Consider the following 70,355-nt stretch of genomic DNA (forward strand, 5'->3'; position numbering starts at 1 on the left):
GGACTATCCAAGCCCAGGGTCCCACGGGTGAAGCAGCAGCAGCTCTTGCTGTTAATCCATTCTCGGACAGATCCATAAATCTTGCTGTGGGACTGGATTCCAGCTGCTCCTTTTTTTCACGTGTCTAATCCCTGGATAAGACCCAGAGCTCAAAAAGTCTCGGCAGCTCCTTAGGGAGCCCCACCTTTGGCCAACAAATGCAGAAAGGGGAGGAAAACCAGAAGCAGGGAGCTACTGGTTGGAGGGAAGGAGACCTGAGGGCTCCCAGAGAGAAAGGAGGGGGGAAAGAGAGGTCTGGGAAACTCCCTGTGTGCCTTCCCACATTCCTGTATAACCCAGAAGGATGGAGCTGTTTTCCAGCTAAACCCTGGCTCTTGGAGCAAAACGTGGCTTTAACCAAGAGGTTTCAACCAAGAGGTTTAAACCTCTTGGTTTAAACCACCACCCTTTTAAGAGCCAAAGCCAGTGGAGAGCCCGAAATGCCAGCAGGCCTGTCTGGCTGGTCTTGCCTGGGGCACAGACAGATTCCTGCCGGGATGGGCACAGCCAGAGCCGGGCGGAGCTGCCGGAGGGGCTGGGAGAGGCACAGCGGGGTCAGGGTGGCCCTGCAGCACAGCTGGGGGGGTTTGCTCTGCTGGGCTCCTCAGCTCAGCCCCACCATCATCCCAGAGCTGCTGGTGCCCAGTTTCAGAGCGGGGTCAGGGCCGGGTGAGTCTCAGCTGGTCCTTTTTGTCCCGGTCCTCACACCTTAACTGAGCGGGAGCTGGAGAGGGAAAACACACCGGGTTTCACCGAATCCCAGGATCAGCAAGGTTGGGAGAGACCTGCAGGTTCATCCACTCCCACCACCACCACAATCACCCCTAATCCATGTCCCCAAGGGCCACATCCAGACACCTCTGGAACACTCCCAGACACAGGGACTCCACCACCTCCCTGGGACACTTATTCCAAGGCCTGACCACTCCTGCAGGGAAAAATTATTTGTAATCCCTAATCTGAACCTGCCCTGGTGCAGTTTGAGGCCATTTCTTCTCCTCTCAACCCTCCTGTCAGGGAGTTGGGGAGAGCAATGAGGTCCCCCCTGAGCCTCCTCTTCTCCAGATAAACCCCCCCAGCTCCCTCAGCTGCTCCTCACAGGACATGTTCTCCAGACCCTTCCCCAGCTCCGCTCCCTTCTCTGGACACGCTCCATCCCCTCCATGTCCTTTCTGAAGTGAGAGTTTCATTCCTCTTCCCTAGATTTGCTGGTTCCTCTTTCTTGGAAACCAAAGGGAAATGCAGAAGCATCGCCACTGATAACAAACCCCTGGGGGGGATGGACCTGCACAGTGACACAGCCTCCAGCAAACACCAAATCCGTGGGATTTGTTCCGCTGCCAGGGACTCTGTGGGAGCTTCCATGATTTATTGTGGAGAGACACACGGCCCTGGATGGTGCTGAGTCCATCTCTCAGCACAACATGCCCTGGAGAGGAGCTTGATTGCTAATGACTGTGATTAGTGTCAGCCTCTAAGGACACCAGGAAAAGTGCCGTGGGATGGACTCCCCCTCAGTCATCCCTGGGAAAAAAAGGGGTAGGATTCCTCCTTGTCCCTACCAAGGCAGGATCCCACATCATCCAGAGGAAGCTTCCCAGCAATGAGAACGGAGGAGCTGGGGTGGTGTGAGACGTCCAGGTGGGTGGGAGGGAGGGAATTATGGGAGTGGGATCCTGTTGGAGCGTGGATGGAGCCAGAACCAAGGGACACCAGGAACTTCAGCACGTGCAGAACTGTGTCAACCTTCTTCCTCCACCCCCAGCCCTGGGAGCCTGTGCCAGGGCCAGGTGGCACTTGGCTTTCAAACGGGAATGAAGGATGAGGGAATGGGTTTGGAGCATGAACGTAACTCGGGGTCAGAAGAAATAAACCTGAGAGACTTTCAGTGAAGACCCCAGAATAAGCTGGGAAGTTTCCAGCAGCTTCCTGGGAGATAGGACAGGGCTCGTCAGCTGAGGGTCTGCTTCCCTTCTTACTGACATTTCATTTTTTAACAGAGATCACAGAAGGGAACAATCCACACTGCTCCTATTCCTGCACAAAAATGGGATCCTGGAGCGCTGCCAACTCCCCAGGGAGAACCAAAGCCCTGGGTGGAGTTTAGGAGCCAGTGGAAATTAATCTCTGTGCTTCCTCTCTTCCAGGACAACCTGGAAGCACGTGTGGGACATGACCAAGACAGCCAGACATGCCTTTGGAATCCCATGGGTTGGAAGGAGCCAGGATTCGCGGCCAGGACAGGCCCGGATGAGCTCCAGCCTGGAAGCATTTCCCAGGCACACTTTCCTCTGCGGTGGGAGGGCTTGTTTTCCACGCTCTCACCCCCGGGGAGGTACGAGGTGGCTCCTGGCTCCAAGTGATATTTCCTGTTGGGCGGGGATGGAGGAATGTCTGGATGCCGGAGCGGCCACGGCGCGTCCCCGCCGAGGGGACAGAGGGGACTGGGCACCTCAGCCTGCACCTTCACCCCGTGACCACCTCCAAAAACATCTGGGTCAGGCCCTGGCAGGAGGGGAAATAGGGAATCACTGAATCCCAGACTGGTTTGTGTTGGGAGAGACCTCAAAGCCCATCCAGTGCCACCCCCTGGCCATGGGCAGGGACACCTCCCACCAGCCCAGGCTGCTCCAACCTGGCCTTGGGCACTTGCAAGGGAATATGTTGAGGCTGCAGAGAATTCAAGAATTGCTGGGGAAGATTTGTCAGAGTACTGAGATGTTTTGTACAGAAAACCCGTTCCCAGGCCCCTGGTTGGGCAGGGGAGTCTTCTGAGGGTCCTTCTCCAAGGGTCAGTGGTGGCTCCGTCATCTTGGCTTGCCAGGAGAGGCTGAGGAGGGACACAGGCCCTGAAGGGAGCCTACAAAAAAGATGGAGAAGGACTATTTCCAAGGGATGGAGGGACAGGACAAGGGGGAATGGCTTCAGACTGACAGAGAGCAGAGTTAGATGGGATATTGGGAAGGAACTGTTGGCTGTGAGGGTGGGGAGGGGCTGGGATAGAATTCCCAGAGAAGCTGTGGCTGCCCCTGGAGCCCTGGAAGTGTCCAAGGCCAGCTTGGACAGGGCTTGGAGCAACCTGGGCTAGTGGAAGGTGTCCCTGCCCATGGCAGGGAGTGGCACTGGGTGGGTTTTAAGGTCCCTCCCAACCCAATCCATTGTGTGATTCCATGATTCCATGCCTGCTCCCAGTGCAGGTCAGCCCAAGTCCTGGATGGCATTGCCCAAGTTTCTGTGGCTGAGAATGAGCCAGAGCTTTCATTTTGCTGTTGCAACAACAGGCCTTGGGCTAATCCTGGTTGTGTGGTGACCTGTTTCTCCCCCTCCTGCTCGAGTGTAGGTGTGAGAAAAAGCTCCTCTGAATCCCTGAGTATTTCTGGGAAACGCTCTTCCAGCCCTGATGGTGCCCTGGGAGCAGCTTGGTGCTGGCACCTCTGCTCAGGGCTCTCTGCAGCCACATGGCTCACTCCTTCCTAACTGGATTTTCCTACAGGACTTTTAGGTATTCCCAATATTCCCCCTCAGCAATAAGGAAAAACTCTGAACAGCTCCTCGCACATCACACAGAAGAAAAGAGCTTTTTCCTTCTGGGATACGCAGAGTCAGGCGGCAAAAAATTGTATTATTGGATATTGTAGAACGAGTGATCCTGCTCATAAAAGCCCCAGGCAGTTCACTTTAGGCTCTTTGTTTCTTCCTTGCCTTTTTTCCTAGCTTTTCCAGCATTTCCCTGGAAATTTAACCGATCCTCCTCAGCGCCTTCAGCTTTCCCAATGCTCCAGTGTGGAACCTGCTGTGCCTCATCCTCCTCAGCCCTTGACTCATCCCACGTGCAGGCGAAGCTGCTTCGGGAGCTGCTTGGCCCAGAGCCACGTTTTGCCACTGGTGACTCACCCCCTGCCAGTAAAATTCTGGTTGTTGCCCTTTAATTGCACCCGGGGAGCGACCAAACAAAAATAAAACTCCGCGTTTCTGGTGGTTCCGCGTTCACGTTTCTGGCTCCCGCCCAGGCCCACGGGGACGCCACCCGAGCAGTGTCACCTCCAGGCCAGCCACAAAAGCTGCTGCCACTCCCATCCTGTGCTTCACATCCTGTTTCCACCACGGGCTACACACCGAGGAGACACAACATCACATTGAGGAGGAGACACAACATCACGTTGGGATGAGCCGAGCCTGCGGCGGGAGGAGGAAAACTGAGCCCTGGAGACTTGGGAGCGTCTGTGGGGACACATCATTCCAGGGGAACACGGCCATGGCCACCCTGGGACACGTTCAGGAGGGAAGAGGAAAGATGTCCAGAGTGCAGGGAGGAAGGAAGGAATCACAGAATCACAGAATTGTTTGGGTTGGGACATTAAAGATCATCCAGTTCCACCCCCTGCCATGGACAGGGACACTGTGGAAAACCCCCTGGATAGGCTTGGGCAGGAGCAGAGGTGGAAGGTGTCCACCTGGAACTTCACAAAGACTTTTTCCCTGCCGTGGTTCACGCCAGGCAGGAGCAGAGGAGGTGGAAAAGGAAGGCAGGGAGTTGTGGTTGCTGCACCATGAGCTCCTCAGACACCAACCCCGAGCTCATCAAATCATATTAAAATCCCACACCTGGGTTGGCAGGGACCTTAAAGCCCATCTCATTCCTAAATCTGTTGGCTGAACAGCTGGGAACACCCTCTGGGATCTGCCCAGGAAGTCCCAAAAATGGAAGAAGGAGGTGTGGCCAGAGCAGGAATATTTGGGCAGGACCACTGCAGGGAGGCATCTGGGGATGGGCACACAACTGACAGGTTGTCCTGTGTTGTCCCTGCCTCTGTGATTCCCTGTTTTCTCTTCCCCCTTCCCTGGAGATTTCCAGGTAAAATGAGTTATTCAGAGCCACCTGCACTGGGGTTTAACTGGTCACCAACTGGTGCAACTGGTCACCAACTGGGACACACGGGGCTGGTCCCTGCAGGAGGTGTGGCCTCCTCCTCCTTGAACTTTAATGGAATAAATCCCATTAAATTTGTGGGATAACCCCACAAATGCGTCTGATGACGTGGTGACAGCTCTTTTCTCCCTTTCCAAAATGTCACAGGTGACTTAATTCTCTGCAAAATTCCCCCAGAATTGCCTGTGGATAAATAAAGAGGAAGGACCTGGATGCAGGTGAGGCATTTCCTGGGATGGTTCCCACTCAGGGAAGTTCGGGAGGGAAGAGGAGAAGTGCCTGAAGGGAGGAAAGGAGGAGTCACAGAATCATGGAATGGTTTGGGTGGGAAGGGACCTTAAAGCCCATCCAGTGCCACCCCCTGCCACGGGCAGGGACACCTTCCACCTCTGCTCCTACCCAGGTGTATCCAGGGGGTTTTCCACAGTGTCCCTGTCCATGGCAGGGGGTGGAACTGGATGATCTTTAATGTCCCACCCCAAACCATTCTGTGATTCTGTGATTCCTTCCTTCCTCCCTGCACTCTGGACATCTTTCCTCTTCCCTCCTGAACGTGTCCCAGGGTTATGGACACGGTCGTGTTCCCCTGGAATGATGTGGGAAATGGGAGAAAAATAGGTCAGAAAGCTGAGCTGGGGTGTCCGCCCCGGTGATTTCTGCATTTCAGTGACTTCTGGGAGAAGAAATAAGGAGCAAATCCAGGAGAGAAATCCGGGAAGAGACCGTTCAGTGTGCACATGGGGGGTTAAATGATTTCTTGTAAAAAAAAAAGCCCCTGTTTCTATTGCCTTGTTCTGCAGGGGGTTATCCAGCACTGCTGGGAATTTGGATTGGCATCAAACCACAGAATATCCCGAGCTGGGAGGGACCCCCAAGGCTCATCCAGTCCAACTCCTGGCCCTGCCCAGGACACCCCAACAATCCCCCCCCGGCCCTGGAGCGTTGCCCAAATGCTGCTTGAACCAGAGTGTGCTTCCCATCTTCTTCCTTTTATTCAAATTGCATTTTATTCCATTACAATCCTTTTCTCAAGAGCGGGATTTGGATGGAAAGACTTGGATGGACAGAGATCTTTTGTTTGGTTTTTTTGTTTGTTTTTGTTTGTTTGTTTGTTTTCTTTTTTTTGGGTTTTGGTTTTTTTTTGGGGGGGGGTTGGTTTGGTTTTTTGGTTGGTTGGTTGGTTTTTGTTTGGGTTTTTTGGGGGGGTTTTTTGTCCTTTTTTTGTTTGTTTTGGGGTTTTTTTGTTTGTTTATTTGTTCGGTTTGGTTTTTTTGTTTGGTTGTTTTGTTTGGGGTTTTTTTGTCCTTTTTTGTTTTGTTTTGGGTTTTTTTGTTTGCTTTTTGTTTGTTTGTTTTCTTTTTTTAGTTTTTGGTTTTTTTGGGGGGTTGGTTTGGTTTTTTGTTTGTCTGTTTGTTTTTTGTTTGGTTTTTTTGGGGTTTTTTTGTCCTTTTTTGTTTTGTTTTGGGTTTTTTTTGTTCGTTTATTTGTTCGGTTTGGGTTTTTTGTTTGGTTGTTTTGTTTGGTTTTTTGTCCTTTTTTTGTTTTGTTTTGGGGTTTTTTTGTTTGTTTATTTGTTCGATTTGTTTTTTTTCTTTGGTTGTTTTGTTTGGGGTTTTTTGTCCTTTTCTGTTATATTTTTGGGGTTTTTGTTTGTTTGTTTGTTTTGTTTGGTTTGGGTTTTTGTTTGTTTTGGGGTTTTGTTTGGGGTTTTTTTTTGGTTTTTTTGGGGGGTTTTTTGGTTTTTCTTTCTGGTTTTTCTTTTTGGTTTTTTTTTGGGTTTTTGTTTGTTTGGTTGGTTGGTTTTGGTTTTGGTTTGTTTGTGGGGTTTTTTTGAGAGGAAGAAATAAATAGAAGCACAGCAGGGAGCTGATTTTAGGTGTCAACCCCAGAGGGTGCCAGGCTGGTGAAGGTGCTGCTTTGTCCATTCTTGCATCACAGCTCTTGCAAATCAAGGCGAAAAAAATCAGACTTTGGTGTTTAATCCCTCCAGCTCCGATCCAGCCCTGGGATCCTCAGATCCAGAGGCCCCTGTGGAGTGAGCTCTGGTTCCAGAGGCCCCTGTGGAGTGAGCTCTGGTTCCAGAGGCCCCTGTGGAGTGAGCTCTGCTGTGGAGTGAGCTCTGGTTCCAGAGGCCCCTGTGGAGTGAGCTCTGCTCCAGCAGCCCCGGGCAGGATCCTCCCTGCAGGGGCAGGGCTGGGGGGAGGTGGCTGTTTGCACTCTTGTCCCAGCTGTGTTTTGCTTTGGGAAGTGGGAAGCTGATGATAAATCCTTGAGGAATCGCCACCAGGACAAAAGTTCCCACGGGATTGGGGGTTCCTAAAGCTGCTGCTGCCTCGGGGTTGAGTAAAGAGCCCGAGTTTGAGGTTGGTGTGCAGGGAAATGAAGCAGAACAGCTGCTGGATCGAGGGATCCTCTGGCAGGTTGTGCTGCCACTCCGAGCTGGAGGCTGCAAGGAAAGAGGAAATGGGAGCTCAGGCTTTGGGAAGGAGGGGTGGGATCCAGGCTGATCTCACCTGGAGGGGGGACTGAGGGCCAGAGGGAGTGGTTTGGGGGGAAAAACTGGAGAAGGATGAGCACTGAAGTGAGGGAGGCAGTGCTGGTGGGGCTGGGCCAGCATTGCCTTCCACATCCCAGCTCTGGATCAATCCCTGGTCCTCAGGGTTAAATCATGGATTCATGGAACTGTTTGGGATGGGAGGGACCTTAAAGATCATCCCATTCCACCCCCTGCCATGGGCAGGGACACTTTCCCCTAGCCCAGGTTGCTCCAAGCCCCGTCCAACCTGGCCTTGGACACTTCAAATCAGGGTGGATGCTCAGAGCTGGGATAAGGAGCTTTTCTTGTGTGACAGTATAAAAAGTGCACCTGGAGACAAAATCAGGAGTGTCCCTTACTGAGAATCCATTTACTGGATGTCAGGAAAAGCTGGGAGAGCTGGGATTGTTCAGCCTGGAGAGGAGAAGCTTTGGGGTGACCTGATTGTGGCCTTGCAGGGCCTGAAGGAGCTCCAAGAAAGATGGAGAGAGACTATTTCCAAGGGCTGGAGGGACAGGACAAGGGGAATGGCTTCCCAGTGCCAGAGGGCAGGGTTAGATGGGATATTGGGAAGGAATTCTTGGCTGTGAGGGTGGCACCAGCACCCCCAAGTCCTTCTCCATCTCTTCATCCCCAGCCTGGATGGATCCCAGGGGCTGCCCCCACCCTGGTGCAGCACCAGCACTTGTTAAACCTCATGAGATTCCCACTGAGATTCCCTCTGGATGGCTCCCTCCCACATCCCCTGACCTCCCCCAGCCTCCTCTGCCCGGCCTGGAGCAGGTTCCTGGGAAAGGCTCCCTGGAGGTGGATTGGGAGATTAGGGAGGGAGTTTGGGCTGGTGATAACGACGTGTAAAAATGAAACAGGATGCCAGAGCAGTATTATGTGAGCTAACACCAGTTATCAGCTGTAAAAGAATGTTCTGCCTGCTCCTGATTGCCCCTATCTTCTATTTTTATCTGTTTCCTCCTGCTTGTCTCTGGCCATGTTTCCAGGTTTAGCAGGTCTGACCCAGCCAGCTGCAAATCAAGATAACGCTGATAATTATAAAGTGAGATGGGGGAACTCACTTTAAACTCACACACTCCAGCTGGGCTCTTGAATCCCAGGGGTTTGACCTCCTGTCCCTGCAGCTCTGAGGGGTTTTGGGGGGTACAATGAAGAGCCACGTGCTGCAGGTTCTCCATGAGATGGGAAATAAGAGCTTGGAGCTCTCCAGGGTGGTGAGAAGAGAGGGGAGGTTCTGCATTGAAGGCAAAGGATGAGCCCTCAATTTGGGCACATCCTGGTTTCTTGGGTATAAACCACTTGGAGTCACTGCTTGGGCATGTTGGTCTCCATTCCAGGACATGAAGGAGCTCCAAGAAGGATGGAGAGAGACTATTTCCAAGGGATGGAGGGGCAGGACAAGGGGGAATGGCTTCAAACTGCCAGAGGGCAGGGATAGATGGGATATTGGGAAGGAATTCCTGGCTGGGAGGATGGGGAGGCCCTGGCCCAGGTTGCCCAGAGAAGCTGTGGCTGCCCCTGGATCCCTGGAGCTTCTTTCCCCCAAGGCACGAGGACTAAATTTCCCCTCCAAGAAGTGCAGCACAGAACCTTTCTGTCCTCCTTTCTGCTGCTATTCATAAATGTTTTAGTGGTGGGGTTTTGTCCCACACAACTTCCAGGTTAATCTGCAGCTGGACAAAGCAGAACCTCTCAAACACCCCCAGGGGAGAAGCTGCTCCCCTGGGCTCTGGTTTTGCTCAAACTCTGGGTGTGTTCCCATCACGTCGCTGTAACAATGCAGGGTGTAAATTCAAAATGTTATTCCTGTGTAATCCCAGGATCCCAGAGGTTGGAAAAGCCCTCCCAGCCCATGGATCCCCCCTGTGCCCCATGCCCACCTTGTCCCCCAGCCCAGAGCACTGAGTGCCACGGCCAGGCCTTCCTGGGACACCTCCAGGGCTGGGCACTCCAAACCTCCCTGGGCAGCCCCTGCCAAGGCCTCACCACCCTTTCCAGCAGGAAATTCCTCCTCCTGTCCAACCTGAGCCTCCCCTGGCACAGCTGGAGGCCGTTCCCTCTCCTCCTGTCCCTTGTCACCTGGGAGAAGAGGCCAACTGGAGAAAAATAACCCTCTGAGTCTCCTTGGCTCTTTTATGTCTCCTGAGTAAAAGACTTTTAAAATTTGGGCCAAAGAAAATGCAAGACTTGCTTAAGGGGTTTAAAATTCTTCAACCTCCCCAACAAGCAGGAGATCAGGAAACATGAGCTCTGCTTGATGGACAGTTTGTTGGTGGCCTTTGGTCCATGGCAAAGATGAGGAGCAAGTGAATGAATCCCACATTTCTGGGCACTCCTTGGGCACTGGATTCTGTTTCTGACTTTACCTGAAGTCAAAGATGTCAGCCCAGTGTGGACACTTCCAGGGATCCAGGGGCAGCCACAGCTTCTCTGGGCAACCTGGGCCAGGGCCTCCCCACCCTCCCAGCCAGGAATTCCTTCCCAATATCCCATCTATCCCTGCCCTCTGGCAGTGGGAATCCACTCCCTGTGTCCTGTCCCTCCAGCCCTTGTCCCCAGTCCCTCTCCAGCTCTTCTGGAGCCCCTTTAGGCCCTGGAAGGGGCTCTGAGGTCTCCCTGGAGCTTCTCTTCTCCAGGTGAACCCCCCCAGCTCTCTCGTAGCAGAGCCCTGGGATCAACTCCGTGTCCTTCTCCAGACTCATTCCAGCAGTTCCTTGTCATTTTGGGGGGTCACAAAGCCAGGGGTCCCCTCAGGCAGGTGCTGCTGGGGCTGCAGGGGGGAAAACTGTGCAATTCCTACTCGATGGCTGCCCTGGGATCGGGATCGTTGCCCCGGGATCGGGATCGCTGCCCCGGGATCGGGATCACTGCCCTGGACATGGAGCCAAACTGACCCCAGGGGGGGTTGAAACCCTGGGAGTTCGTGGAGGTGAGGAATTTGTTCCTGATCTTCTGATATGTGCCCAGATCTGGGTGCCCTGGGAGATCTCCCAGCACCTGGCCCTGGTTAATAGGGTGTAGAGGGGACGGGTGAGTGGGTGCCCGTGGGTGGGAGCTGCACCTTCCCCCGAGCTCGTGGAGCAGGTTGGGAGGAAAAACCAGCAGCTGAGGCCACAAAGTGTGTTTGGAATTCGTATTTTATTGCTTTGTACAAGTGAAAAAAGCAGGGGGTGGAGAGAAGAACTACAAGGTAATGTGAAAACCCACGGTGGGAGTCCAGATCCGCCCCCGAAGGGTGACCCAGGAAAAGCCACGTGGAGTCCTGGTGGTTCCTCTCTCGTTTAAATAAATCAAAAGGCAGGGTTGGTAAAATAAAAATATGGGAATCAAGAAAGGCTGACATGATATTGTCACAAATAACCACCCTGGAGGTCCTGAAATCAAGTGAGAAGCCAGGGCTTAGACCCAAAACCCCTGAAAACACCCCGGGGTGGAGGGAGAGCTGCGGGAGGGAGCCCTCGGAGGAACTTCTTGTTCAAAGTGTTTGATGTAATTACAGGTTTTAATTAATGAAAAGCCACTTTTGAGGCGAGCTTAAACAAAGTTTTTGCAGGGAGAAACCCACCCAGGGGGGAGAGATGAGTGAGCCATGAACAGAGTGCACAGGGAGATCCCAAAAGAGCTGAGGAACCAACATTTCCCCAAAGCTGGGCTTGGCTTTACGTTCCTCCAGGGGGAAAAGTGCCCTGGGTAATGAAGCTGATGGAGATTTTCCAAGCTGAAAACATGGATCTTACCCTCAGCTTAATGGTAGGAGCTGGATAAATAGCTTTAAAAGAAACCAAGCCTGCATTCTGAAGGGTTTGAAGAGTTCTGGGAGGACAAACTGGGCTGGAATGTTTCTTAAATGGAAGTGCAGGGCTACAGAAGTGCCCGGAAAAGGGATGTGCTGGCACTGGCACTGCTGCCCATCCAAACTGCTGCCTTTGGAGCAGCTGATCTGCACAACAGTCAGGCCTTTCCCACTCCTCCTTCCTCTCCAGGAGCTCAAAATGGGATGTGTGTCTGCAGAGCAGGAATAATAAAAATTAATATTTTTAATAATTTTAAAATTATTAAATTTAAATGTAAAAATTAATTAAATAATTAATTTAAATTACAGGCTGTGGTTTCTTTCATCACAAACAAAAAAAACACAAACAAACAGGCTTCAAGCTGGTAAAGTTGTTATTCTGAGTATTGCAGTGTCCAGGGGGGATGTTCCTCCTGTTTATGGAGAGAGGTGGAAACTGAGTTTGGCTGCCTGTGCCCCCCTCAGCTCAGCAGACACAGCCCAGGAAGGAGGGAGAAGAAAGCCAAGGGCAGAAAAACCTTCCTGGCCTGGATTTTGGGTTGGATGCTGCCAGAGGTGACAGGGGGCTGCTCCTGGGAGCTCTGAGTGAAGCACAGACATCACTCATGTCACTGATTAAACCCCAGGAACTTGGTGGAATTGCTCTTCCCAGGGTGGAAGTTCCCTTCCCCCCCACGGTGCAATAATTAATTGGGATTGAAACCCTGGAAATGTCACACCCTTGGGCTGCTCAACCTCTGGGCATGGATATTGCCCCAGGATCAACTCTCATCCATGAGGAGAACCAAAAATAACCTGCAAGCCTAGGCTGGGGAACCTGCAGTGAATTAGGATCATTTAGGTTGGAAAAGCCCTCTAAGATCTCCAAGTCTAACCCTGAGCCCAGCAGTGCCAAGCCCATCCCTAACCCGTGTCCCCAGGGGCCACATCTACAACAGTTATTTTAAAATTCCCTCCATGGAAATAGTTGCCAGAAACAAAAAATGCATTTTTTTCCTGAAATTTTATCCCAGAGAAGTGGATGATTCCGAAAGAAAAAGGCAATCCACAGCATTGTGCAGGTCATGGAATTATTCTGCATAAAAAGTACAAATGGAATATTTCAGCTGCTTTTCCTTGGAAGAAATTGGTCTCACTTGGAAATGGTTGTCTAAGACATGCTTGGAAACTAAAAAAACCCCTAAACTACTTAAAACCCTAAGCCATGCTTGGGTCCAATTTGGTTCTAATTAAGTTCTAATTTCCCACTGGCAACACCAGCTTTTGCCTTTTTATGGAATCATAAAACCACGGAACGGGTTTGGGTTGGGAGGGATTTGAAGGATCATCTTCCACCCCCTGCCACGGGCAGGGACACCTTCCACTGTCCCAGGTGGCTCCAGCTCGGCCTTGGACGCTTCCAGGGATGGAATTTCTTCCTAATATCCCACCTAACCCTGCCCTCCTTCAGCTCAGGGCTGTTTTCCAGTAGGTGAAGCTGCTGAGTCTGTGATATCCCCTCCTTGACCTCACAGCGATTCCAAGGAGCTTCTGCCTCCCCAGGCACCACAGACCTATCAGCTTCACCAGCATTCCTGATTATTCACAGAATCCCAGAATCAGCTGGGTTGGAAGGGACCTCCGAGATCATCAAGTCCAACCCTTGATCCAACCCCGCCGTGGTTCCCAGCCCATGGCACTGATGCCACATCCAGTCTGTCCTTAAACACCTCCAGGGACGGAGAATCCACCCCCTCCCTGGGCAGCCCATTCCAATGGCTGAGCACCCTCTCTGCAAAGAAATTCTTCCTAATCTCCAACCTAACCCTCCCCTGGCACAGCTGCAGACCCAGCCCTCTTGTCCTGCTGATGGTTGCCTGGGAAAAGAGACCAACCCCCCCCTGGCTCCCCCCTCCTGGCAGGGAGTTGCAGAGAGTGAGGAGGTCTCCCCTGAGCCTCCTCTTCTCCAGGCTGAGCCCCCCCAGCTCCCTCAGCCTCTCCTCACAGCACTTGTGCTCCAGTCCCTTCCCCAGCCTTGTTGCTCTTCCCTGGCCCTGCTCCAGCCCCTCCATGTCCTTCCTGAGCTCAGGGCCCAGAACTGGACACAGCACTCCAGGGGTGGCCTCCCCAGCGCTGAGTCCAGGGGCAGAATCCCTTCCCTGGCCCTGTTGGCCACCCTGTTCCTGAGCCAGGCCAGGATCCATTGGCCCTCTTGTCCCCCTGGGCACACTCGGGCTCCTGTTCAGCTCCCTGGCCATCCCCACTCCCAGCTCCCTTCCTGCCTGGCTGCTCTCCAGCCCCTCTGGCCCAGCCTGGAGCTGCCGGGGGTTGTTGTGGCCAAAGGGCAGGACCCGGCCCTTGGCCTGCTTGAACCTCATCCCCTTGGAATCAGCCCCTGGATCCAACCTGCCCAGGTCCCTCTGCAGAGCCCTCCTGCCCTCCAGCTGATCCACACTCCCCCCCAGCTTGGTGTCATCTTGCCGACCTTCTGCTCAAGCTGTTCACCTAAAGCCAGTTGCTCAGGACCGTGTCTAGACAGCTTTTGTACATCTTTGTGGATAGAGATTCAACCTCTCTGTGGAACCTGTTCCAGTAAAAAAGTGTTTCCCTCCATTCACATTCCCTCAGAGGCTCCACTGAGAACACCAAAGCTTTAATCCAGCCTCTCATTTTTTAAGGAGACACCACCCCGAGTGCAGCCCCAGGCCCAGCTCTGCTAAAAGATAATCAAAGAGCAACAGGATCCCAGTGATGCCTTTGATCCAGGCCTTAATTCTGATCCACAGGCCTTAATTACCCACATGGTTGAGTAATCTCTGCCCACATAGGCCGAGCTCAATGTCGTGCTTACGCTGCACGTCCTAAACTCCTGCTGGGTTGGGCCTTGCTGAGCTTAAGCTGTTGGTGGAAAAAGGGCTGGACATGCCCCATCCATGTGCTCTGGCAGCCTGGAAAGCCAGTGGTGTCCTGGGATGACCCCACAGCTGGGGAGGGGGGAATTCAGGTGAGACCCTCCTTGCAGAGCTGCCTGAGAGAGTCCAGGGAGGCACCAGCATGATCCGAGGGCTGGAGCAGCTCTGCTGGGAGGAAAGGCTGGGAGAGCTGGGATTGTTCAGCCTGGAGAGGAGAAGCTTTGGGGGGAAATAACTGTGGCCTTCCAGGACCTGAAGGAGCCACAAGAAAGATGGAGAGAGACTGTTTACAAGGGATGGAGGGACAGGACACAGGGAGTGGCTTCAAACTGCCAGAGGGCAGAGATAGATGGGATATTGGGAAGGAATTCCTGGCTGGGAGGGTGGGGAGGCCCTGGCACAGGTTGTCCAGAGAAGCTGTGGCTGCCCCTGGATCCCTGGAAGTGTCCAAGGCCAGGTTAGAGCAACCTGGGCTAGTGGAAGGTGGCCCTGCCCATGGCAGGGGGTGGCACTGGATCCTCTTTAAGGTCCCTTCCAACCCAAACCATTCTGGGATTCTATTTCTCCTTCAAACACAGATATCACACCCCTGCTGTGTGCCCTGACACACTTTGCTGCCCTCAGTTCTTAGGGAGGTTTTTTTGCTTCCTATTTGTCTAAATGAAGTGTTATTATGGGCAGCAGCTCCTTGAGCTGCCACAGCTCAGTGAGATTCCCAATAAAGCCCCTGGGTCATATAATAACCACATAATAGCCATAATAAAGGTTTTCCAGGTCCACATGACCTCAGTTATTGCAAATAACTCTTAATTTAACACCATTCTGAAGCACCTCCCCCCAAAAAACACGTTGTGATTAAAGCACATCCCCTGTAAACACCATCCCAATGTTCTCCTCCCCATGGGAAGGACTCAACCCGCTCGACTCACCGGTAGAATTCCCAAATTTTCTTGGCGTAGTACTTGACCTCCTCCTGTGCCATGGTCAGCAGGTGCCTGTTGGCCCCGATCCCGGAATATGTTGCCTGGAAAGCGACTGTCAGGGCCTTCAGCAGCTTGCCCAGAGGGTGCAGGGAGGACTTCAACGCCTGCAGGAGGCGGGAAAATTCAATGCCACACGTCAGCGTTGCCATCAGTGGAGGAAAACACCCCAAAAGGCCCCCCAGCCTCCTCCTGGCAGCAAAGGAGGACAAGCCCAGAGGTGACATCATTTCCAGCAGCTGGAGAACCAAGAGGGAAGATTTCTCCACAGCTCTGCACAAAATGAGTGGCCAAAGAGCACGAGGGACAAGCCTGTTCTTGACATAATTTAGGGAAGTTCTTGAAGCCTCTGGCCATGTTTTATGTGCTGTCAAATTAACAGCAATTTGCCCGGCTCTGTGTCCATGTCTGGTGGCCAAACCTGGATTATTTTAAGCTTTTTACCTTCTCTAAATAACTCTGTATCGACTCCAGCTCCTGGTGCTGGACAAGCTCTTCAAGGATATCTTCAATTTTCCAGGATACGTCCTCAGTCCCCCTGAAAGGATGAGAAGTGAGGGAGGAAAAAAGAGGTGAGCTTCCCACAAGGAAGCTCTGGGATAAATCCAGGTGGGTATCACAGGTAGATTCCAAAGGGGCAATAAAAAAATTAGAAGGAATGAATTTTTCACTTGTAAGACTCAACCTCAACAGCAGAACTTTAAATTGAGGGGTAAAATCCCTCCTCCTGCTTCATGAGAAGGAACAACTGGAAAATGCTCAAGTTCATGACTTTAAAACATGATTTCAATCAGACCCTGATTTAAACGGATTCCTCTGTGGCAACGAGGCCCTGGAATATTCCTACCTTTGGCAGAAGAGATATTCCTGAGATTTCCTCAGCTCCTTGCTGGTTTGGATGTGGAACCCTGTGAAAGACTCTTCCATCTCTTCCTTGCAGCCAGACTGGAGGAATTCCAGGAACTGGTCATAGATTCCCTTCCACCTCTTCTCCACTGGGAACTCCCTGAGGCCCAGCTGACTGGAAAATGGAACGTGGCATTAGGATTTCCTGGATCCCCCTTTAATCACTTCAGACCTCACCTTCAAATAGGGGAGGTTCTCCAGGGTTGGGATTAACTCAGGGATGGAGCCAGGCTGGGAGAGCTGGGGGGGTTCCCCTGGAGAAGAGAAGGCTCCAGGGAGAGCTGAGAGCCCCTGGCAGGGCCTAAAGGGGCTCCAGGAGAGCTGGAGAGGGACTGGGGACAAGGGATGGAGGGACAGCACACAGGGAATGGCTTTAAGCTATAAAAGGATAAATTTAGGTGGGATATTGGGAAGGAATTCCTGGCTGTGAGGGTGGGGAGGAACTGGGATGGATTTCCCAGAGAAGCTGTGGCTGCCCCTGGATCCCTGGAAGTGTCCGAGGCCAGGCTGGAGCAACCTGGGCTAGTGGAAGGTGTCCCTGCCCATGGCAGGGGGTGGGACTGGGTGACCTTAATGTCCCTTCCCACCCAAACCATTCCATGCTGACTCCCTGATGTTCTGTAGGAGCAGAGGAACATGGAAGTGCCCAACTGGGAATTCAATAAAAGCAACTCAGGTCCCTTGTCCTGACAATGAGGTGCTTTGGGCGAAGAAAAATTCCTGGTGTGTGGAACATAAATAACCTCAACTTCTGCTGGTCACAGACTTCCTTGGCCCCTGGTGGATGTCCCTAAACCCAGACCATTTATCTCACCCCAAAGCCTTCAGAAGAGCAACCACCACCAGCAGCTATTTCTGCCTGGAAAGAACAGGAGCTGTTTCTGCAACAGGAATGACGGACTGGAAATGTTTTGCAGAGGAAAGAGGAGGAAACTGAACTGGGGTTTGTGAGAGGAAATGGAATTTGTGAGGACAGGCAGCTGGGTTTTTTTCCCCACTGGGACTCCCTCCTGTGAGTTAAACTGGCTGAATCCAGGTCCTCCAGCTTGGCATCCCTTGGCAGGGTTCAGCCCTGAAATGAGGGATGTGGTCTGATGGCTCCAGCTCAGCCATTCCTGCCTTGTATTCCCACCATTTCCTGCCAAAACAGGAGCAGCAGCTCTGATCTTCCACGTGGAGGGCAGTGGCAGGGTGGGAGGAGAACATCTCTTCTCCCCTTCCCACCTGGCATTAATTGAGGTCCTGGAGCAGGTCCAGGGAAGAGCAACGAGGCTGGGGAAGGGACTGGAGCACAAGTGCTGTGAGGAGAGGCTGAGGGAGCTGGGGGGGCTCAGCCTGGAGAAGAGGAGGCTCAGGGGAGACCTCCTCACTCTCTGCAACTCCCTGACAGGAGGGGGGAGCCAGGGGGGGGTTGGTCTCTTTTCCCAGGCAACCATCAGCAAGACAAGAGGGCTGGGTCTGCAGCTGTGCCAGGGGAGGGTTAGGTTGGACATTAGGAAGAATTTCTTTGCAGAGAGGGTGCTCAGCCATTGGAATGGGCTGCCCAGGGAAGGGGGGGATTCTCCATCCCTGGAGGTGTTTAAGCTGAGACTGGATGTGGCATCAGTGCCATGGGCTGGGAACCACGGCGGGGTTGGATCAAGGGTTGGACTGGATGATCTCGGAGGTCCCTTCCAACCCAGCTGATTCCATGATTCTATAATTCTGTGATTAACACCACGACAACCTCTGCTCTCCTTTCCTCCTTCTCCCCTAACCCAGTTTTCAGCTCCAATCTCTGCCAGGGCTGCTTTGATCCCCACAGGAATTATCCACGACCCCTCCCGGAGCCCAAATCCAAGCCCTGGCCGGGGAATCCGCCGGCTCTGCTCACGTTTTGGTGATCCTCTCATCCAGCTGCTCGCTGGAGGTGTTGAGGACGCCGTGGGTCTGGAGGCCTTGGCCCGACTTGTTGGTGAAGGTTCCCTCCAAAACGAAGCCGTTGGCGAAGGAGAGCTTTCCCTGCGGAGGAGGAATCCAGGGTTACTCTGCCAGGAGCTCGTTAGAGGCAGGAAACGAGCTGGACCAAGAGCTCAAAGTCTCTTTTCAGCAGCGCCAGCTCTTGAAAAGGTGGCTCAGGACAAACTTCCACCCCGGAGGTGGAGATTCCAGCAGCCAAAGCAATGATGTCAATAAAGTGGCAGCAACTGGAGCCAACACATCCCAAAAATCCCAGATTAAACCCTTTGCATTATTCCCTACAAAGCCTCAAAATCTCCTTTGAGTTATTAAATCTGCCCTAAATCTGACAATAGTTTAAACTAAACAGGAGTGAAGGGATGAAGCTTCGATTTCTCCCAGTTTTCCCTCAAACCACAGGGAATTTTGGCCTCCCAGGTGTGGGGGAATCACATGACCTTCACCATAAACACCTTCAAACTCATTGGAAAACTTGGGAGTTGGCTGCTCCCAAGGCAAACCTAAATTCTCTGAGGCAAACCCAGGACATGCAGCAGCTCGACTCAGACTTGGAGGATTTAATTAAAGCCAAAGCCAAACAATATCCTGGAATAGGAGCCTGAAATCCTCCTGGCTCGTGGCAGGAGGCCCATTCCAGCTCTGGATAAAGACCAGATTTCTCTGGACCAACCACTAAAATCAAGATGAATTTTGGAGGCTCTGAGCTAATTAATGTCAGACGAATTTTGGAGGCTCTGAGCTAATTAATGTCAGATGAATTTTGGAGGCTCTGAGCTAATTAATGTCAGATGAATTTTGGAGGCTCTGAGCACTGTAATCGATGTCTGTGAAGAAGATGATGACAAGCTCTTCCTCCCCTGAGAGTCATTAATGACAAGGCTCATTTGCACTCATTAGCAAGGCTCTGTTTTGACACCTCTCCGTGTGATCCAAGCCCACATTTCCTGCCAGGCTCATCCCATTGTTGAGGAAGGAGCTGGAGGAGGAGTTTTCCTTCCCCAGGGGATTTTCTCACCACTCTGAGCAGATATTTCTGCCCACATTGCAAAATTGGGCTGCCAAACCCCTCAGCTGTGGGGTAACACCTCGGGTTGGTTGCATTTCCTGTGTCCCCAAACCACTGCAAAAAGGCTGAAAATGTGAGTTTGAAGGAGATAAAAACATCCCAAGTGCAGCTGGGAAGAACAGGCAAAAATGTCCCACAAAAACAAGCGAAGAAAAGCAAAATCCAACAAAAAAAACCTCAACGGCAACAACGAAATAATAATAAAAAAAAACAAAGCAAAACGAAAAATAAACAAAGTCAAAAAAGCAAACTACAAAAATCTACATAAAAAATAAGCAAATAACAAATAAAAACAAAAGAAAACAGAAAAAAAACAAATAATCAAATAATCAGACAAAACAACAATCAAAAAATCAAAGTATAAAAAGCTACACAAAACCCAAGCAAATAACAAATAAAAGCAAAAAAAACCAAAAATCAGAAAAACCAAATAATCAAATAACCAGAAAAAACAATAATCAAAAAACAAAACTACCAAAAGCTACACAAAAACCAAGCAAATAACAAAAAAAACAAAAAAATCTCAATGATCAGAAAAACCAATTAATCAAATAATCAGAAAAAAGAACAATCAAAAAATCAAACTACGAAAAGCTACACAAAAAACAAGCAAATAACAAATAAAACCCAATAACCAGAAAAACCCCAAACAAACAAAAAAATAAGCAAAATAACAAATAAAAGAACCAAACAAAAAACTAAACAAAACCCAAAAAAACCCCCACAAACAAAAAACCCAAATGAAAAGCAAACCAAAAAAACCCAAAAAAACTAAACAAAAATCCCAAACATACAAAAAAACCCAAACAAAACCCCCAAACATACAAAAAAAACCCAAAGCAAAACAAAAATTAAACAAAACCCAAAAAACCAAACCACAAAAAACAAGCAAATCAACAAATAAAACCAAAAAAACCAACAACCAAAAAAACCCCAGCCAAATAACCAAGCAAAAAGCTAAATAAAAGAACCAAAAAAAAAACAAATTAAAAAAAAAAACAGAAAAACAAACAAAACAAAAAAAACCAACCCAAAAAAACCACAAACTAAAAACCCAAATGAAAAACAAACCAAAAAACCCAAACAAAAATCAAACCAAAAAAACCCAAACAAAAAAAAATCACAAAAAAACCAAACAAAAAATCAAACCAAAAGTACCCAAACAAAACCCCCAAACATACAAAAAACCCTCAAAGCAAAACAAAAATCGAACAAAACCAAAAAACCAAACCACAAAATCCCACACAAAAACCATGCAAAAAGAAGCAAATAACAAACAAAACAAAAAAAAAAACCAAAAAACTCAGAACCAAACAAAAAACCAAGCAAAAACCTAAATAAAAGAACCAAACAAAAAATAAACAAAAAAACAACAACCCAAAAAAAAAAAAAAAAAAACAAAACCACAAAAAACCAAAAACTCACAAAAAAGCCCAAATAAAAACAAACAAAAAAACACCAATAAAAAGCCCACAAAAAAAAAAGCCCAACATACAAAAAAAAAAAAAAAACAGAGCAAAAAAACCTCAAACCAAAAAAAAAATCAAACCAAAAAATCCCAACCAAAAAACCGAACCAGAAAACCCCAAACGAAAACCACCAACCAAAACCCACCCAAAAACCAACCCAAAAAGAACAACCAACCAACCAACCGCCCCCCAAAAAACCCCCGAAAACCTCAAGAGCCTGGAAGGAACTCAAACATTAAACCCCAAAACTCTTCCCAAAGCCCCCCCAGGGTCTCTCAGCTGAAGCTTTTCTTCCCCCACTGAGACTGATGAAGGACAAAAATAGTCCAAAAAGCAGGAAAATCGGATTTTCCGGGAGACTGGGGGAAGTGGGGCGGGAAGGGGCGAACTTTGGACACGAATCCATGTGGGAATTAAAGAAACTGTGGAAACCAAGGAAGTTCTCACCTTCCCAACAAAGGTCAGGTCCTCCGTGAAGTTCCCTTCGTAGACGGAGTCGTCTTCCAGGAGCAGGATCCCAGAACCCTGCAGGTGGAAGCAGAGGGAGTGAATCCATGCCATGAACTTCCCACCTGCTCAAGTTCATCCCAAAAAATCCACTGGCTTGGATTATTTGTGGGATGCAGATTCCCAGGATCTCCTTGGAAAGCCCAACCTCTCATTTCAGTGCTCGAGAGCAAGGAGAAGGCCTGGGGGTGGTCAGGGGGTTTGGAACAACTGTGGCATTAGTTTTCCCGGGAAAAGGAGCAAAAAGCAGGATCCTGGGCTAAGAATGGACACCAGGAATTGTCACAGGGGTCAAACTCGGGCTGCTCCCAATCCTGGGACTTTTCAGGGGATTGGAGCCAACTGTGTCACCCTTTGAAAAGTGATGAAGAGGAAACAGGATGGTGGAACATCCTGAGCTGGAAGGGACCCCCAGGGATCCCCCAGGACACCCCACCAATCCCACCATGTCCCTGAGAACGTTGTCCTGGAGCTCTGGCAGGATTTGTTCCATGCCCACTTCCCTGGGGACCCTGTTCAGTGTCCAACCACCCTCTGGGAGAAAAAAAACCCTCCTCATATCCAGCCTAAACTTGGGATTCACTTTATCCCTTGCTGTGCAGCCCACAGGGCTTTAATGAGCTGCTCCCAAACATTCCTTAAACAACTCATTCCACCGCCTCCCAAATCCCACCCTGCTTTCAGGAGCACAATTTTTAGGGAAGGAGCCCCAAGACGCAGAAAAGACACAGGATAATTTAGATTTCTCCTGGGTGGGTTTAGCCCCTGGTTTAGGCCCTGAGGTTTTACAAGAACCCAAACCAGCCAGAAAAACGTGGTCACTTCTAGAGCTGTAACACTTTTTTCCCACTGGAACGGTTTTCCTGGCTGGAAAAACGCCCTTTCTGGCAAAAAAAAAATAAAAAATAAAAGGTTTCCAAGGGCAGCTTCTCAGTCCCACCAATTTTCCACCAGGAAAGCTGAAGTGGCTGCTCCCCACCTGGAAGCCGTGGGAAGTTAAAGGAGCCTTTGGCAGCGTTTATTTTGGAGGTTTTCTGGGAAGTGCAAACATTTCACCCCGATTTGGTGAAGTGGGGCGGGGGTTGTTTGGTTTTTTTTCAGCACATGTTTTTCAGGAGAAGCAAAGCTTTGATTCCTGGGCCAGTTTGAGCAATGCCAATTCCTTCTGCTCTCCCCACCAACGGCTAAACTTTCAAAGACACCAAAACTCGGCACAGGGAAGAGGAAAGGGGAAGATTTCCTGATCTCCAAGAGAGGTGGAGTATCATGGAATTGCAGAATGGTTTGAGTTGGAAGGGACCTTAAGGAACATCCAGTGCCACCCCCTGCCACGGGCAGGGACACCTTCCACCAGCCCAGGTTGCTCCAACCTGGCCTTGGACACTTCCAGGGATGGGGAGTCCACAACCTCTCTGGGCAACCTGAGGGATACAAAACCATCCTGAGGGATATACAACCATTCTGAGGGATATCTAGGCATCCTGAGGGATGTATAACCATCCTGAGGGATATACAACCATCCTGAGGGATATACAACCATCCTGAGGGATATCTAGGCATCCTGAGGGATGTATAAACATCCTGAGGGACATATAACCTTCCTGTGGGATATCTAGCCATCCTGTGGGATATATAGCCATCCTGAGGGATGTATAACCTTCCTGAGGGATGTATAATCATCCTGTGGGATATAAAACCATTCTGAGGGACATATAACCATCCTGAGGGATACCTAGCCATCCTGTGGGATATACAAGCATCCTGAGGGAGATATAACCTTCCTGAGGGATGTATAGCCATCCTGTGGGATACATAGCCATCCTGAGGGATGTATAACCATCCCAAGGGAGATAGAACCATCCTGAGGTAGACAGAACCATCCTGAGGGAGACAGAACCATCCTGAGGGAGATATAACCTTCCTGAGGGATATCTAGCCATCCTGTGGGATATATAGCCATCCTGAGGGATGTATAATCATCCTGTGGGATATAAAACCATTCTGAGGGATATCTACCCATCCTGAGGGATATACAACTATCCTGAGGGATATTTAGCCATCCTGAGGGATACACAGACATCCTGAGGGATATATAACCTTCCTGAGGGATATATAACCATCCTGAGGGATGTATAACCTTCCTGAGGGATGTATAACCTTCCTGAGGGATGTATAACCATCCTGTGGGATATAAAACCATTCTGAGGGACATATAACCATCCTGAGGGATATCTAGCTATCCTGTGGGACATATAGCCATCCTGTGGGTTATACAGTCATCCTGAGAGATGGATAGGCATCCTAAGGGATATACAGCCATCCTGAGGGATATATAACCTTCCTGAGGGATATATAACCTTCCTGAGGGATGTATAACCTTCCTGAGGGATAGAAAACCATTCTGAGGGACGTATTACCATCCTGAGGGATATCTAGCCATCCTGTGGGACATATAGCCATCCTGAGGGATATACAGTCATCCTGAGAGATGGATAGGCACCCTGAGGGATATCCAGCCATCCTGAGGGATGTATAACCACCCTGAGGGAGTCCTAACCATGCAGCACTTCACATGTGACCCCCGGTCCGTAACTGGGGCTGGGTGATCAGCTGAACAGCCAGACCTACAAGGTGTCTTAGGAGGAGCAAGGAGAAGTGACAGCCTCAGGTCTTGTTCCTCCCCACACCTCAGGGGGGTGATAAGAATCTAAACATTAATCTGAACATTAATCTAAACTTAATCTAAATCCTGGTCTTCAAAAATATTGTTATGGTAAAATCACAGGAGAGAGATTTTCTCCAGGGAGCTGGAAGGGACCCCCAAGGATCATCCAGTCCCACCCCTGACCCTGCACAGACACCCCAACAACCCCACCCTGTCCCTCAGAGTGTTGTCCAAACCCTCCTGGAGCTCTGGCAGCCTTGGGGCTGTGCCCACTGCCCTGGGGAGCCTGGTCAGTGCCCACCACCCTCTGAGGGAAAAACCTTTCCCTGAGATGTCACCTTCTTGCTTTCCAATTGCCCTCCTGGATTAATTAAGGAGCGAAATATTGATCTCTCCCTTGCTGGCGAGTTCCACACCCCACTGCCTGGCAGGGCCCACTGACAGTGGGTACTCACCACCATTTTATCAGCGTGGAATGTCCTCTGGTAGCAGACCCCTGACTGGGTCACCACGATGCCCTGGCCATGCCTGTGATCATCCAGCCACGTCCCGATGTATCTCTCCCCTCTGGAATGCAACAGAAAACAAATTATGGGGTTTTTTCCCCTTTTTTCTTAGATCTTAATCCATCTGCTGTGTCACTTCCTGAGGGCAGTTCTACCTGTGCAGCACAACTTCCACATGTCCCACACAAACTCAGTCCATGCAAGGCTCTCCCAGGAGTTCAAGCCTTGCAGGAGAGGCTGAACCCATCCCACCTCCACCCCCAAAGCTCCCCAGCAAAACACGAGGCTTTATCCCACCGACAGCAGGCCGAAGGTGCCACACCCCTAAAGCCACCTCTGACCCACCCCCCCTCTACCTGTCCCTGTCTTCCCAGACTCCATATCCGTTCTTCTTGTCGTTTTCCCACTGGCCCGTGTATCTGAAGGGATGCTCAGCTGAGAAGTTCTCCAGGATCCCAAAGCCCTGCCGCACGTTGTCCTTGAAGTAACCTTTGTAGACCACGTCATTCCCATACCTGCAGGGACACGGGATTTAATTCCATGACTACCTGAGAGCTCCTCTTGGAACAGGAAGCCAGGAGAGTGAGCACATCAGGGTCACCTTCCTGCTGAATATTCCAGATTTTTGCTGAGAGTCATTTCCTCTGAGGAATGTTCATCACCCAACTAGTCACTCCACAGCTTCCAAGGACACAACACATTGGCTTGCAATTGTCCCTTGACCTCCCCCACAGTGACCACTGGTTGATCCAGAGGAGATCAGATCAACAGGAAGCCTCGTCTTCACCTTTCTGTGGTGGCCACCACCCCTCCTCCTGGGCTGGTCTCTCTCTCAGAAGGGCTCCTCTGAGCTGGAGTCATAAATAAGGAGCAGAACTTGCAGGTTGGAGGAAGGCAGGTCCTACAGGCCCATCCCAGCTGGAAAATTGGGCTCTGTGCTCTCCTGTCCCACTCGGTGCAGGGAAAGGAGTCAATGAGAGCATCAACCATGGACAGTCCAGGCTTCACGTGGCCCAACTCATCTGGGTACAAGCCACGTGTGACCTCAGCAAAGATGAGGATGGTGCTGGAGGAGAGAAGGCTCCAGGGAGACCTGAGAGCACCTTCAGTGCTTAAAGGAGCTCCAGGAGAGCTGGAGAGGGACTGGGGACAAGGGATGGAGGGACAGGACACAGGGAATGGCTTCCCACTGCCAGAGGGCAGGGATAGATGGGATACTGGGAAGGAATTCTTGGCTGGGATGGTGAGGAGGGACAGGCACAGGTTGTCCAGAGAAGCTGTGGCTGCCCCTGGATCCCTGGAAGTGTCCAAGGCCAGGGATAGTGGAAGATGTCCCTGCCCGTGGCCAGGCTGGAATGGGACGATCTTTCAGGTCCCTTCCAACCCAAACCATCCTGGAATTCTCTGTGCCCACAACCAGTGCTTTTCCAGACCAGGCTCCATCCAAATTCCCAGCAGATGGGATGAGATGGGAACATCCCACCCTCTGAACACCCCTTTTCCCCCCAGGATCCAGGTGGGGGTGTCACTTACTCACAGATTCCGTAGCCTCTCATCTTGCCCTCGTACCAGTGGCACTTGTAACAGTCATACCTGTCCTCAGCTTGGCGGGGGACGAGGCAGATCCCAAACCTGGAATGACACATGGAAGAGGTCAGCAGGGAAAAAGGCAGCTCAGCTGTACTGGGGGAAGTTTCAAAGTCGAGGAGCTCCAGATTTCCAATCTGATTTATGGGGTTGGGGGTCAACTCTCCCTCTGACACTATTTCCAGGTGTCACTAAATCCAAGTTCACTTGGATTTGGTCCAAGGAAAAGCTCCAGGACTGTTTTTTCCCCCTCTTTACCTTTCCCCAGTTTAGGAACTGAATTAAATGGGTTTTTATTCCTTATACAAAGTATCTGAGATTTTTTTTTCCCCCTTAAAAGCCTCACCTATTCTGTAATTCTTGTAAAAGTGAGGCATCTAAAAGCCTTACTTCCCAAAAAAAAAACTAAGTTAAATCTTTTGTCATTCCTTACACAAAGTACCTGAGATATTTTTTCCCCTTAAAAGTCTCATCTACTCTGGAATTCTTGTGAAAATGAGGAATGTAAAAGTCTTACTTTCAAAAAAAAAAACCACTTTTGTCATTCCTTACACAAAGTATCTGAGATTATTTTTTTTTCCCCTTAAAAGCCTCATCTGCTCTGGAATTCTCGCAAAAATGAGGAATGTAAAAGTCTCACCTTCAAAAAAAAAACCCCTAGATAAATAAGATTTGAATTTCACAGCCTGGTTTCTTACCCTTGAAAACTCGTCATTTAAGGGAAGTTTTTTAAAGATACCTAAAAATAACTTTTCGAGGCACTTCCTATGAATTAATTCACAGGGATTTAGACCCCAGGGATCAGGTTCATCCACGGGAATGTCCACATGGATGGAAATGCCTGCACTGAGCTGCTCATCTGCCCGTGGCTCTTTCCTTGTAGTCACCACCAACCCGCTCTCTCCAGGTTACAACACCCTCAGCTTAAGGCAGACATCCCTCTGGAAGGAAGGAATCATTCCTTAGCACAGTTTGAAACCAAGGAATGTCCTGTTTTCCAAGGCTTACCCGTGCTCCAAGCCCTCCTTGAAGTCCCCGACGTGGTTGCGTCCATCGCGCCACTTCAGCGTCCCCCTGGAATTCAGAGAATCGGCTCACCAGGGAGGGCACCCAACGCTCCCAGCTGCACCAGGAGGGAGCCAGGCCCAGCCCAAACGTGGCACAACCCCAAGGTTTGGACTGGGAGGGTGGGGAGGCCCTGGCAAAGGTTGCCCAGAGAAGCTGTGGCTGGATCCCTGGAAGTGTCCAAGGCCAGGTTGGAGCAAGCTGGGCTAGAGGAGGGTGTCCCTGGATGGGCTTTAAGGTCCCTTCCAACCCAACCCATTCCATGGCTCTGTGAATCTATGAACCATCCAAGTGCTGGGACAGCTGGGATTGTTCAGCCTGGAGAGGAGAAGCTTTGGGGGGAACTGATTGTGGCCTTCCAGGACCTGAAGGAGCCACAGGAAAGATGGAGAGAGACTGTTTACAGGGGCCTGGAGGGACAGGACACAGGGAATGGCTTCAAACTGCCAGAGAACAGGGTTAGATGGGATATTGGGAAGGAATTCCTGGCTGGGAGGGTGGGGAGGCCCTGGCACAGGTTGCTCAGAGAAGCTGTGGCTGCCCCTGGATCCCTGGAAGTGTCCAAGGCCAGGCTGGAGCAACCTGGGCTAGTGGAAGGTGTCCCTGCCCATGGCACGGGGTGGGATTGATGAGTTTTAAGGTCCCTTCCAACCCCAAACCAATCTGCAATTCTCTCATCTTCCATTCAGTGCCCACAGTTCAGCTGAGAAGTCTCCTCGGGGTCCCGCTGCTTCCTCAGACTTTAATTAATCTCCCACAGGATTCGAGAGCAGAAAACTTCCCCTCATTTTTCTTATTTCCCTCCTCCTTGAAGTGGCTCCATTTCCCCAAAGGGCTTCTCGAGTCAGAGATTGATGCTCTGAACTCTCATCTCAAGCAGCAACTTGGCACTTCAACACTGCTCCTGTTTCAGGGGTTTCTCCCAGAAAGTTTTCCCTTCACTCAGGACCAGCAGAGTGCAAAGTTTGGGAAAATCAAGGGAAAACGTGGTGTGACCTTTGAGGGAAAGGGACTTTGGACAAAGGAATGGAGGGACAGGACAAGGGGGAATGGTTTAGACTGAAATGGAGTAAGGTTAGATGGGATATAAGGAAGGAATTCCTGGCTGGGAGGGTGGGGACGCCCTGGCCCAGGTTGTCCAGACAAGCTGTGGCTGCCCCTGGATCTCTGGAAGTGTCCAAGGCCAGCTTGGAGCAACCTGGGCTAGTGGAAGGTGTCTCTGGGCTGGAACTGGATGATCCTTAATGTTCTTTCCAAACCACTCCGGGATTCCACAGCCAACATCAAATATTTCCTCCAAGGACAGAGACACTCAAGTTCTCCAGGAACCTCGGGGACTTTGCTTTGCACCGTGAGGATTTAATACCATGAGGATTTAATGCCATAATGTTTTCCTACTCTGGAACAAGTGGGAAGAATCCACTTCCAAGTTCCCTAATCTCAAAAGCATTTTCTAGAGGTGCTGGGTCATCCCTTCGGGACCTTGCACATGATCCTGTTTTAATTGCAGCATGTGATTAAATCACGGTGATTAAGCTGAAGTTCCAGCCTTGGCACATCCCCACAGACACCATAATGACACCACAGCCCCAGGAAAACAAAGGAGACAAGCACTGGCCTGAAGGGATCCTATCTCTCCATCTGGTTTTGTGGGGGGGTTGGAGAAGTGATCCCAGGAGGGAAGAATGTAAAGCCACACTGGAGGGGGTCAACGTGATGGGCAAGTTACTGCCAGGCCTGAATTCATGTCCCTCCCTCCTGGGCTCCCACTCCACCCCACCCACCCACCCTGTTCATTCTTGCATCACCCCAGACACAGCCAGATCCCTGCACATTCCCCAGCCAGAGATAACACAATTCCAGAGGGGTTTGGGTTGGAAGGGACCTTAAAGATCATCTCATTCCACCCCCGCCATGGGCAGGGACACCTTCCACTAGCCCAGCTTGCTCCAACCTGGCTTTGGACACTTTTAGGGATCCAGGAGCAGCCACAGCTTCTCTGGGAAATCCATTCCAGTCCCTCTCCACCCTCCCAGCCAAGAATTCCTTCCTAACATCCAATCTAAACCCACTCTCTCTCAGTTTAACCAAAGATGGTGCAACACCAAAACCACGACACGTCTGTTTGACTTTCACCGAGGCTGCTCTTGGAAACACCCACACGAGAGGGGCTTTTTTTGGGAGGTTTGCAGAGAACTGGTCAAGTTAAAATCAAGTGGATTTAAAATACAGCTCCTTTTGCTTTGCTGGTTTGAATGCCAGCAAAGGGGAGAAGCCAAAGAGGATGAGGGAACAGCTGGAGCTGTGCCAGGGCAGGGTCAGGTTGGATCTCAGGGAAAGGTTCTTCCCCCAGAGGGTGGTCGGGCACTGACCAGGCTCCCCAGGGCAGTGGGCACGGCCCCAAGGCTGCCAGAGCTCCAGGAGGGTTTGGACAATGCTCTGAGGGACAGGGGGGGATTGCTGAGGTGTCAGTGCAGGGCCAGGAGTTGGACTGGATGATCCTTGGGGGTCCCTTCCAGCTCAGGACATTCCATGGTTCCGTGTCTGCTCCAGCCACAGGGATGCTTTAAGCGACTTCTCAGTGGGAGAACCTCCTTCCCCCACACCAGGTCACCTGGAATACTGGCACAGAACAGTGGAGGAACCCAGATGGTTTTGCTGAAAGCCCTAATTCCCACTCCTCCAGCCCTGCTCACATGCTCTGCTGTGCCAGCCTCCCCCTCAGAGGTGGCCCTGCCATCCAGGCCAGGGCTCCTGCTCTGTAACCCTCCATTAGCAGCAGGTCACACAGCACCGAAATTCTAGGAGTGGGAAGTTCAGTCAGGGAATTAAGCAGCTCAAAGCCCAGGTTTTAAAACTTTGAAGTCACTTAATTCTGCCCCAAAGTCCCTGGGACGCCTCAGTCAGGTCACTTCACCTGAAGCAGCAGAGGAATTTACTGATCTATTGATGGACCTCCATTATCAAACCCGAAAGGAGAAGGGGACAAAGAGTTCTAGGGCACAGCACAGTCTCTTCCACAGAAAATTCAGGATTAAGCTTGTTGGAAATTGATGATCTTTAAGATCCCTTCCAGCCCAAATCATTTCTGATTCCGAATAATCTCAGTATTTTAAGGCTCTTTCAAACCAAGTCTCTAAAAAAACCACTAAGTTAAATCTTTTGTCATTCCTTACACAAAGTACCTGAGAGATTTTTTTCCCCTTAAAAGCCTCACCTACTCTGGAATTCTTGTGAAATCACATCTTTTTTTACTTCAATAGCAGCTGTGAACAGTATAAAACTCAGGGAGCACAAAACTTCCAAATCAGCCTGGTTTTGTGTCCAAAAAAACAGGGGCTGTGCTCTGTCCTACATCAAAGACATTTTGGTTGGGACCATTTGATTTCCAGACCATTCCCTTTTGTCCTGGCTGGCTTGAACTTGGATTTAATGAACAGTTCCTGTGTTCCCATTAAATGCATTTGAGCTCCTTTTGGATTTAATTGGTTTTTAATTCCTTTGATAAAAGTTCAGATGTTCAAACATGATTTTTGATAGCCCAGGATCAAACTTTTCTCTTATTGTGTTGTCACCATCCCTGGAAATGCTCCAAAAATGACTGGATGTGGTAATTCATGGTGTGGTTCAGTGGATATGGTGGGATCTGGGCAAAGATTGGGACTTGATGACCTTGGGAGTCTTTTCCAACATTAATGATTCTGTGATACAGGCATGAGAATTAACCCTCTGAGTCATCTTGCAAAGGGTTATTTCCACCCCAGCTGTCCAGTGGAAATCATGTGCCTTCCATCCTGCTTTGGATATTGGGAAGATTAACCCTCCAGCTCACTTTGCAGAGGGTTATCTCCACCCCAGCTGTCCAGTGGAAATCATGTGCCTTCCATCCTGCTTTGGATATTGGGGAGCCATTTTTTCCTGCCAGGGTGGGGAGGTTGCCCAGGGAGGTTGTGGATGCCCCAAGCCTGGCAGGGTTCAGGTTGGATAAGGCCTGGTTGAGCAACCTGGGCTAGTGGAAGGTGTCCCTGCCCATGGCACGGGGTGGGATTGATGAGTTTTAAGGTCCCTTCCAGCCCCAAACCAATCTGCAATTCTCTCATCTTCCATTCAGTGCCCACAGTTCAGCTGAGAAGTCTCCTCGGGGTCCCGCTGCTTCCTCAGACTTTAATTAATCTGCCACAGGATTCGAGAGCAGAAAACTTCCCCTCATTTTTCTTATTTCCCTCCTCCTTGAAGGGGCTCCATTTCCCCAAAGGGCTTCTCGAGTCAGAGGTTGATGCTCTGAACTCTCATCTCAAGTAGCAACTTGGCACTTCAACACTGCTCCTGTTTCAGGGGTTTCTCCCAGAAAGTTTTCCCTTCCCTCAGGACCAGCAGAGTGCAAAGTTTGGGAAAATCAAGGGAAAACGTGGTGTGACCTCCGAGGGAGAGGGACTTTGGATAAAGGAATGGAGGGACAGGACAAGGGGAATGGTTTAAACTGAGATGGAGTTGGGTTAGATGGGATATTGGGAAGGAATTCTTGGCTGGGAGGGTGAGGAGGGACGGGAATGATTTCCCAGAGAAGCTGTGGCTGCTCCACCCCTGGAAATATTCAAGGCCAGGTTGGAGCAACCTGGGCTAGTGGAAGGTGTCCCTGCCCATGGCAGGGGGTGGAACAAGACGGTCTTTAAGGTCCCTTCCAACCCAAACCATTCCATGATTCTACACCTCCTCCACTCACGCACCCACAGGGTCCAAGCAGAGCCCCCCAGAGCCAGCAGGGTTATCCCGCAGCGGTTTGGCTTAGGAAAAGGGGGTTAAAAAAAAGGTTCTAGGAAAAGGGGGTTGAAAAAAAGGTTTCCTTACTTGCCATGGGGCTTCCCCCAGCGCCACTCCCCCTCGTAGGCCGCGCTCCTGAACCTGCCCTCCAGCCTGAAGACGTAGGAGAAGAAGCGGCAGGGCGGGGGTTCGCTGCCCTCGCCCGTCCGGCCCCACAGCGGGAAATCCCGCTTCCCGTTGAGGGCCTGGCGCACGGCCTGGCTCAGCTTCCACTGCCACACGGCCTGTGGGCACAGGGACAGCAGGGGGGGTCACAAAGGGGGGCACACACATCCCAGCTTGGGCGAGTTTGGAGCCGGCTTCCCGCCAAGGCTCCGAAACTCGACAACGGAGCCTTGCTTCCCTCAAAGAGGGAAGGGAAAAAACAAACCAAACAGCCAAAGCTATAGCAAAAATACATATTTTACATATGAAACAGATATATACAGTGAGAATAGAATCAGAGAGTCAGAGAATCAGAGAATCAGCTGGGTTGGAAGGGACCTCCGAGATCATCCAGTCCAACCCTTGATCCAACCCCGCCGTGGTTCCCAGCCCATGGCACTGATGCCACATCCAGTCTGTCCTTAAACACCTCCAGGGATGGAGAATCCCCCCCTTCCCTGGGCAGCCCATTCCAATGGCTGAGCACCCTCTCTGCAAAGAAATTCTTCCTAATCTCCAACCTAACCCTCCCCTGGCCCAGCTGCAGACCCAGCCCTCTTGTCTTGCTGATGGTTGCCTGGGAAAAGAGACCACCCCCCCCTGGCTCCCCCCTCCTGTCAGGGAGTTGCAGAGAGTGAGGAGGTCTCCCCTGAGCCTCCTCTTCTCCAGGCTGAGCCCCCCCAGCTCCCTCAGCCTCTCCTCATGGGAATTGTGCTCCAGTCCCTTCCCCAGCCTTGTTGCTCTTCCCTGGACCTGCTCCAGCCCCTCCATGTCCTTCCTGAGCTGAGGGCCCAGAACTGGACACAGCACTCGAGGTATCTTATCCAGATAAGACTGGATGTGGCATCAGTGCCATGGGCTGGCAACTGCAGTGGTAGTGGATCAAGGGTTGGACCTGATGATCTCAGAGGTCCCCTCCAACCCAGCTGAGTCTCTGATTCTATGATTTTTCATCTCCCACCAACAGGGCAGTGGGCACAGCCCCAAGGCTGCCAGAGCTCCAGGAGGGTTTGGATGATCCTTTGGGGCACAGGGTGGGACTCCTGGGATGGGCCTGTGCAGGGGGCAGGAGTTGGGACTGGATCATCTTTGTGGGTCCCTTCCAACTTGGCACATTCTGGAATTCTGTGACCCATCTAAGCCACCTCTGGCCATCTAATACATGACTGGCTTGGCCAAGGGGCAAAAAAAAAAAACAACCAAATCAACCCCCACTGATTATTCTGCTTGAAATAATAAAGAGATGGCAAAAATCACAAAGACTGACCTTCATCTGCGGGTCTTTGGCAGAGAGGAGGAAGGTTTCTTCTGGGGTCGTGATGCGCAGGCCGTGCCTGGGAGGGAAAAGACATGACAGAGACTATGGAAACACATTTCTGAGTCCAACAGCAGCTCCTGCTCTTCTCTCTCCCCTTCAAAATGCTGCTTTTACAGCTGCTCTTTCCTTCTGAAGAGATGCTCAACTGGTCAACTTTGTTCTCTAGGTCTGGAGCCTAAATCATCCTATTATTAATGAGCATTAATTAGTAATGATGAGAAGGAATGGCCTCAAGCTGTGCCAGGGGAGGGTCAGCTTGGACATCAGGAGGAATTTCTTGCTGGAAAGGGTGGTCAGGCCTTGGCAGGGGCTGCCCATTGAGGTTTGGAGTTCCCAGCCCTGGAGGTGCCCAAGGAAGGCCTGGATGTGGCACTCAGAGCTCTGGGCTGGGGGACGAGGTGGGCATCGGGGACAAGGTGGGGATCAGTCATAGGGTGGACTCTGTGCCCTTGAAGGGCTTTTCCAACCTCAGTGATCCTGGGATTCCAGTCTGTCAGCCAAGGTGAGCAAAGCCCAAGCTGCTCTGAGCCCACCTGAAAGGTGCCTCAATGCCCCCCAGCCCAACCCCACCGGTTGGAAAGGACATGGCACAAAGTTTTGAGTCGTTTCCTCACAGTTTCACAATCAACTGGAACATTTCTTATAATTTTTCCTTAAGATCCAAGTGGGAATTCCTCACTTACAGCCCCGGAGCCGATTTCTCTCCGCAGTTTTCATCCACCCACACGAGCTTCAGGTCAAAACTCTGGAAGCTGTTTCCCTGGAACAGAAGGGAGGAGATGTTCCTGTTAGTGGTGTCAACATCCCACTTTGCCCTCGCTCTGAAAATCCATGGAATGGCAGAGCCAGACTGGCAGCACTGGGAATTCCCTCCTTTGTGGTCCACACAACTCTCCCACACCACGATAAAGACCTTGGAGGCTAAAAATGAAGGAAGGAGAAGGAAGGAAGTTCTTAGTTTAACACTTCTAAATGGTATCTCAAAAGGTCACAGCTACAACAGACCCTCTTAGATGACACTTCTCTCTACAGGAGTGTCTGTCCTATCACATGGCAACACTCCCAAATCATTCCAGAGCAGCTGTGGCTGCCCCAGCCCTGGAAGTGTCCAAGGCCAGGTTGGAGCAACCTGGGATAGTGGAAGGTGCCCTTGTCCATGGCAGGGGGTTGGAATGAGATGATCCTTAAAGTCTCTTCCAACCCAAACCATTCCATGATCTATCCATGATTTGGACTTCAATTGGCACAGCCAAAAATGGCCCACGAGTGCAATGTTTAAGTCATTATTATTTAGAGTCACTATTTTGACCAATAACACCCCAAACAGAAGACACTAAAATGGTTGAAACCCTGGGCAAAGACTATAGTTAATTTTACTATATTTAATTTTACCATATTTAATTTTACCATTTTTAATTTTACCATTTTTAATTTTACCATATTTATTTTTCCTCCATTTATTTTTCCTCCATTTATTTTTCCTCCATTTATTTTTCCTCCATTTATTTTTTCCTCCATTTATTTTTTCCTCCATTTATTTTTTCCTACATTTATTTTTCCCACATTTATTTTTCCCACATTTATTTTTCCCACATTTATTTTTCCTACACTTAATTTTAGACTACATTTAATTTTAAAATAAATAATTTCATTTTGCAGTATTTAATTTTAAATTTACAATCAGAGTCACGTGCGAGGATGGGGTTGGCCAAGCTCAGGTAGGAGGACTATGGAGTCCACCACGAATTAATCACTGACGTATCCAACAGATTTGGGAAGGGAGGAATGTTCAGATTCCCAGCCCTCATTTGCAGACCCCTCCCAGCCACCCAAGGCCACCAGTTCAATCCCAGCCCAGTTCCATCCCCAAGAGATGGGACACACTGGGTGGGACCTGGGGCTGAAGAGAGATGTTGGAAGGACTTGAGGAGCACAGTTGTCTCTCCCAAAGTGCCAAGGTCACAGAAGGGACTGGCCAAAAGATCACCCACCACAGGGGGAACCTGAGATAAGCACGGAAGGGAGGAATTTGGGACAGGAAGGTGCTGATCCCAAGGCCTGGTGGAGGTCAGATTCCCATTGTGGGAAAGGAAACAACTGCTCCCACACATCACTCCAGTTATGGGAACAACACCTGCAACCACCCCATGGAGACCCAAAACTTGGGCTGTACCAAGGTGGTACCTCCAGGACCACTCCAGGACCCCACCAAGAAGCCCAGGGTGAAGAAGGACCACCAGGACACCACTGGATCCACAGGTGGTGATGATCTTCTCTCTCCCCCTCCTCTCTTTTCTATTCTTTCTCTCTTTCTCCCTCATTTACTGTCAAATAAAATCCACATTATTGCCTTGGGCACACGGTCTCGTTTGCACCTTCATTTGGGCAGAGGCATCTCCCACCGTGGCACCACCAGAGATGTGGATCCCTCTTAGCAGTCACCCCATGCTCTCCTCTTAGTCAAAGGAGCTGAGGACGTGATTCAACTCAGCCTAATTTTAGCACCCAAAATAGGTCAGCTGAACCACACCCAGCACAGGTTTCTCTCCCTGGCTATAAAGGGAGCCCGGGGGCACCTGCTCCCAGCAGGATCAGAGCAGGGCTGAGGAATCCACTGTGGAAAGCTGGAAGAGACAATCACCACCCTGTTCCCTCAGGCCTAGACCCCGTGTTCTCACAAAGGCTCCAGTTTGGGAGGGTTTGGAAGGTGCAGCAGCTCCCAGGGCAGCATGTGTGGACACCTGAGGGGCTGGCACTTGACTAAAGAGAGGAGAACATGAAGAGAGCCCTGTCAGATCACAGAGCAAGCCAAGCTGGGCTTAACGTGCTACAGAACAGCTTTGAACGTGTCTTATTCATCCTGCTGGCCATGGCTGCACAGACACTCCCTGTCTGCCCCACACCCAGGCCCAAAAATATCCCAAAGAGCCCCAAAACCACCTGCAGCATCTGCTGTTGTGCCACCAATACAGTCAAGCATGGCGGGTCCTATTTAGTTCATACAGTGTTACATCCTTGAGCCACCAGGCCCTTTGGTCCTTTTTGGCCCACTTTGGTCCTTTAAATAAGTGAGGACCAAAATCAGCTGCAGGAATGGGCTTGGATCACTCCAAAGGTGCCTGTGGTGCACACTGACCGAGGGAAGTGCCGTGGATGTTCCTCTCTTCCTTCTCCTTTAGGTTTTCCTTTATTCTCCAGTGCAAACCACGGGTGGACGGACCTGAGACAAAGTTTCCCCGACAGCCAAGCTCTGCTGTGTCTTCAACGCCAGAGGAACCTGAATTCCTCTGTCCTTTCTCCATCCAGCCCCTCTGGGGGGGCTGCAAGACTCACCTGGATGAGCACGAGGACGTCGTCGAAGAGCAGGATCCGGTCGGAGCGGTTGGTGCTGGTGGAGATGGGAAGGTTCTTGCTGTCCTCCAGCAGCCTCCTCTCGGGAACACACAGCATGTCCTGCACACAGGGAAGCACAGGATGGAGCACCAAAACATCAGGAGCTGGGAGAGGACACCCAATCCAAGCCAAGAGCTCCTGCAAGGCCCAGCTGAGCCAGGGTGGAGGCTGCGACAGCAGAACTGGACTCAGAGCTTAACTTTAAACCACCCAGTGACCATCAGGTCTCTCCAACACTTTCACCCAGCCCTGCTCTGGTGACTTCAAGCCTCAAATTCTTGATCCATGTTCAGCTTCCTCCAGGGATACAGAGAAATGTAAGACCTTCAAATGAGGCTCCCCTTTCTCCAGCCAGGACTCACCGTGAACTTGCAGCCCAAGGATTTCCATAAGGCCTTGGTAAAACAGGCTTCATCCAGGACCTGGCTGATGAAAGATTCCAGCTTCACGTACTCCTGGATGACACTGGTGACCACGTCCTTCTCAGGGCCCTGGGAAAAGAAGGCAGGGCTTGAGCAACACCTTCAACCCCGGGCCGAGGGAATTTCAGGTTGGATATCAGGAATACCTCCTCACTGAAAGAGGGGTTAAACATCGGAACGGGGCTTCCCAGGGAAGTGGTGGAGTCACCAGCCCTGGAAGTGCTCAAAAAACAAGTGGATGTGGCACTTCATGATATGGTTTAGTGGCAATGGTGGTGTTTGGCCCAAGGTTGGACTTGATAATCTTGGAGGTCTTTTCCAACCTTAATGATTCCGTGATTCAGGCATGAGAACGAACCCTCCAACCCCCCTTTTCCAGGAAGGCCTCCCAAATCCAGCCACCAGCAGAAATGAGCAACCCCAGGCCAGTCATTCGACCTTCAGCAGCTCCTCCCCGTGATGAGAATTTGGATTCCCCGGCACATCCCCGGAGCCCCACGGCGTTAATGAGCCAGCCAACATCCCACCGAGTTTCCCACCTCTTTGAGGGCCTCCTTGAGCGTGGTGAGGAGCAGGAGGTACTGCTGGATGTGATCCCGGAGGGGTTTGTGCAGGACAGTGTACAGGGCCAGGGCCATGGAGCTCTCGGGCGTGAAGTCTGTCAGGAACTGCTTCAGCACCGTCTTGTGCAGCTTCCAGGCCTCGCTGCCAGGTGGGTAATTAAGGCAAAGGCTCATTAATTAGTTTTTCTGCAAACTGTCACTCCTCTGCCTCCCAAACTTCCCCGTGCTGCCTCTCCCTCAGAGAGGGTGACCACACGAAGGAGCAGGAGATGTTGAAGTGGTTGTGAATCTGCTCATACCCAGCGGTCGTCTTTTCATTTGCTGCTTCCACGAGACTCTGGGACAAGCAGTGGAGATTCCCTGCCAGATTCCCACAGCACCCTGGCCCACCTTTTACCTAAGCCCCCAAAATTCCCAATTTACAGGCTTTCACTCCTACAGAAGGAGTTTTGTGGGGATAGAAGGAGATGGAGAGAGTTCTGCAGAGGAGACCCATCATCCCGTGGCTGCCCCATCCCTGGAAGTGTCCAAGGCCAGGCTGGAGCAACCTGGGCTAGTGGAAGGTGTCCCTGCCCATGGCAGGGGGTGGCACTGGATGATCTTAAGGTCCCTCCCAACCCAAAACACTTGGGGATTCCATGGCCCACTGACCTTTTGCTCTTGGTGACGTGTTCGAAGCCTTGGACCACGACATAGTTTGCAAAGGTGACAAAATACCTGTTGGCAAGAAAAAAAACCAACCAGGACACACGGGCTGAGTCAGAGGTGGACACTGGGGAGGAGGTTTAACCAAAGGAAGCTGCTGGGAGGCTCCTCTACCCCCACAAAGAGGGAAGAGGACAAATTTAACAGCTCAGAGCGAGGCTGGTTTATGGTTTAGTTGATGTGGTGTTCAGTCAAAGGCTGGACTCGATCTTGGAGGTCTTTTCCAACCTCAAAGATTTCAGGATGAAGGGAAGAAGCTCATTTGAAAACGTCCTGTCACATCCACCTTTCCAAGGGAGGCCTGGAGAGGTGGAGCTACTGCACTTGTCCCCTTGGCCTCATTCCTTGTGCCCCCTTCCCCAGCTCCTTGGTTTGTTGCACTCGGAGCGTTACAGGGAGTTTAAATCATCCTGGCATTTGGCACCAGCAGAGGGAAACTTGTGCAACCGTCCTGGAAAGCAAATCTGCAAAGGCTGAGCTTAAAATAATGGCTTCAAACTGAAAGAGAGCAGAGTTAGGTGGGACATTGGGAAGGAATTCCTGGCTGGGAAGGTGTGGAGGCCCTGGCACAGGTTGCTCAGAGAAGATGAGGTTGCTCCTGGATCCCTGGAAGCGTCCAAGGCCAGGTTGGAGCAACCTGGGCTAATGGAATGTGTCTCTGCCCATGGCAGAGGGTGGCACTGGATGATCCTTAAGGTCCTTCCAACTCAACCTATTCCATGATTCCATGCAAGCATCAGGTCTCTCCTGCTGATGGTAAATCCCCACCAAGGTGTCCCTGGCCAATGCTTCCCGTCTCACACTAGAGGGAGTTCAAGCCATATTTTCCAAGCAAACACCACATTTTCTTCCCGTGGTGTTTTCAGTGAAGTCGTGTAGAATGTCCACACTAATTCTCATTTATCACCTTTGCCAGGGACACACATTTACTGCTGATTTTCAGGTCCCTTTCCCTCCTCCCCTCCCATTCCAAGGAGGATCAGGACTGCACAGGGTGAGTCAGCAGAGCTGGGGAGGAACCACCTCTTTTTTTTTTTCTTTTAACCTGACACCCAACAAAACCAGCTTTTTAATTTGAAAAGGAGGGGAAATAAGATCTTAAGATAAACTTCTCCTTTGTGTCACCCGAAACCTCAGCCTCAGTTTTCACCTGCCACGTGCCCGGGGCAAAAACCAGCTTTAATTCACCCAGCCAGCTCCCAAATGGAAGCACCCAGCTGCTCCAAACCCTGCTCCCACCAAGGCAAAGCTGGGGCAGCGCTTCCTAAAATTATTTCCAAGGGAAAATAACATTCCTCTCCTCAGCCCCCCTAGGGCTTTAAACTTGCTCGTGTCCCATGTCCCCTCTGCCAGCTCAGCCTCCGCCCTCCTAAATTTCTCTCTGACAAATCTAGTCCCTTATATCATTCCAGAACCCTTACTGGATGTAGATGCTGAGGAACAGGTCCCCTTTCCAGATGGTGTAAATGTCCTGGATGCAGGAGCGCTCGGAGTCGCCGCGTTTCTGTTTCAGTATCCGGTAGTTTTCCTCCGTGAGGTTCCAGAGGGCTTGGAATCGATCGTTGAGGAGCAGGAAGAGCTTGAAGTTCTCCTTCCCCTTCTGGTCATTTGGCTCTTGGAGGAAAAATGTGGAGGGGGGAAAAACACGGTGAGGAAGCCTTGACTTGTGGAATACTTTTCCTGTATCTAAAACTCAGTGTAAAGCACATTTATATAACGGGAGAGAGGCCACGGGATTGATCCTAATTATTATCCAAAGGATAAATGGAGTAATCCAGAGGTGATTAGAGGGCTGGAGCCCCTCTGCTCTGGAGCCAGGCTGGGAGAGCTGGGGGGGTTCACCTGGAGAAGAGAAGGCTCCAGGGAGAGCTGAGAGCCCCTGGCAGGGCCTGAAGGGGCTCCAGGAGAGCTGGAGAGGGACTGGGGACAAGGGATGGAGGGACAGGACACAGGGAACGGCTTTGAACTGAAAGAGGATGAATTTAGATGGTTTTTTGGGAAGGAATTCCTGGCTGGGAGGGTGGGGAGGCCCTGGCACAGATTTCCCAGAGAAGCTGTGGCTGCCGCTGGATCCCTGGAAGTGTCCAAGGCCAGGCTGGAGAAACCTGGGATAGAGGAAGGTGTCCCTGCCACTTTCCACGAGATGGTCTTTACTGTCCCTTCCCACCCAAACCATTCCATGAACTCTGTGCTGCTCAGCCACGAGCACCAGAGGGAAAATTTCTGCCCCTGGCCCAAAGAACCATTCCCAAAGAACCATTTCCAGTCTCCTTGGAGGCCAAAAAGGCAGTGACATGAGCGGGAACCACCCTCTGAGCCCAATCCAGTCCCACCGCTTTCAGCCAGACAGGCTCATGAATATTTATATGGATTTGTTGTGTCAGTGGAGCTGCTCTGAGGGCTGTTCCTGCCAGCTGGGAACCTGCACCCACGAGTTTTACCTCCAGAGATGGGCACAGCCACGGAACCAGAGCAGGGAGGGAGAATGGGAACAGTTTTGGGGTCACGCCTGCGCGAGATGCATTTGGGACTCATGGCCCACGCTGGAAACCAGCCCTGGAGTGGGTGTGCAGGTGATCCTGGTTAAAATGGGGAGTAACTTCTAAAAACCAGAGAACCACAGCCCTGGGCTTGACTGGCAGGCCATGCACATCCCTAAAAACCTCACTATCCTAAATCAAACATCTCCACAAACCGCTTACTCCGACAAAACACGGAGTTCCCACCGCGAATCCCTTCGGGGCTGTGCCGGTGACTCGAGGAACTTCAGTGACTCAAGGTGAGACCTTCAGACAGCCCCAAGCTCCTGTGACTTACCTGCCTGGAGCAGAGGCTTCAGGACCAGGGCATCGATCCGTGCCAGGCTTGCTGAGAAGGTCTCCTCCAGCTGGAGCAGAGAGGCCGCGGCTTCCTCCGCGCACATGTCCTGGACACGACACAGAGGGCACAAATCAACCCATCCATGGCACCTGCTGGTCCCTGAGGTCTTTCCCAACCTCAACAATCCCGTGGTTTTAGCTACTTTAAGGCTTCAGAGCTCCCGGCGAACAATCAGAAATCAAAAACCTCTCGTGCTCTTGACAGCGCACGCAGAAGTCGCGGCTGTCCCCAAAAACCTTGGAAGAGGAAGCAGAAACCCAACAGCTCGACACGAGCTGCTGCCACAGAACACGACCAACCACATCCCCAAACTGGAGATCTTCTCCAGAAGGGCCACAAACCCCCTTCCAAGCCCTAAATTCCTTGTGTCAATCCTGCCTGGTGCCAGCTCCGCTCTCCCAGCAGACCACCCCTGAAGGCCCAAGGCAGCAGAGGACGAAGCAGAGCATCTCTTCCCACCTCTCTCACCGCTTTCCTGCCCGGGTGCCTCAACCTGCACATTTTGGGCTGGCAGGGGGTTGTCCAGCGCTGCAGGGCCGTGCCAGCCATCCCAAACGTGCAGCTCTGGCAGAGGGGCAGAGCTCTGGAGCTGCTCCTTTCCCAGCAGGGCGCTGCCCTCCCCGCTGCTGTTGCTGCAGTGTCACGGCCGCCGCGTCACCCAGGAAAAGTTGCTCAAAGCGGGAAGTCGGCAGCAAACCCCACGTGAGCAAAGTGGGGCAGCTTCCCCCCCTTTCCCAGCCCCAGCTCCCAAAGGAAATGCATCAGAGGATGTGGGCACAGCCAGCTGAGAGTGTGTCAGCCCTGCTCTGGGAAAAGCTCAGCAGGTGAAGAAACCTCGGGCACAATCAGCCGATGTCACCAAAGGGGATAAAAACACAGAATTGCGAGAGTCTTGGAGCTTTGGGGAGCAAAACAGAGAATTCAAGGCACTGGATATTGAATCCCACGATGGTTTGGGTTGGAAGGGACCTTAAGGATCATACAATTCCACTCCCTGCCATGGGCAGGGGCACCTTCCACTAGCCCAGCTTGCTCCAACCTGGCCTTGGACACTTCCAGGGGTGGGGCAGCCACAGCTTCTCTGGGAAATCTGCTCTAGTACCTCCCCACCTTCACAGTAAAGAATTTTTTCCACATATCCAATCTCTTTGCACACTTATTCCAGCTCAGTCAGGTAAAGAAGGCTGGAATTCTGTCACCCGGTGAACAAAGACACCACTTCTCATCCAGAGGGCAAAGGAAACATCTGGGACCATCCAAGAGCCCCCAGAGGTCATGAGGGGTCCACGTATCGTGACAATGCCAAGGTTTATGTGGAAAATCAGCCTCTGAGGGTGGAAACTCCCACTGGAAAACAAAGTAGCCCCCTGCCTGCTCCAGGTTGCCCCGAGGAATGAGATCTCCCCAGAAGAATGTTCTCCAGAGCACGAGACATCTGTTTGTTCTGCTCAAATGAAGGTAAGAGAAAGCCACACAGTGATTAGAGAGGAGACACATCCCAATACTCCTGTAGGAACAGGAAAAAGACCCGGAGAAACCACTCCTGGAGGAGTCTTTGTGGCTCATCCCTCCCTGGTCCGTGCCCTGAGTGTGACAGTGAGGGCAGAGAAAAAGGGTGGGAAAACTAAGGCTAAAGGGTTGCTGGGCATCCAAGAGATGGGAGCAGCCTGGAGGAACATTCATCCTCGATGGGGTCTGTCCAAAGCTCCTAAATGAGCATTTCAGTAGGAAAACCCGGGAGCCACAGCAGGTGTTTACACCCAATCCCAGGAAATCGCCAGAAAGTTGGATGGAACAGATAGAAAACCAAGCCAGGAGATGTTCTGATGGAATGCTGAGCTTCGTTGTCAGCTCTCCACAGAACCCCTCTGGATTTTGTAGCTCTGAGGCAGCTGTTCCAGCAGGAAAAAAGTGTGGAAAGGCCCAGAGATTCCGTCTGTGACACAAAGTTTGTCATGGAACACACATCCAGTCGAACAACCTGCACGAGGAGGGAATTAAGGAACCAACTGGCCACGCACAGAAGGACTATCCATCTTCCATCTTCCTCCTGGGAATCCCCCTCTGTGCTGAAGTGGAGATTATCAGGCCACATTTAGATGGGAGAAGCCCAGCACAATGCCAGATTTCGGGAATGCTGAGGGCGTTTTCCCGCTGAACCAGGCGGGATGTCCACGCCACGACCACGTTTGCTGCAGCCCCTCCTCTCCTTGAGCTCTTCCCTTCCCCTGCACCAGCCATCCTGAAAAAACATGGTGCCTTTGCAGCCCTTCCAAGCTCATCCATCCTCGGAGTTCACGGTGTTCCTACTCCCGGATACCTCGGGAATGAGGCCAGGCCATCCCGTTGGCACACACAGGCCTCAAACGGGCCAAGTTTTCCCTTCCTTGCCCTTGGATGAGCATCCAAGTCACTGCTGCCTTGCAGCTGAAGAGGTTCCTTCCTCCTCCAGCCCGTACCTAGTGAGGAAATCATCCCCACAGAGGCAGGGACTGCAGAATTCCAGACTGGTTTGGGTTGGAAAGTGCCTAAAGATCATCTCATTCCATGGGCAGGGACACCTTCCACTAGGCCAGGTTGCTCCAACCCAGCCTGGGACACTTCCAAGGATGGGGCAGCCACAAGTTCTAGTTTTAAAATAAATAAAAGCATTTCAAACTGAGGCCAAGAGGCACTAAAACCACTTCTCTGCCAGGGCAATCCAACTCTTCCTCTCCTTTTGCTTTTCACTCTCTCAGTCACTGAACACAGACCTAATTATCCATTTCCTGCCCTTGGACAGCTCAACATCTGGATAATCAGGATTAATCTGATCCAAAACAGGGGTTTATTGCGAGGGAAACAGGGATTAGCACTCAGGGTTGGGTTTAGGGGTGTGAGGGGAGAGGAAAAAATTTGTTTGAGCTGCATCAAACCTTCTCATTTCCAGGTTATTTTTTCCCCTGGCTCTGTTCCCCAGCACAGTTTGATGCACCATCCCATAAACACGTCCAGGAGCAGGGTGTGATCTCCACACTTCATTAACAGCTCCATAAACCCAGGAGATCCTCAGGCCAACTCTGGTGGACAACACCAAGACGTTTTTCCCCCTTTCTGTCCCAAGTTTTGCTGCTTTTCCCCCCATTTCAAACATCCTCCTGCATCTTAATCGAGCTTCCAACCCTCATCCCCCCCCCTCACGTGTCACCCTCCAGCTGAGTCTGCATTCAGGCTGCCACAAAGGCTGTCCTGCCATGTGGAAAAACAATCCCACACTTTGTTTAACCACCGGAGCAAATTGTGGGAGCAAATTCTCCCGTTCAGATCCCGCTCCCTGTGGAGGCTCCGCCGCTCCTGGGGGGTGAACTGGAGCCGCCTCAGGAGCAGAAACACTCAAACCCCGGGTGAGTTAGGAGGTAATTGGGAATTAACAGGGCAGAAAGACAATCAAACCCTCATTCCCAACCTTTTATGCTCCCATTTAGCAGCATAAAAAGGGGGAGGGAGAGAAGAACTTGGACGGAGATTTTTACCATGAGTGACCGAAGCGGAAGAACCAGGCAGGGTCTGACTGAACGTTTCCTTTCCTGTGGGAAATTGCTGAGCAGGACAACAATGAAATTAGGTAGGAAAGGTTTAAAAACACAGCAAAATGGACAGATTTGAGCACAAGACCCTCAGCTTTTTGGTCATGAAGCCACACAACAAACATCTGCAGCACAGCAGCGTCCTCAAGCAACAGGGACAACCCGGGAGGGACAGCAGGACATCTGACCTCTAATTAAGCCACAGAACTCGCTGTTTTTCCCAAGAGAACACTCTACATCCATCAAAAACAGCTGGATGAGTCCTCAGAGGGAAGAAGGGGGGGAAATCAATTAAAAGGTAATAAAAACAAAGGGATCGACTCCAGCTCGGGAAGTCCCCGAGGAGGCAAAACCCACACACAGAGAGGAAATATTACCACAACAATTCCCAGTTTTTGTGGTGTTCTTCTCCAGGAATATCCTGCACTGTGAGGGGTGACACAGCCTGGCTGGATGCTGCTGATTTTTTAGCCATCACTCATAAAAACTGGTCACCAAGAAGACACAATGCGAGGTTTTCAAAGCATTGCCCGGGTTCAAATCCCAGCAAATTCCGGATAACTGCGTGGCCAGGAGCTGCCAAGGGGTCAAACAAGCATTCAGCACTCTCTTCAGGAAGAGCTGAAAATGCAGAATTGATTTTTTAGCCCCAGGAAAACATGTTTCCCCCCCCCCTCAAAAAAACTTTGGTCTTTTGTGTCTTTAAACAGAAAATCAGGAAAAACAGGAAGTTCTGTAGGAGGGAAGGAAGTGCTCTCTTTTTTTCTTTTTTTTTTTTTTGCAGGAATAGGGGAGGCAAAAGCTTTGCACAACCCCCATCTGACCCAGCTGCTTTTATTTCTTTCCCAAACCCCCACTGGAAGCACGTGTCCCCTTCCTGAGGAAGTTCACTCTTCACCTACTAAAAACAACCATCAACCTCTGGTCGGCTCCAAAAGGTCAAAATCCCTCTGAAGCCCTTTCTGAAGGCTGAATTCCCACCCCAGACACCCTTTGGAACAGAAAAGAGGCAGGTGAAAAGCTGGATTGAAGGCCAGTTTCAGCGAGATAAGTGGATTTTGGGGCATCCCAAATCTCTCCACTGCAGAATTAAAGAGCTCAAAGGACTTGTTGACAAGCCAAGCTGAGGAAGATCACTCTCACCATAATTAAGGATGTCATTAAGCCACAGCAAAGAGCCAGGCCTGATAAGGCCCACAGGCAAAATGATGTTTACTTAGTGGTTTAATCCCCCCTGGCCTTGTAGTTCCCATTATCCTTATCACTTACAAGGAGCTTATGTGTGTGTGGAAGTGGAATTGTTCTGACCCAGCACCATGGAATGGCTTGGGATTCCTGGATAAAACTCCAAACCACACCTGGAACAGCTCCAGGTGGTCTGGAGGCAGCAAAGGGAAGGAGAGGATGAGAAGAGAGGAGTGGAAATATGGGAAAGGCAGAAAAAAGAGCTTGAGACAACCTTTGTGGCACAGCTTTGCCAGAGCTCCTTTCCCTGGAAATCACACTCCCGAAAATATAGGATGGTTTGGGTTGGAAGGGACCTGAAAATCCATCCAGTTCCACCCCCTGGCACGGGCAGGGGCATCTTCCACCATCCCAAGCTGCTCCAAGCCCAATCCAACCGGCCTTGGGCACAACGTGCATCCTCTGCTCTCCCAAATAAATGGGATTTCAGCTCAAAAGGCAAGAACAAGGACAGAGCACTGCACAGTTGGGGTTTAGGAGGTGTCACCATCCCCATCAGAGCAGGTTGGAGTCAGACCTTGAGTGTCAGAGCCGGAATTACAGCCTGGAAACCACCCCAGAGGCACCAACACCCCCAGAGGGGTGTCCTTGGGGACAGTGGGAGAGGTGGCAGCAGAAGTGTGGCACGGAGGAGATGGAGCTCAGGGGCACCAACATCACCCCTGACCCTTCCTGGGCACTCAGCACCCCCAGAACTCCAGCAGGGCCAGAGAAAAAAACACCATAAAGCTGCAAACTGCCTGCACTAATTTAAAAAAAAACTGCACTAATTTAAAAAAAAACCTGCACTAATTTAAAAAAACCCTGCACTAATTTAAAAAAAACCTGCACTAATTTAAAAAAAAAACCTGCACTAATTTAAAAAAAAACCTGCACTAATTTAAAAAAAACTGCACTAATTTACCTGGTTTCTTAGGGAGAGAAGAGAGGAGATTTTTTTTTTTAAATTTTTATTTTTTATGGGTTTGTGTTCTTCTTGGTGATGTCTGTTTGTATTGAATAATTTGTTCCTTTTTTAAAATGTAAGAGGTATATATATGTATATTTCTAACGTTAAATAACTGATTTTTTTCAAGTTTTTTTCTTAAAAAGAGGAGAGAAAAAAATATTTTTTTTCAGGAAGAAAACTTTGGAGGTGTCTGGCTCCACCAAATCTTCCCAAGGGAGGCTCTGGATCCCTGCCCTGCCTGCTCTGCCTTTGGACACCTCCACTCTCCTCTCCTCCCACCCCACTGATGGTTGTTTATGCAAAACGTCCCTCACAAACAAACCCTCCCAGATCTGCCCTTCCAAGTGATCCATGCAAAGCCCAGGAATTCCAGAGCATCTCCAATCCCTGCCAGAACCAGGGCAGGGCTGGAATCTGTGCAAAGGAACTGGAATGAGGAGAAAAAAAAGCCTTGCTTGGATCTGTTTAATCCCTTGTTTAATCCCTTGTTTAATCCCTGCACCCAGCCCAGCCTTTCTCTGCTTCTGTTTGGGTTCCTTAAACTCACTCACAGGGTCATGTTTGGGTTGGAAAAGACCTTAAGGATCATCCCATTCCAACCTGGCCACGGGCAGGGACACCTTCCATTATCCCAGCTTGCTCCAACCTGGCCTTGGACACTTCCAGGGATCCAGGGGCAGCCACAGCTTCTCTGGGAAATCCAGTCCAGGGCCTCCCCACCCTCCCAGCCAGGAATTCCTTCCCAATATCCCATCTAATCCTTCCCAGAGGGAAGCCATTCCCCCTTGTCCTGTCCCTCCACCCCTCATCCAAAGTCCCCCTCCAGCTCTCCTGGAGCCCCTTCATGCACTGAAAGGCTGCAACCAGGTCTCCCTGGAGCTTCCTCTCCTTGAAAAACCCAGGACATTCCCAGGAATGGTGCCCAGCACCATTAAGAACGATCCCAAATGAAGAACTCCCTAATTTTTCCACCTCTCTTCAGCGCCCGGGGCCTTTTCCCAGGGCAGAGCAGTCGGAAGCTTCTGGTGCTGCATCAAACCCTCCAGGGGCTCTTCGAGGACAAATGAGAAGCTCCACAGAGTCTCTCCAGTGCTTCCCAACCTCTGATCATCATTCCAAGCCACCACAATCCAACCCCCCAGGTCCTCTGCTGACCTGCAGAGCCGGGCAGGAGCTCCCGACAAAAACTCTTTCACAAGAAAATTCCTGCTTGCTGAGCCCAAAGCACTTTGCATGAGCCCTCTCCAGTTCCACAGGAATGTAAACAATGCCCGAGCAGGTCAGGCCTGTGGGCCAGCTGGGCTGGCAGTAAAACCCAGAGCTCTTATTTAGCAAACAAACACGAGCTGGGTCACTCTCTGAGCTCCTTTCCCCGGGAATTCCCTCACCGACCAACTGCGGCGTTCGGGATCTCCAAAGCTCCAACCCTATTCCTTGTGTCTCCCTACGGGGGGGGGAATTTTTCCCTGGATTTCTCTCATCCCTCTCAAACTCGCTCCAAAATCCACTGCTGAGCCGAAGGCAGGGTTCTCTGAAGGACAATTCCTCCCGGTTTCCTCGGAGATCCTCCACAAATCCCATCTTGCAGCTCATTGGGAACTGAAGTCCTCACAAAAGGAATATCGAAATTCCCAAGCTCAGGGAGCAGCTGCAAGTTCTAGGAAGCTTCCAGGCATAGGAAGCTTCCACCAGGAGACAGAGCCTTTGGGTCAGGCCCAAATTAAACCAAGCTCAAGTTTAAAACCAGCCCCTCCCGTGACCTGCCGCTCCCCCTCTTTCGGCTCCAGACACGGCATCGTTTGTTATTTTTATAAAAGCCTTCAATTGGTTGCTTTTCCCCCCATAATTGACCCGGATTTTTCCCTGAGCACCTGGAATCTCCTGACCACCTGGAATCTCCTGACCACCTGGAATCTCCCGACCACCTCCCCGCCCCCGCAGAAACCCGGCGGAGCTAATCAGGAGCTAATCAGCCTCTCTCGCCCTAATTAGCGGGGGATCGATTTCTTTGTCGGGCGAGATGTGCAAGCCCAGCAGCGACACAAACACACACACACGCATTGCCGGCCTTACTTCATCAGCCCTGAGCTGCCAGGTGAGGCTGGAAAATCCCTCTGGAAGCAGGAGCGAGCCCCAACCCCCGGAGGATCGGGCGGGAGAGACGCGGGGCGTGCACAGAAAACACAGCCCGGGACAACTCGTGGGTCGCAGCTTTGTAGCAGCTCCTCTGCCCTGATCCCGCACCCCCAAAATCACACAGCTTTGGGATGGGGTGGGTGGGAAGGGACCTTCAAATCCACCCTGCATGGGCAGGGACACCTCCCGCCAGAGCAGGTGGTCTAAGTGAAAGCAAGGAGAGGGTTTAAGCAAGCCTAGACTAGGCTGGGGATTAAATACCTCAAAGACAACGTTTTAAAGCAAAGCCGGTGTGTTTTATGAAGCAGAAAGCGCGTGAAAATGCAGTTTACGCTCCGCACTTCTGGTCCCTCGCGGAGTTAAATTTCCACCCTCCAAAACTTTCCTCCGGGACTTGGAGCAAATTCCCTTCACCGGCCCCTTCCAAGGCTGATCCTAAACCCCTCCGAGAGCTAAGCCGAGCCTGAGGATCAACAGGACACCACCCCCCCAGCCCCCCGAGCGGCACTTGGAGGACGTACCGGGCACAAGGCGGGCGATGCTCCGGGAGCGGCTCCTCGGAGCTGCCCGAGCCCCGAATTCCCGGGACCTTCCCGAGCCCCCGAATTGCCGGGAGCTGCCCGAGCCCCCGAATTGCCGGGAGCTGCCCGAGCCCCCGAATTGCCGGGAGCTGCCCGAGCCCCCGAATTGCCGGGAGATTCCCGAGCCCCGAATTGCCGGGAGCTGCCCGAGCCCCGAATTGCCGGGAGCTGCCCGGGCCCCCGAATTCCCGGGAGCTGCCGGCGCTGCCTTCTCGTCCCTGTTCTCCTCCTCTCCTCTCCTGTCTCCTGTCCCCTCCCAGCCTGCCCTGCCCTCCCACAGCTCCGGGCCCGGCCCGGAGCTCAGACACCCCCAGAGCCCCCGCACGGTTACGAAACCCCGAGCGACGAGAGCTCCGAAGCTGCTCCTTGGCACTGGATTTTTATATATATATAAAATATATATATATAAAAAAATGTATATATAATATATAGATAAAAATATATATATATAATATATAGATAAAATATATAAAAATATATGTAAATTGTATAAATTATAAATATATATTAAATATATGTAAAAATAAATATAAAAATATATATTACATATACTATATATAAAATATATACATATATAATATTATAGATATATATAAATTATAAATATATATTAAAAATATAAAAATATATAAAATATATAAATATACAATATTATGAATATATATAAATGTATATTAAAAATATATAAAAATATATATAAAATATATAAATATATAATATTATAAATATATATGAATTATAAATGTATTTTAAAAATATGGGACGGGAACCGAGGGAAATGGGACGGGAACGGAGGGAAACGGGATGGGAACCGAGGGAAACGGGATGGGAACCGAGGGAAACGGGATGGGAACCGAGGGAAACGGGATGGGAACCGAGGGAAACGGGATGGGAACCGAGGGAAATGGGATGTTTCCTGCAATTCAGAGCTGGGACAGCCTGGCCGGGACCCGACATCCCCTCCTGCACCTCAGCCCTCGGGAACCATCTCCCCTCCTCCCAGAAAAACCCTAAATACGACCCCGAAACCCTAAAGTTGATTTTTCCAGGGAGACCCAAAGTCCTTCCCAGCCCCTCTCCTGCAGCTCCTAAAGAGTTTCTCCAGTTGATCCCAAATTACAGCAGAGTTTTCAGCCACCAGGAACCATTTCCCCTACTAAAAAAAACCCCAAAACTGGGGTTCATTTATCAGGAGGGCCCAGAGTTCATTTATCAGGAGGGTTCAGAGTCCTCCCCAGCCCCTCTCCTGCAGCTCCTAAAGAGTTTCTCCAGTTGACCCCAAATTACAGCAGAGTCTTCAGCCACCAGGAACCATTTCCCCTCCTAAAAAAACCCCAAAAACTAATCCCCAAACCCCCAAGTTCATTTATCAGGAGGGCTCAGAGTCCTCCCCAGCCCCTCTCCTGCAGCTCCTAAAGCATGACAGAGTTTCTCCAGTTGATCCCAAATTACAGCAGATCCTCTGCTCCCCTCAGCCACCAGGAATCACTTCCCTTCTTCCCAGAAAAATCCTAAACGTGACCCCAAAACCCCCAAGTCCATTTATCAGGAGGACCCAGAGTCCACCTCCTGCAGCTCCCAAAGCACAACAGCATTTTTCCAGCTGATCCCAAATTACAGCAGCTTCCTCAGCCACCAGGAACCACTTCCCCTCCTTCTAAAACCAACCCTAAAACCAATCCCAAAAACCCAAAATTCATTTTCCCAGGAGGACCCAGAGTCCATCTCCTGCAGCTCAGACACCTCCCAAAGCACGACAGCGTTTTTCCAGCTGATCCCAAATTACAGCAGAGTCCTCAGCCACCAGGAACCTTTTCCCCTCCTTCTAAAACCAACCCTAAAACCAATCCCAAAAACCCAAAATTCATTTTCCCAGGAGGACCCAGAGTCCATCTCCTGCAGCTCAGACACCTCCCAAAGCACGACAACGTTTCTCCAGTTGATCCCAAATTACAGCTTATCCTCTGCTCCACCTCAGGAGTCACTTCCCTTCTTCCCAGAAAAACCCTAAACATGACCCCAAAACCCCCAAGTCTATTTATCAGGAGGACCCAGAGTCCACCTCCTGCAGCTCCCAAAGCACAACAGCATTTTTCCAGCTGATCCCAAATTACAGCAGAGTCCTCAGCCACCAGGAACCTTTTCCCCTCCTTCTAAAAAAAACCCTAAAACCAACCCCAAAAGCCCGACATTCATTTTCCCAGGAGGACCCAGAGCCCATCTCCTGCATCCCAAAAAGGCTGCCCCAAAAAAACCCTCTCCTGCCTCAGCCCAAAGAGCCCAAACAAAGCCCCTTTCTCTCCCGGGCTCCGACGTGTCCCGACTCGGCATTTTGCCTGCTCTTCCCTGGCAATGGGATTCCCAACCCTTTCCCAAACTCCTGGAACTCGCTGAGGGATCAGGCCGGGTTGTTTTCCAGAGGAGGATGCTCAGGGTGGAGCAGGAGATGCCTCAATCCCCCTTTTGTTGCCAGAGGTTCTCCCATTGTGTTGATTTCCTTCCCGCTTTCCCGGCCTCCCGGGGTTTTTAAGGAGAGGGATGTGTCTCGAACTCCTGAGCAGGCAGAGCAGCAACCCTTGGATCCAGGGTTTAATTCCTGAGAATAATTAATCCAGGGAATAATTCCTGCCCAGGGAATGGGAAGGATGAACAATGAGCTCTGCATGCTGAGGAATCAGAGCCGGGGAGCAGGACTTGGACTTTTTGCTTCCAGGCCAAAATTTGGGATGAAATCAATTTTCCACATCTCACCCCCAAGGGATGGGATGGCAGAGAGGTGCCTCCAATCCTTTAAAAATCCTTGTGGAGGTGCTTCATCCCAGGAGGAATTCCCACCCTCCAGAGAGGAGGGAGGGCTTCAGAGATCCAGTTTCCCCGTGGAGCACGAACGTCTGGGAATCTCCAGCTCCCCCTTGGAATTGTGAAAGCCAAGGAATTCTGCTCTGGAGAGCCCTCCTGAAGGTCTTGTGCTTAAACCCACCTTTGGGTCTGGCCTTTGGGCTCAGCTTTGGGGGTTGTTTCTGCACAGCTTTGCTCGGGTGATGTGTTGTCCATCCTTTGGATTCCTGGTTTTTTCCCGGTTATATTTTAATCCCAGCCTGGTTGGAATTTAATTCCATGTTGAAACTGTGTTAAAAGCTGGGTTAAGAGTTTGGTTTGGGACAACTCTTTCACTTTTCCTTGTGCTTCCTCAGCCAAGTTGTGTTTCCAGTCACTCAGCTGGATTTCCTAAAACACTCGGAATTTGCACAAAAATCAGGATATTTCCCACCATCAGCTGGTTCCAACCCATGGCAGGGTGGTTGGAACTGGATGATTTTTAAGGTTCCTTCTCAACCCAAACCATTCCAGGATTTCTATGGCAAGTCCCAAACCATATTTTGCAAATATAGGTGAGTTTTGGTCCTGATCAACCCAGAGAAGAAAAGGCCCATTTCGATCTCGGGAACTTGTTGGGTTTAAATCTTGAATCAAAAAAAAACCCAAAAACCCCCCAAACCACCAAAAAAATAGACCTGAGAAACTTTCAATAAATAAATAAACACTTAAAAATTGTAATAAATAAACACTTAAAAAATAATCAGGCACATATTGACAGAGGCAGCTTTTCTTACATTAAAAAAAAGGAGTTTTTTCAGAGCTGAGCTGCTTCTGGTAACGGCTTTTATTTAATAAAGGCAGTGGTTTTCCATGGAATTCTTTGGAAACCCTCCCTATCAGCTCCACCATTATCTGACCAGATCTTTACTAATTAAATTACCTCTGGCTGAAGCCACAGAAGTGGAACACAGAGCACGTTGGGGGATCATTCCCAGCTGGGAGCTTTGGGAATGCTACAAGTGTCCATCACTCTCCAGACAGCAATTCCAGGGGCAGGGGGACAGTCAGGCTTTGTATTTTGCTCTCCTGCTTGCCCTCAGTTTTAAATCTTTATTTCCTCCCCGGAAATAAAAGTTCCCTGAGGGAATATGGGTTTAAAATCTGGTTTAAAACCGAGCTTAAGACCAGCACTAGGAAGGAGGGAGCGGGAGAGGCACCGACGACCACGTGGTCTCCAAGGGGTTGGTTTTAAAGGCACCCCAGCCCATCATTCTTTGACCACCTGTGCAAATTAAAGGCATTTTCCACCCTAGAAATCCCCAAATAGGTTTGGTGAAGGAAAGTCTCCAAGGAGGGGCTCCCCTGCTCAGGGTTTCTCACCCTGAGGCCAGAAGGACCCGCCCGAGTTCCCCCCAAATGTTTCCTTTCACAGGTTCATGGAGTGGGTTGGGTTGGAAGGGACCTTAAAAATCATCTCATTCCAACCCCCTGCCACGGGCAGGGACACCTTCCACCAGCCCAGATTGCTCCAACCTGGCCTTGGACACCTGCAGGGATGAGACATCCACAATTTCTCTTGGCAGCCTCCCTCAGTGTCTCAGAGTTCCCTCCAAATCCAGCTTCCCTGAAACTACTTTTTGGTTTATTTTGGGTCTTTTTTTTTTTTTAATCTCAAGTCTATTTATAGACTTGAGATTATTTTGACAGAGGAACATATCTCTATGTCTCTATATTCTATGTATATTTTATATATATACCTATATTCTATTTATATCCTGGAATCATAAAGGTTGGAAAAGAACTCAACAATTATCAAAATCAAAAATCTTCATCCTGATGTGCCCCTGGGATGTCCTGAGGGGTAAAGGAAGCTGCTGATTTTTTAAAAAAATCCTTTAAAATAAAAAAAAAAGATTCCTTTTTGGAATGAAAAGGGAGCTATATGATCCAGGGATTTATAGGGATATCTCTATATCTCTATATTCTAGGCTGTTTGAAGAGCTGGAAAAAAATATAGGGGAAAAAAAAAAAACCCTTTTTGTTCCTCCAACAAAAGATATGATTGTTGAGTTCTTTTCCAACCTTTATGATTCCAGGATATAAATAGAATATAGGTGTATATATATAGAATATAAATAGAATATAGAGATATGCCTATAAATCCCTGGATCATATAGCTCCCTTTTCATTCCAAAAAGGAATCTTTATCTTTTTTAAAGGATTTTTAAAAAAATCAGCAGCTTCCTTTACCTCTCAGGACATCCCAGGGGCACATCAGGATCAAGATTTTTGATCCTCCAGCAAAAGATATGGTTGGATTTGGTGATTGTTGAGTTCTTCTCCAACCTTTATAGTTCAAGGATATAAAGAGAATATAGGTATATATATATAGAATATAAATAGAATATAGAGATATGCCTATAAATCCCTGGATCATATAGCTCCCTTTTCATTCCAAAAAGGGACCTTTTTTTTTTTAAGGATTTTTAACAAAATCAGCAGCTTCCTTTACCCCTCAGGGCATCCCAGAGGCACATCAGGATCAAGAGTTTTGATCCTCCAGCAAAAGATATGGTTGGACTTCATGACTATTGAGTTCTTTTCCAACCTTTATGATTCCAGGATATAAATAGAATATAGGTATATATCTAGAATATAAATAGAATATAAATATAGAGAGATATCCCTATAAATCCCAGGATCATATAGCTCCCTTTTCATTCCAAAAAGGGACCTTTTTTTTTTTTTTAAAGGATTTTTTTTAAAAAATCAGCAGCTTCCTTTACCCCTCAGGGCATCCCAGAGGCACATCAGGATCAAGTGAGAGAGATGGAGAAGTGAATGCAAATCTCCCCATTCCAACCTGATATTTCTGCTCCAGGAATGCCACAGGGCCATCCAAGGACTTGGCAAAAGAACAGGGAAGTCCCAGCCCCTGGAATCTCCTTGGATCTGTCATCCTTTAAGGGTCTGACCACCCCAGCCAGGAGCAACGAGCTGAAACCCTCAGATTCCCTCAGCCAGGGGGTTCCCAGAGCCCAGGGAGATCCAATCCAAGCCTGGAATCACGTGCCTGGCAAGCCCAGGAGCCCGGGATTTGTCTGTGCCAAGTGTGCAATTATTCCCATCCCATGCAAAAAGGAGTTTCACAACCTCCTGGATAATCCAGCTCGGCCCTGTTCTCCTCACTGAGGCAACACAAGGCTTTTCCATGAAGGATGGGGGAGGTGGGATTGGAAAACAAGGCATGAGAAGTGGGATCAAGGGACGGGGACAGACGTGTTGGCAACAACTGAGCTACTGTTCGGCAGGAAATCAGTGTAAAAAATTCCATATTTAGGTCTAGAAGTCCTAGAAAAGTCGATTGGAGACGTTCCCCAGACCCACAGGAGGGTGCACAGAAGGATTCACTTCCAACAGGAGGAATACTCCTGTATTCCTATCCAGGAGAGGACAGTCAGACAAAACCAGCACCAGACTGGCCAAGAGCAGGACGAGCACAGAACAAGAGTAAGGAGAGAAAGTATGGAAAAAACACCCATTTGTGCTCCAAAGCTTTCCTTGCCAGGCTTGATTCCATACAGAGAATCCATAAAAAATGAAGGGATTGACTTCCCAGGAGCCTGTGTCAAACAATGGCACTGAAACTCCCGCGAGCCCAACAAAAGAACTGTTTCAAATTCACCACATTATCTCCATCATGGTCAGAATTGTTGGCAAAAATCCTGGATTTGCCACCCAGAAAGAAAGGCCTCTGCTCCTTGAGACAAGTGAAACAACAGAGACTATTACAAGGACTGTTAAAATAACATTTAAACTTTTTCTGTGTATTGTATAATAGCACCAGTAACTATGAATCGAGTTCAGAGCCTAAATTTACATTTGGATGAGGGGATCGAGGGCATCCTCAGTCACTTTGCAGAGGACACCGAGTTGGGTGGGATGGTAAAAACCATCTGGCTTCAACCCCCTGCCATGGGCAGGGACACCTTCCCCAAGACCTGGTTGCTGGTGGGTGGGATGTGGATCTGCTGGAGGGCAGGAAGGCTCCACAGAGGGATCTGGGCAGGCTGGATCCATGGGATCCATGGGCCAAAGCCAACAGAGTGAAGGTCCTGAGTCCTGCACTTGGGTGACAACAACCCCTTGGAATGCTCCAGGATAGGGCAGAGGGGCTGGAAAGCTGGGAAAGAACCTGGGGGTGCTGGTGACAGAGGCTGGACGTGAGCCCAGGTGGCCAAGAAGGCCAAAGGCAGCGGGCTTGGACCCCAAATAGTGTGGGATCTGGAGCAGGGCAGGGATTGTCCCCCTGTGCTGGCACTGCTGAGGCACCTCCAGCCCTGGGGGCAGTTCTGGGGTCTCCAATACAGGACATGGAGGGGCTGGAGCGTGTGCAGGGAAGGAAAGGGAGCTGGGAAGGGGCTGGAGCAGCAGGAACAGCTGAGGGAGCTGGGGGGGCTCAGCCTGGAGAAAAGGAGGCTCAGGGGGGACCTTCTGGCTCTGCAACCCCCTGACAGGAGGGGGGAGAAGGGTGGAATCAGTCTCTGCTCCCAAGGAACAAGGGACAGGAGGAGAGGGAACGGCCTCCAGCTGTGCCAGGGGAGGCTCAGGCTGGATATTGGGAAAATTCCTCCTGGGAAGGGCTGTCCAGCCCTGGCACAGCTGCCCAGGGCAGGGGTGGAGTCCCCATTCCTAAAAGGATTTCAAAGCCCTGTGGATGTGGCCCCTGGGGACATGGGGTGGTGCTGGGGAACAGTTTGACTGAATGACCTTACAGACCTTTTCCAACCTGCCCAACTCCATAATTCATGAAGGCTGCCCAGTGGGGACATTTCAGCCTCGGCTGAGCAGCCACATGACCTAAATTCCATTTCCCTGCTGTTCCCATGACCTTTGGAAGTTCCCCCCCACCCCAGCTCTCCTCTGTGGAGCAGGAGCTGCTCCTGGTGCTGTCCCTGGTCTGGGACAGACCCAGTCCTGAGCCCAGAGCTCCAGGTGTGTCCCCTCCCTGTGACCTGGGGCCGTTGTTTCCACCCTGAGGGCACAGGGGTGACATCAGGTGCTCGTCCATCTGGGTGTAGCTGCCATCCAGAGGTCAGGGATGGCATTGCTGGCAAAACTTTGGAAAGCCCACATGGTTTCCAGGCACTTTGGGAAGACACCAAGCCCCAAATCCCATCCAAAGGCAGGAGCTCCCTCGGGACACCAAACCACATGGAATGACATGCCCCAGGTGCTTTCTACTCACTAAAAAAACCCTTATTCTTACTCCACAGAGCAAAACAGATGGACATTCCACTCCTTGGAAAGCCCTTCCAAGGTGCTTTCTGCACCCTAAACCCTTATTCTTACTCCACGGAGCAAAACAGATGGACATTCCAGTCCCTGGAAAGCCCTTATGGCTTCCAGGCACTTTGGGAAGATGCCAGGCCCCACATCCCACCCAAAGCCAGGAGCTCCCTCAGGACACCAAACCTCGTGGAATTACCTGCCCAAAGTGCTTTCTGCTCACTAAAACAACCCTAATTCTTACTCTAGAGAGCAAAACAAATGGAAATTCCAGTCCTTGGGGCTGGACCTTCAACAGTGACCTCTGGCCAGCCCAAGAAATCCATCAGGACTCCAAGTGAGGATTAACTTCCCGCATCAGCAAACACGGAATCGAGGAACCCTTTTCCAAACGAGCCCCGCGGTGCCCACTTGGCTCCAAGAATGAAACGTGACTCATTCATCTAAACTATTTCTTGCTCTGTGGCAGCTTGTCTGATCTAAGGCCTTGCTCAAGAGGGCTGGCAGTCAGTCCTAACTCCGTAGGACGTGCAGGAAGCTGGAAAGCAGGAAAACAGACACGGAGAATCCCATTTTCCTCTGTCAGCAGCAAACCATCACCTGCCAGCTCAGAACAGCTGCTTCCTCTATGCAAAGTTCTCTGGAGCCATGGTATCCAGATTTCTGAGCCTTTTGGTGCTCAGTTGGGTAATTTTCTAGAAAACTACTTCATTTCCATGAGTTTTTTGGGCTTTGGGACAGCCCGGATGGGGCCGGCACCGAACCCGCAGGATTTGACTGCAGGAGGGGGGTGACTCTCCCCAGGGCTCTTTCAGCAGGGTGGAGATGAAATCCTGGGGCCTTCTTCCCACTCCTTGGAAGTGGGAAGCTGCTGGATGAGAGCAATCCCACAGCCAGAGGCATCTTGGAATGTGGAGGTGGGAAAGGGGGAGCGAAGGTGCTGAGCTACAGAGGAGAGAGACTCATGGAAAGGGGGATGGAGAGCAAAAATCAACTTACAAATCTGTCTTAATCCATGGGATATTTCTTGTGGGCAGGCCCAGCCCCACCCCACCACCCCCAGGGGTTTTATGGCACCTCCTAAAAAAAAAAAAAAAGCCTCCATTTGGTTTGGGAAGGCTGGGAAAAGCTTTTCTCAAACACCAGCAGGGTGGGAGAAGATGATGAGGACCGAGAAGATGACGAGGATTGAGAAGATGACAAGGACCAGGCGGTGCAGGAGCAACTCTGAGCTCAGAGAAAGCCTCAGCCCAGTCTTCCACCCATCCCTGCCCCTTCCCAGCTGCCAGATTTCCCTCTGGGACAGCAGGACAGAGCAGCCAGGCCGTCAGTGACTCACCCTGGTGAGACCACGACAAGGTCCCAGGAGATAAAGCAAACCAGGAGGAGACCTGGACCTGATGAAGTCAAAGATGGTCTGGAGGCCCCTTAAAACATCCCTTCCAAACCAAACCCTCCTGGCATTCCATGACCTTCCAACACTGGTGTCCTTCTCCTTGCCTCCAAGCGACCTTCCCGCGGCTCCAAAGGATCCACATCCAACCCCTCCCTTCAGCTGCTCCGTGGGGACATCCCGGCCCTGTCCCACTGGGCTGGGAGCCACCTGAAGCCTCAGGGCACGTTGGCTCCACCACAAATCCAACTGGAGCCATGGAGAGACAAAGGAACCTTGTCCCACAGCGCTGAATCATTCCATTATATCCCGCTCCCGCCAGCACCGGCAGGGATTTTGGGAGTAGGAAATGAGCCACATTCCTATTTTAGAGGCAGAACCTGCCTCAGCCAGGATTTTGCTGAATTCACAGCTTCCCAAACTATCTCGTGGCTGAAACGTGGACGGATCTTTTCCTAATCCAACAAAACACCAGAGCAACAAAATCTGGGGAGAGAAACGGCGGCACACGGAGCGTTATCCCAATCCAAAAGCTGTAACCCCCCGACCCAAATCTTTGGGAACAGCGCCACGAATCCCCCCCGGAACAGCATCTCCCGAGCAGCCAAAAAGTCACCTGAGCGACAAAATTCCCTCTTACCGCGGGATGAGCCGTCAGCCGGGACACGTATCCATGGGAATGGGGAGAGGAGCCGGTGGGAAGAGCCGCCTGCTCCAGCTCCTCGGCTGCTTTATTTACTCCCTCCTTGGAAGGGAGGGGAAAGAAAACTCGAGGAAGTGCCGTTCCTCTCCCAAGGTGCACCGCAGAACATTCCTGGTAGGCATGGAAACCCCTGGCAGGATGCCACGGCTTGGCCGCTCTCCAAATTTCGGGAAGCGACTCAACCCTCGAAAGGCTTTTTTAGAGGGATTTAAAGGGAAAGGGCGGCCGCGGGATGAGGCTGCTGCTCCCTGCCGGCAAAAATTAGGGATGCTCCCGAATTTGCCTTCGGCTCCGAGGGAAAGTTGTGATGGAAAACAAATTCAGCTTCCACGCTTCTTCCGAAGGAGAATTCCCAGCCACGGACCACGGGGACAAAGGGAAAGGTCCAAATGTCTAAAGGGAAGCAGCAAAAGATGAAGGGAAAAATATTTCACCGGGATTTAAACTGCAGCCAGAGGGATTTAAGAAGCTCCACTCTTCCTTTCCCTGGTTTTTCCCTTTCCTGGCTCCCAGTTTTCCCTCCCTGCCCTGGGGTTTCAAACTGCAGCCAAAGAGACTTAAGAAGCTCCACTCTTCCCTTCTCCTGGTTTTTCCCTTTTCTTGCCCTGGGGTTTCAAACTGCAGCCAGAGGGATTTAAGAAGGTTCACTCTTCCTTTCTCCTGGTTTTTCCCTTTCCTTGCCCTGGAGTTTCAAACTGCAGTCAAAGGGATTTAAGAAGCTCCACTCTTCCCTTTTCCTGGTTTTTCCTTTCTCCTGGCTCCCAGCTTTCCTTCTCTGCCCTTGGGTTTCAAACTGCAGCCAAAGAGATTTAAGAACCTCCAATCTTCCCTTCTCCTGGTTTTCCCCTTTTTCTAGCTCCCAGTTGTCCTTCCCTGCCCTGGGCTTCCAAACTGCAGCCAGAAGGATTTAAGAACCTCAATTCTTCCCTTCTCCTGGTTTTTCCCTTCTCCTGGCTCCCAGCTTTCCTTCTCTGCCCTGGGATTTCAAACTGCAGCCAAAGGGATTTAAGAAGCTCCATTCTTCCCTTCTCCTGTTTTTTTCCCTTTCCTTGCTCCCAGCTCTCCCTCCCTGCCCTGGAGTTCCCCCCTCTTTGCTCCTGGTTGGGCTGAAGAGCGATGGGGTCTCCCTGGAACTCTCCACACAACATCATCCCATTCCCAGTTTTTATTGCTGAGATGTTTTGTAGGGTTAGGAAAGGATGAATCCATGTTTTAAGACCCAGGATAGTTTGAGGAGCTGGGAATTCAGCAAAATCCCATCATCTCTGCCTCTGTAAAACGGGAATGGGGCTCCTTTCCTACTTGGGTGGAGACAAATATTCCCATGGGTTGGGACTTCACTGCTTTGGGGAAGAGTGAGGAGAGCAGGGAAAGCCTGGAAGGGGTTGTTGGAAGGCATTGGAGCTCTGGGAATGGGTGGGCAGGGATGATCCCACACTCAGCAGGAAAGGAGACCCTCTCCATCTTCCCTCAAATCCTTTATTCCCACTCAGGCAAAAGGTTCTTTCTCTCCATCCCCACGGCTCCAGGGGGGCTCCAAAGCCCATGGAGGGAGGGAAGCAGCAAATTCTCTTTCAGGGGCCTCCTCACCAAAGATATTTCCATTAAAAAACAGAAGTTTTGCAACACTTTTTGCTTCCCACCACGAAATATTCAGCCCCAGGTATTTGGGCCTCTAAATTAGAAGTAGGTGCATGGAAAGAGTGTATTTGTGGAACTGAAAGAAATTAAAGACATAAAATAAAGATCTGACAGGTCAAAGGAATAAAAGGCCAAAGTGAAAACTTATAATTTCAAATCCCAGCTGGAGGAGATTCTGCTCTGACCTGCTGAAGGAGAGAAGCTGAAATGAAGGTACAAAGTGCTGAAAGTCTGCAGATTTCCCCCAAAAAACTTCCACTGCAGTGACCAACGTGGAGAATAAGAAGTGTGGAGGAGGGAAATTAAAAAGGATCAGGTCAATTTGTGCTCTTTTCACTCAGCTCTTGGCCCCCAGTGTTTCCAGCAGGGGTTTGATGCCAAGGCAGGTCCAGCTCCTGGAGAGGAAGGAATTCCCCTGGAGCTGCAGGAAATCCCAGTGTGGTTTGTTCAGTGCTCTCAAAACTAAAATAAAACTCCAAAACCACCCTCAGAATAAAAGGATGGAAGAGTTTGGAACTCCCAGCCCGTGGGGAAAGCACTAATAATCCTGGAAACAGCATTCCAGAACTTTTCCTCTGCCTGAGGTGCATTCCCATAAAATCCCCCTCAAAACAAACTAGCACTGCTGTTTACACAATATTTCCCAAAAGGAAACGATCCCATAAGAAGAACTGGTGTGATTTTCCCTGGATTTGTGTCTGGGAAGATTCAGACACAAACAGAAGCTCCCCATTTTGGTCACAGCTTCCCTGGATTCTCTGCTCTCCAGCAGGAATTATCCACATATTCTCTCTTCCCTCCATGGGGGCTACAAATGGTTTAATTTTTAACCCAACACTCAGTTTTTCAACAATTAAATGCACAAAATTTCCTTCGTATCTCCCAGAGCTTTATCCCAATTGAGCTGGATTTAACTCAGCCAATTGCAGCTGAATTTAAACATCACATTTTAGAAGGCCAGGGGAGGGGAAAATAAGGTGGAGGGAGGAGGAGAAAGGCAAGAAAAGTGTATCCAAAAGCCTCATTTCCTTAAGGAATTAAGCTGCGAAGCATTAAAAGCAGCTGAGTGAACCCATCCTTGGGATCTTGGATTTTCATCGGGAAGGAAGGACCGAGCTGCAGATGTGGATTTAATTCCCTGTCTCGGTGCTGCCACCGTCTGTCGTTCTCTGACGAGGCCTCCCAGCCCATCCCGCCTTCCCTTTCCACCGCTCCCAATTCCTGTTCCTGTTTTCCGAGCGCATTCCCATCATCTCAGCTCTCAGCCCCCCCTCCAAAGCATCCCTGGCATCGTTCCGCCCTCCTCGGATCTTCCCAATCCCATCAGAAATGCAAAGCTCAAAGCCGGGCAGTGCATTTGAGCTTCTAAAATATTCATTTCCTGGGGAGCTTTTTTCTTTTTTTTTGCCTGGAATTGTGCTTAGTTCCCTAAAATTGCTGGAGCACAGCAGCAGAAGGGATTAGATCCTCCTGGATCTCTGGGCTTGTTTTTTTGCCTAAAATCCCAGGTTTTTCCCATTAAAGAATCCCACAATCCTCTTCCCAGTTACCTTCAGAGATCAGGTTAAAATTGAAGGAGAGTGGGATTAGGTGGGATATTGGGAAGGAATTCTTGGCTGTGAGGGTGGTGAAGGACTGGAATGGATTTCCCAGAGAAGCTGTGGCTGCCCCTGGATCCCTGGAAGCGTCCAAGGCCAGGTTGGACCAACCTGGGATAGGGGAAGGTGTCCCTGCCCATGGCAGGGGGTTGGAATGAGATGATCCTTAAGGTCCCTCCCATCCCAAACCATTCTGGGATTCTCAGCTCTGGTTTTCAGCTCTGGGATTTTCAGCCCTGCCCCAAAAGAGGGATGAAGACAAGGAGTGATGAGGGTTCTATTGACCTTTAGAAGGAGAGAATTCCATATTAGAAGTGCTGGAAATGTGGATTTTCCTCCCTCCCTCTTTCCAGGGATGTTTCCAGAGCGTCCCTTGGGCACGTTGGAGGTGAGCAGGGATGTTACAAACTGCTGCCTCCTCAGCCCTCCTGCCCTGGGGGAGCTCCCTGCTTCCTAAAAGGCATCAGTTATCCTGGCAGGAATGTGTGGGAAGGTGGAAAGCCACAGGAATCTCATGGAAGGGGGGGTATTTTCTGGGAGCTGGATGCAAAGTCTGAGCAGCCCCGGGAAAAGGGGGAGAAAAGGTAAAGTGTGTTCTCCTGTCTTCAGTTTTCTTGGGGTGACACTGGAAAAGGGCCTTTTCCCAACATTCCAGGGGGTTCTTTAGCAGCTGAAAATGTCTGAGTTTGAAAGGTCTGCATATGGGTAGGTTTGGGTGGGATATTGGGAAGGAATTCTTGGCTGGGGGGGACTGGAATGGATTTTTTCCCAGGTAAGCTCTGGTTGCTCCATCCCTGGAAGTGTCCAAGGCCAGGCTGGAGCAACCTGGGATAGTGGAAGGTGTCCCTGGGCTGGACCTGGGTCTTTAAGGTCCTTCCCAACCCAAACCATGCTGGGATTCCATGATTTTATTTCCAGATTCACCCAGTGCCAGGAGAACTCCCTAATCCTTGCCCAGCTAAACTTCCAACCCAGGGAACCAACAATTCTCCCAGGAGAGAAAAAAGCTTTTTGCCAATGCAACTAAATTCAATATTCAGAGGCTTTTCTTGCCTCTTCTCTCCCAGGTGGAAATGAATTTGCAAACACCTGAACACCATTAAAAAAAAGACAACAAACATCTTTCTTTACTTCTCCTTTTTGGGTTATTTTTGGTTTTTTTTCCTTAGCTGAGTGAAATGTTTTGATGTCCAGCCCCTTTGCTCTGGTGGACTGGCTCAGCATAAATTGAATTATTCAGGACAACCAAATTATCTCATTATTTATAGGATAAAGGGCCTTTTCCCAACATTCCAGGGGTTTCTTTAGCAGCTGAAAATGTCTGAGTTTGAAAGGTCTGCATATGGGTAGGTTCGGATGGGATATTGGGAAGAAATTCTTGGCTGGGAGGGTGGTGACGGACTGGAATGGATTTTTTCCCAGAGAAGCTGTGGCTTGCCCTGGAATCCTGGACGTTTCCAAGGCCAGGTTGGATCCAACTGGGACCGGGGAACGTGTCAGGGGGGTTGGAACTGAGTGATCTTTAAGGTCCCTTCCAACCCAACCCACTCTGGGACTTCTTGCATCCATAAAATCGGGTGACATTGTGGATCGTGGCAACAAATCCTTCAGCTTCCAAGAACCTGCATGGGCGAAAGATGCTTTTAACATCCCGAGATATCCAACCCTCATCTCCAGCCCCACTGGACTGGGGGCGCTCTGATGCTGCTGATGCATCAGCTTGGCTTTCATCCCTCTATTTTATTAAGGGAAGAGAATTCCCTCACCAAAGCAGGAGCAAAACAAGAGCACCAGAGCTGGAATCGCTCAGGCAGCTGTTAATATATATATATATACATAAAAGAGGAAAATCGAGGGTTTAATAAGTGAATTCCCCTCCTCTGGGCGGGCAGGGAGAGCTCCCAGTGCTCCTTTGCTCCTGCATCCCCCTCTCTCCAAGCCTGGCTCGAGGAGCAGCCCAGCTCTGTAAGTGACACCGGGCTAATTAATTAATTAATGACTCCCCGGCGTCGCCTCCGCGGCTGCTGGGATAGAGAGGGAGGCAGGAAAAAAAAGGGCTGGGACAGCCCGGAGCTGCTGCTGCTGCTGGGAAATGCTGAGCTGTGCTCCGAGCTGGCTGAGTCCTTCATAACCCTGCCCTGCCTCGGGCTCAGCCCTGGAAAAATCCCGGGAAGAGAAGATGGCGTGGGATCCAGGCTGGCAGCATCTTCCCTCCTGGGTGGGATCCTCCTGCCTCGTCCTGTCCTGCTCCCGAGCTGCCCTGGCACAGTTAATCGAGGTAAGGAGTGGCTTTTCCCGGGGCTTGGGATGTTCCAGGATTGTTGGGTTTTCTTTTCCCGGGGCTTGGGATGCTACAGGAATGTGGGGTTTTCTTTTCCCGGGGCTTGGGGTGCTCCAGGAATGTAGTTTTTTTTTTTTTCCCGGGGCTTGGGATGCTCCAGGAATGCGGGGGTTTTCTTTTCCCGGGGCTTGGGATGCTCCAGGATTGTAGGGGTTTTCTTTTCCCGGGGCTTGGGATGTTCCAGAAGTGTGGGGTTTTCTTTTCCCGGGCTCAGGATGCTCCAGGAATGTGGGGTTTTCTTTTCCCGGGGCTTGGACTGCTCCAGGAATGTGGGGGTTTTCTTTTCCTGGGGCTTGGGATGCTCCAGGAATGTGGGGTTTTTTCCAGGCAGGACGGGTAGGATGGATGGATGGATGGATGGATGGATGGACAGCAGGGGATTTAAGGTGGCTCTAAAGGGGTTGGAGGTTCTTTGGGAGGCTCAAAAAACTGGGAAGAAGGAGCTTTGGAAGGGGTTTTAGCCCGGTTCCAACAAGTGGCACATGTCAGGGATCAGGGGGAGCCGGGAAAGACCAGGAATGATCCTGGTCATAAAGACCAGGGATGATCCCAGTGATCCCACCCCTGGATGCACCTGCCCCAGGGAAATGTTTGGGGGCATTTTCCTCCTTCTTCCCTTCCCTCATTCCCTCTGGTTCTGCACAAACAGGAACTTTGGAGGTGAAATTCCTGCCCCAGCTCAGCTCCAGAGCTTTTCCCTGAGGATGACTGTGCACTCCCAGGGCCTCAGTTCCCTGGGGAAAGGCTGGGATGGAGGGAAAGGCTGGGATGGAGGGAAAGGCTGGGATGGAGGGAAAGGCTGGGATGGAGGGAAAGGCTGGGATGGAGGGAAAGGCTGGGATGGAGGGGAAAAGCAGCTTCACAGAAGGGAGAATCCTGCTTGGAAAAACAACCCTCCAGAATTCCAGCTGCCGACAGTTTTGCAACCCAACCCTCTGCTTGTGTCACTTTAAAGTGAACTAATTCCAGATTTTCCAACAAATTCCTGTTTAATTGGGCCATAAGATCCCCAGCAAGGCAGGCAGGGACCTCAAACTCCTTCCCAAACTGCTGGAAACGTTATTCCCAGTTTTTCCTGAGCTGTTCAACCTCTCTCAAGGTGACAAGTGAGGCAGAACTTTCTCTTACCGAGCACATTTCCCAAAATATGCTCCACTACCCCTGTGCAGGTGCAGCATCCACCCACCAGGATGTTCCCTTTCCTTGCATCCCAGACACATTTTGCAGGAATTGCCCTCGTGCCAAAGCCAAACAAAGAGAGGCCCCTAAACTGCCAGAATTGTTATAAACCAGGTGTCATTTTAGGGCCTGTTTTTTACTAAAACCAGCCTTTCTTGATCTGAGGCTCTGCAAGGGCTTTGTCCTATAAATAATGAGATAATTTGGTTGTCCTGAATAATTCAATTTATGCTGAGCCAGTCCACCAGAGCAAAGGGGCTGGACATCAAAACATTTCACTCAGCTAAGGAAAAAAAAAAAACAAAAATAACCCAAAAAGGAGAAGTAAAGAAAGATGTTTGTTGTTTTTTTTTAATGGTGTTCAGGTGTTTACAAATTCATTTCCACCTGGGAGAGAAGAGGCAAGAAAAGCCTCTGAATATTGAATTTAATTGCATTGGCAAAAAGCTTTTTTTCTCCTGGAAGAATTGTCGGTCCCCTGGGTTGGAAGTTTAGCTGGGCAAGGATTAGGGAGTTCTCCTGGCACTGGGTGAATTTGGAAATAAAATCATGGAATCCCAGCATGGTTTGGGTTGGGAAGGACCTTAAAGACCCAGGTCCAGCCCAGGGACACTTTCCACTATCCCAGGTTGCTCCAACCTGGCCTTGGACACTTCCAGGGATGGAGCAGCCACAGCTTACCTGGGAAAAAATCCATTCCAGTCCCCCCCAGCCAAGAATTCCTTCCCAATATCCCACCCAAACCTACCCATATGCAGACCTTTCAAACTCAGACATTTTCAGCTGCTAAAGAAACCCCTGGAATGTTGGGAAAAGGCCCTTTTCCAGTGTCACCCCAAGAAAACTGAAGACAGGAGAACACATTTTGCCTTTTTCTCCCCCTTTTCCCGGGGCTGCTCAGACCTTGCATCCAGCTCCCAGAAAATACCCCCCCTTCCATGAAATTCCTGTGGCTTTCCACCTTCCCACACATTCCTGCCAGGATAACTGATGCCTTTTAGGAAGCAGGGAGCTCCCCCAGGGCAGGAGGGCTGAGGAGGCAGCAGTTTGTAACATCCCTGCTCACCTCCAATGTGCCCAAGGGACGCTCTGGAAACATCCCTGGAAAGAGGGAGGGAGGAAAATCCACATTTCCAGCACTTCTAATATGGAATTCTCTCCTTCTAAAGGTCAATAGAACCCTCATCACTCCTTGTCTTCATCCCTCTTTTGGGGCAGGGCTGAAAATCCCAGAGCTGAAAACCAGAGCTGAGAAAATCCCAAGATTATTTGGGATGATCCTTCGGGTCCCTTCCAACCCCAACCATTCCATGGTTCCACTCCATAATTTATCCCACTTAAATTCACTCATTATGACCTTTTTTCCCCCCTATTTACTGACCTGGGAAGGAAACTCAGATCAATTCTTTATTAGAATTGCCCATTTGCACTCGGTGACCTCGGAGGACTTTCCAACCTCAGGGATTCTGGGATCATTCCTGTGTTTCCAGCGTTGCATTTGGACCCTGCCAGGGTTGGGATGCCCTCACCAGAGACATTTTTCCCTCCTGGATGGATGTCCCTTGCTGGATTCTCCATCTCCTGCTTAGAAGGAAAGGCAGGGAAAGAACATTTCTGTGCCTTTATTTAAATCTCCACCTTCCTGAGCCATCCGTGGCTTTTGGATGTGGAACCAAATCCAATTAAGGGATAAATATTGTTAATTGTTCAGGGAAACACCAACACCAATCAAGCCTAATTAGAAGGGACATTAAAAAAAAAAAAAAAGACCTCAAAAAGGGGTGCCTTTTACTCTTTTTCTTCTCTGCTGCTTAAATAAAACTCCTGCATCCAACAACTCCCTCCTTTTCCACTGGGAATGATCCCTCTGCTCCCCCCTCCCCAGCACTGACAGGTCCCACCTGCCTGAAGTGAATCAGAAGGGAGCAATAGTGATATTTTTAATTATTTGGGAGGTAGGAGAACCAATGTCAAACTGTTCTGACCTAAAAATGCCACTTGCCTGGGAAGGATTGAATGGTTTGGGATTTAGGAGATGTTTTGCAGCCCCGAGTTTCCAAGCTCAGGGCAGATCCAGCTCCTTGTGGAATAGTTTTTTTCACCTCCCAACCCTTTTTTGGGCGCTTGGAGAAGCAGAAGAAAGACCAGGATGTCAAAATAGTCCAACCTTGACTCTGATTTTAGTTCCCCCATCCCCAAAAACAGCCCTACGGGGTTGGAAACCCAAAACAAGGGGCAGCAACAGGCCCCCAACCCCTGCCAGGGAGCCACTTGATCCCTGGGACACCCCAAAAATCCTCTTCCCTGCTCCCAGTCCCGGAGATCAAGCACAGACCTGGATCCAGGGCAGGATTTATTTGCTCTAAATCGAGAATCTGGAAACTGGATCCCCAAATCTGAGCTGGGCACTGCAGGCTCTGCTTCGAATCCCTGAAATAATCATTGATTTATTATTTATTATCAGCTCTGGAGATGTTTCCTCAGTGAATAAGCTTCAGGAAGTGTCCCTTTCCCGCAGAAAAAAAAGCCTGGAGTAACTAGGCCAGGCTTAACTACTTGCACCATGCATTTTGAAGCCCCTAAGTCGGGGTAAATGGATTTTCTTCAGGGGGGAGAGGTTTAACTTGAGGGTTAAGACCCAAAAACATGCAATTTTGGCCTCAGCAAGTGCTCTGGGTGCTCCAGCCTCCAGCCCTGCCAGGGAAACCCCAACAACAGGCACGGAATTCCAGGATGGTTTGGGTTGGAAGGACCTTGAAGCTCATCCCATTCCAACCTTCCCCCCAGACCGGGTTTCTCATCCACCTTTGGCCTCAGTATTTCTCCCTGGCGTTGGTTTCCCTTCCCTAAAATTGGGGATCCAACCTTATTTTGGGCACTGTGTTACATTCCAGCTGTTTTCCAGCTGCTGCCACAGAGGGTGCAGCTCTTCCACCCGCATTCCCTGGAATATTCACCAATCCCTACATCATTTTCTCCTCTACATTTCAGTCCAGGCTCCTAAGCCAGAATTTTCTCTTTTCTATAAACACAATGAAACCCTGTGTTTTAGCCCAGAGCCTCCTCGTTATTCCTTAAATTCTGCTCCATCCCAGTTCCTCCTGGACTCCCAACTTTCTCCCATCCCTATGGACACTGGTGGCAACATTGCCCTGAGGTTGATCCCAGGTGTGTTTGCAGCTTTTCCTTTGATATATTCTCATTTTCTTGCCTTCCAAAGCCTTTCCATGTTGAATTATCCCCTGAAAGCTGCCAGTGCTGCTTCTTCCCTGAATTTTCCATGTTCCCAACAGCCTCCTTCACCTAAGGATGACTCCCTGAAGCCTGAGACCCTCTGCAGAGGACTTCCCACCTTCTTCCAGTCCTCTTTGGTTCAGTGCAACTGCTTTGCATGGATAAAGCAATGTCCACATTCCACTCCTGGACCACATTCCATCCCCTTTGACGGAATTCTGGGGTTTTTTTCCACTTCTGGATCACATTCCATCACCTCTGATGGAACTCTGGGTGGTTTTTCCCTCTGTCTTCCACTCCTGGACCACATTCCATCCCCTCTGATGGATCTTTGATGAATCTCTGGGTGTTTTTTCCCTCCATCCTCCACTCTTGGACCACATTCCATCCCCTTTGATGGATCTCTGGGTGTTTTTTCCCCTCCATCTTCCACTCTTGGACCACATTCCATCACCTTTGGTGGAACTCTGAGTGGTTTTTTCCCTCCATGTTCCACTTCTGGACCACATTCCAATACACTTGA

General features: G+C 50.3%; 2 protein-coding genes across 3 annotated transcripts in view; one reads left to right on the top strand and one right to left on the bottom strand.

Moving 5' to 3' along the window:
- Positions 1–15,126: 15,126 nt before the first annotated feature.
- On the bottom strand, positions 15,127–44,676 carry LOC114003792 (ALS2 C-terminal-like protein). The gene is made up of 19 exons (XM_039388335.1): positions 44,670–44,676; positions 41,095–41,203; positions 39,699–39,891; positions 38,224–38,289; positions 37,549–37,714; positions 36,950–37,078; positions 36,528–36,647; positions 33,878–33,954; positions 33,144–33,210; positions 31,760–31,956; positions 26,855–26,920; positions 25,793–25,891; positions 24,616–24,774; positions 24,209–24,320; positions 21,029–21,106; positions 17,961–18,088; positions 16,029–16,202; positions 15,626–15,719; positions 15,127–15,288 (listed from the first exon to the last, which is right to left on the bottom strand). The coding sequence occupies exons 1-19, from the start codon at positions 44,670–44,672 to the stop codon at positions 15,127–15,129; spliced, it is 2,199 nt and encodes a 732-aa protein (XP_039244269.1). The 5' UTR covers positions 44,673–44,676.
- A 20,269-nt stretch (positions 44,677–64,945) lies between these two features.
- TMIE (transmembrane inner ear) overlaps positions 64,946–70,355 on the top strand; it is an 18,114-nt gene continuing 12,704 nt past the window's right edge. For both annotated transcript variants that reach the window (XM_039388336.1, XM_039388337.1), the window contains exon 1: positions 64,946–65,356. In XM_039388336.1, the coding sequence (XP_039244270.1) occupies positions 65,258–65,356 (99 nt within the window). In that variant the 5' untranslated portion in view covers positions 64,946–65,257. The remainder of the gene's footprint in view (positions 65,357–70,355) is intronic.

This window comes from Pipra filicauda, unplaced genomic scaffold, assembly GCF_003945595.2.
Source record: "Pipra filicauda isolate LSUMZ 115617 unplaced genomic scaffold, ASM394559v2 scaffold633_size201376_pilon, whole genome shotgun sequence".
Lineage (NCBI taxonomy): Eukaryota > Metazoa > Chordata > Aves > Passeriformes > Pipridae > Pipra > Pipra filicauda.

What these genes read in the sequence shown, in the direction of transcription:
- LOC114003792 (XM_039388335.1), bottom strand. An exon ending in CCAAAGACCCGCAGATGAAG is followed by an intron (nt 31,957 to 33,143) that starts GTCAGTCTTTGT and finishes CTGTGCCCACAG; the next exon opens with GCCGTGTGGCAGTGGAAGCT. An exon ending in GTCTGGGAAGACAGGGACAG is followed by an intron (nt 24,321 to 24,615) that starts GTAGAGGGGGGG and finishes GTTGCATTCCAG; the next exon opens with AGGGGAGAGATACATCGGGA.